Genomic DNA, 71,915 nt, shown 5'->3' with positions numbered 1-71,915 from the left:
GGAAAATGCCAAAAGCAAAACAAAAATAATATTTAAAAAAGTAGCCCAGGCACATGCATATTGAGTTTAGATATGACATTTACTTAAGGAAATGGTTCTGTGGTTTTGATTCAAGTTTGAGGACCCTGCTGCAGGTCTTCCTCCTGTGAGAGATGAGGGAGAGACACAGTCCCAGGAGGGGGCAGTGGCTGACTGAAGGGACCACAGAGTTAGAACAGAGCCTGGACTGAGCCCAGGCACCCTGACAGCCAGGCCAGCAAGAGCCCTGACATGTGGTCTAACCCCCGCCCCGTGATGACTTCCTGGAATCCCTGAACAAGAGCTGAGCTTCTGCTCACACACCTCCCTGGAGAGGAAACCTCTGGGCTGCTGTGCAGGCATTCTGTGACAAGGATTCCAAGGACTCCCTTGGTGAGCTGAAGTCTGCTCAGGGGCACATTTAGATGGGAGTGGGGAAGCCCCCTAATCATGCTGATTCCTTCAAACCTCCTTTGTCTGTGGAAGTGTCCCCTGCCTCACCCCTGCCTTTGAGGAAACGATCCTTCTGTTTCTCAACATCTCTGTAACAAAAATTTAAGAATAAAAATAAACAAAATATCTCTGTAATGAACTCAAGGAGACCTTGCTACTCACCAAAAGTCACTCCCATCTCCCTTCCTTCCCTCCAGACCCACCAGAAGAGCTGTGTCCCAGGATGGCAGGGAGAAAACCGCCAGGCCTGCTCCTGGGGCAGAGAGGCCCAAAGGAAAGTAAGACCTTGCTAATTTGTTTGGGATCATGTCTTCGGATGGCTCTTCCTTCCTGCCCACCACCGTACTTCTGCCGGTTCCACCTTTGTGGACTTACAGAACTCACAGTGTTGATTTCCTGTCTTGCTATCCCACACAACACTGCTTTTGTCCGACAAACACATTTCACCATAAAAGAAGTGCAGCCACTGGTTCCTTTTCATCATAGGCCTATTGCTAGACTGCATTCCTCATCCACAGACTCAGGAAGCTCAGTGAACCTCGGGGAGGGCAAAGGAATCCATGTGTAAGCATATAATAGTCAAACTGGTAGAAACCAAAGATAGGGCCCCCCCCCCAGCAGTGTAGTGGTTCAGTTTGTGCACTCCGCTTCGGTGGCCCTGAGTTTGCTGGTTTGGATCCCAGGCGTGGACCTACACACCGCTCATGAAGCCATGCTGTGCCAGGCATCCCACATACAAAAAAATAGAAGAGGATGGACACAGATGTCAAATCAGGCCCAGTCTTCTTCAGAAGAAAAAGAAAACAAAGATGAAGACAAAAGGCTGAAAGTGGACAGGGAGGAAAGCAATGTCCTTTTTTATAGAAACAACAATAAGACTAACAATAAGCTCTCATCAGAAATGATGGAAGTCAGAAGACAGTGAGATGGCATTTCTAAATGTTTAGAAAGAAAAAAGAAATAGGCAACCTCTTTCTGGAACTCTATGATCAGTGAACATATTCTTGAAAAATAAAGGCAAAGTAAAGACATTTTCAGAAAAACAAGGGTATAAGAATTTGTTGCCATCGGACCTGCACTGCAAGACAGACTAAAAGCAGTTCCTCAGGCTGAAGGGAAAAGATCCCCATCGTAGGAAGGAAGGAAAAAGAATAAAGAAGTGTAAATGTGACCAAATATAAAATACTTTATATAAATTTCTTTCAAAGATTAACGACTATTTAAGGCAAAAATGCTTTAAGGTTTATGCAATATAGTAGCAAGATGATGACAAAAATAACTCAAAGGATGGGAGGGAGGATAAACGGAAATATTTTATTACAATATTCTTATATGAAGTGGTATAACATTAATTCAAAGTAGACTGTGATATGTGAAGTAAGCATATTCCAATCCTACAGTACCCACTAAAATACTATATAGAGATGTAACCAAAAACCGATAAAGAAGGCAAAATCAGATACAACAAAAGAAGACAGGAAAAGAAGGACAAAAGAACAAATATCACACAATAGAAATCAAATAACAATATGATATTTTCAACCTAACCCTATCAGTAGTTGCATTAAATGTAAGCAGATTAAACACTCCAACTGAAGAGCAGAGATTGTCAGTCTGTATAAAAACTGCAAGACCAATTGTGTGCTGTGCACAGGAGATATTCAAATATAAAGACATGGGTAGGATGAAAGTAAAATGATAGAAGGAAAAATAAAGACATGTCCTGCAACACCAATCCAAAGAAAACAGCCTTGCCCATGGAGTGCGCTCTTTAATTTTAGAATTTTGGCCAGCTACGAGATAAAATAGAGTGTCTTGGTAGAATAATTATTTCCATTTTTTCCATATTTTATTTCCATTTCTCTTAATATGAGTGAGCTAAGACTTCATTATGTTTTAATTATATTTTACTGTGAACTGTCTTGTCTTTTGCCCATTTTTCTATCAGGTCTTGGTCTTTTTCTTCTGAACTTTCAGATTTTTTTATATATTGATAGATTAGCTCTTTAATTGTGATATGTGTTGCAAAAGGTTTTTTTTCCAAGTTTGCTGTCTGTATTTTGAATTTGCTTACAGTGCTTTTCAACGTACAAATTAAAAAAGATTTTTATTTATATGTCAAAGTTTATCTATCAATCTTTTCTTTCAATGTTTCTGGCTTTAGAGTCATTTCTAGAAAGGACTTCCATTTTCTAAGTTTATAAAGGAATTTATCCATGTTTATTTCTAGTGCAAGTACGGTATTATTTTGTATATTTGAATATCTTGTCTATTTGGAGTTTACTCTGGTGGTTTACATGAAATGTGACTCCAACTTAATCTCTTAATAAATCACTGTCTAGTTTTTCCAGTGTCATTTATTTAAAACTCCATCATTTCCCCAATGATCTGAAATTCCCCCTTATGAAAAACTACATTTCCATATGTGCTTGGGGATGATTCTGGATTTTCTGTTCTGTCTGATTGGTCTCTGTCTTTCCATGAGTCAGAGCCACACTGTTTTCAGGAAAGAAGTTTTATAAGATGTTTTTAATACCTGACAAGGTTAATCCTCTCCATTACTAGTCCTTTTTCTTTTTGTCACAATTTTCCTAGCTAATCTTGCTTGCTTATTTCCCAGGTAAATTTAGAAATTGTCCAGGACTTGTGCAACATTAGGAAAAATGATGATATTTTTATAGGAATCACCTTAAATGTATATATTACTTTGGGGAGAAATTATACTTTTTTGGTGTAGATCCATCCTATCTGAGAACTATGACTATCTTTCTATTTCTCAAGTCTGTTTCTGTGTTTTTAGGACTATTTAAAAGTTTTCCTAGAATAAATTTTTCACAATTCTGATTAAGCTTTTCCTAGCATCTTGGGTTTTTGTTACTACTATAGCAGATTTTCTTTGTAGTTATATCTTCAAACTGATGGTTGTTTGTATATGTGAAAGCTAAGGATTTCCTTCTAATTTTGAAACAATCTCAAGCTTACAGAGAAGTTGCAAGTACAATAAAAAGAACTTTTGTTTTCTTGAGCCATTAGAGAGTAAAGTTAGTGACATGGTGCTCTGTCACTTCCCGAATACTTTGGTGTGTAATTCCTACAAACAAGGACACTCGTACATAACCACATTCCAGCCACGAAACCCAGGAAATTAATATTCATATTATCAATACCAACTAATTTCTAGACATCTAATCATTAGCCTCACTATGTTCACTTATTAGATTAATCCCCACAGAGATTTATTTAACAAATCTCTCACATCCCCATCTTCCCCTAAGTGGGTCCCCTCCTTCCTCCGTGTAGGCTCTGACATTCCACATCAGCAGCCCCTTCACATCAAAGCCCACCTCACCCTAAGCAGCCTGCTCTGACAAACTGCACCGGCCTGCCCCCCTGTAGAGGGCCTTGTCTCCCCACTTGAGCTCTGATACCATCTAGTAGGCCAGACCCTTGTGTGAACACCCTGCTCACCCAACTTGGGCATCACTCCCTGCACTGAGCTACCATCCTCACCTCACATGTATTCTGACTTCTCCAAGCCACACAGGCCAGTGCAGGGTGTCCAAGCTAATGTGGGGTGAGTAAGGTGTCCACACAGGAGTGAGGCCGGGTGTGAGCACCTTCCCCACCCCACACAGGCATGGCTTGAATACCTCACTCTGGTTCACTGTGGCTCCCATTCCAGAGTCACCACTGTCATCGTGCTTTGTTTCTTTAATTAAGGTTCTATCGCTTTTTAAGAGAATTGGGAAGAACATGTTTAGAACCAACAGAATTTTCAATTCCATGATGAACTCCTCTTTTTCCATTATGGGGAGATAATCAAGAGAATTCTTGTAGAGAACAGTACTGGGATATCAGAGATGTCGTTCTCTGGGCAGTGGTGAGAGAATACTGCTTTGACTCCCTGGCATCCATTCCCATTTCACGTGGTAACAGTAATTCATTGAGGAGTATAACTTTGGGGAGAATCAGTTCTCTTCCATTCTCAGGACACAGGATTTGGACAGAGCAGACTCCAGCCAATCAAAGGCTGTGACCTGCGCTTAGAGACATCAGAGCCTCTGACCAACTCTACAGGCACCTAGAGCAGCGTGACACATTGTGCTTTGCTGGGACAGCCTCTGTGTATCTCACATCCCACGGGCTCTTCGTAAAGGACTGCAACACTCCTCCCGCTCACAGGCAGGGTCTATGCACTTTCTTATTTAATTGGGGCCAGGGGTGCCTTTTGATTGCCCCAAGCAGGGAAATAGGGTAGAATGGATGCATTATGACTTCAAAGTCTAGGCAATAAAAAGAACACAGCTTCTGCCTGGTTCGCTCTTTGGGAGATGCTCACTCTGGGGAAGCCAAGCATCACGTTGCGAGGAAGACCCGACAGTCCCATGCACAGAGACTACTTGAGAGGCCCTCATGGATAGGAAGGAACATGCCTAGTGGACAGCCAGCACCACCACTGGGCACATGTGAACGAGCCTTCAGGTGATTCTGGCCTCCAAGCGTCAAGCCTCCGCTGACACCAAAGGGAGCAGAGGGGAGCCATCCACACTAAACCCAGAGCAAAACGCAGATTCGTGGGCAAAATCACTGTGGTTGCTGTTGTTTTAAATCACTCAGTTCTTTAGGAATGGAACAAGCCCTCTTCAGCCATGGCCACCCCTTCTGTCCATGCATCTAACCACCATCTTCACCACCCTTGTCTGATCACTGATGGTTTCGTCTCCTCCACTAGAAGCAAGGAATCTCATCTCAATACCCCCAAGTCTCACATGGAACAGAAAGGGGCCTCCATAAATGATCGTACTCAATAATGAGGGCCAAAGAGAGCCAAGGAAATGAAGATAGTGTTGGATCTATCATCACAAGACTCAGGTTTCTGGGGCTCAGGGACCTGCTACTGGCTGATCAATATCTCCAACCACCCCACGTGTAGCCGGCAGTTCCTGCTTTCTGAGAGAGCTACGAGTGCTTTTGTGGTGACTGATAAGCTCTTGCTCCACTCAGGCCCAAGGACTTGATCAGACAGCAGTGTGAGGCATTCAGAAGGAAGCTTACGTGATAACGGCCACAACAATGAGGAGACACTTGGAGTTTGATGACAAAGAGGAAGCATCAGCCGCTGTGAGCTGGTCAGCCTTCCTAGGGACATGTAGCCACTGCCACTCCTGGTGGCTTTTCTTCTGTCCTACAGGGGAGAGGTAGGTGAGTGACTGTCCCCACTAACAGAGGCCCAGCCGCATCCCACACTGGCTCAGCACTGCTCAGATGCTGCACTCAGACACATCCTAGTGCTGGTCCATCCCAGGAACTTTCTGAACTCCAGGTCCAACATCCCTCAAACACCAGCAAATCTTATGCATAATGAAAACTCAGCAGGAATGGCAGGGCGGAACACTGTTCTCCACAAGGGCCAGTGGGTGCTGTTCCTCCCCAGGTCCTACCCTTGTCATCTGGAAAGTGGGTTCTTTTACAAAGGCATCTGGAAGGAGATTGGAAGCTGGGAATGAGAAATAATTAATTCCCCAGGAAAGGGCAGCTTGGAGAAAGGGGCTGACTTCTGAAATCAAAGTAGGGCCCACTAGCTGTCTACCTCGATGTCCTAAAACATATCCTCCAAATCCACTCCCTTCTCCAAGCTTTGTCACTCCCATGCTGCCCAGGAAAGAAACTAAGGATCCAGTTGATCCCAGAGTTGGCGGCATCTCAGTTCCCTTAAACTGATCTTCGGCTGGATCAGTCTCAAGTTCTCTCTGGGAATTTTTCAGTCAATGGGCACAGCAGCTTTGGCAGGCTCCATCTTGCCTGCTGCTCAGAACCCTACCAGGATTATCCCAACCTACCCTCCTCAGAGGCTAACTGGGAGCCATTCCTTTGGGCAGACAAGATATTTACTGGGCACCTACAACCTGTCAGGCTCAAGCAGATACAGAGCAAACACAACCCAGCATCTTGAGCTCATGTTCCGAACATTACAGACCAGCAGCCCAGTCAGGTCTGGAAAATAAGAGGGGGAGAGGACCCAGAGAACGTCAGGGAAAGGATTTTCCAGGATCCAACAGACCTTCCACGCTTGTTCCAAACACCATTCCTGTCTGCCACACTTGTGTCCGCAGCAGGAATTAAGGAATGAGGACTGCTTTTCTCTCTGTCAGAGAGAGAATCTGAGTCTGGAGGGTCACCAGGCAAGCCAGGCTTGTCACTCCAGGAACGCATAGGACCCTCTACTTGGTTGGTGCTGGATACTGCAGACCGCACTACCTGCCACCCCAACTCCTTCCGCCCTGGTCTCCTTTGTCCTCATCTCCCTGCTCCACCAAGTGACTCCATGAGCACAACAAGTAGGGTAGAATTTTCTTTCAGGGAAAACCATCAGGGGCCATGAGGCCAATCCTTATTCTTGTCCCTATCTGGCATTTCTTCTGATCCAGACTCCAGAGAAAAGAAAAAGCTGCGGGGGGTTTCCTTGTGTGTGAGGACTTTGTGCTGCCAGCCGATCGCTGCTGAGGAAGGTGAGGAACAGCTGTGGCCCCACCCTTCTGGCGACACTTCACAGAGAACTGCCCACTCAGTGAGCCAACTAGGAAGACTGAAGAGCCCTTCAGAGGACAGGGAAGCTTTGGAGAGAGAGGAACAGGTCAGTTCAAGGGGCCTGTGGAAGAGACGGGCTGGTCAAAGCTGCATCGGGAGGAGGCTGAGGTCGTGCTCCATGCCCAGAGTGCACAGGGGAGAAATTCACGGTTTTGCTTAGACACAGGCAAGGTCTGCATCTGACTGAGCACCGGGGATCTGCTCCAGGAACCACTACCCAGCATGGAACACCAAGAAGCAGAGGACACGGGGATGTTCAGCCCCAGGGCCCCACCCCTGTAATTCCTCCCCGCTCTAGTCCTGCCGTGTCCCAAGCCTTCGTGCCTCCTTCATGGCTCCTGGGGTGCATCTCCTGTGACTGCACGTCCCACTCTGCTCTGTGCAGCTTAACCCACTTCTCCCTGAGGCTCCACAACATCCAGGAGCAGGAAAGGACCCAGCAGGTCATCCCTGTGAGAAGAGCCATCCCCCACCCAGACTACAAGCCTAGGAATTTCTCCAAGGACATTGTGTCACTAAGGGTAGGGCACATTGCTCCGCTGGTTCTTGCACACTTTAATCCTAAGGTTTTGCATCCCCCACGACCTCATTCCTGTCCCTCCTTCCCAGTATGACCCTTTCACTTGTCTCAGGGCTGTGGAGAAGGCAACTCCATGACAGTTCCTGGAGTCTTTGTGAATTCCTTTCCTCTGCCCTGAGCTTGAAGAGGATAGCCAACCTGACTGCCTCTGTGAGCCCCCTCAGGCTGCCCAGGAAGAGATTGCTGGCAAAGCTAGGGACGGTGTACAGTTTGGCTGACTGGGAGCGCCTTGGTGGGAACACTCCCTCCGCCATAAAACTTTGGGAAGTAGAGCTTGATATCCAAAGGGATGAGTAACGCATCTCTCACTACAAAGACCATTACAACACCGTCACCCAGATATGTGTAGGGGACCCAACAAAGAGTAAGACTCTTTTTAAGGTGAGATCCCCAGCACTGTCCACGCCCAGCCTGGGGAACAGCCAAGCTTGAGGAGATCTGGGGCAGAGGGAACTAGCTATATCCTTGTGTACTCAGCCTTGTCACCAAGTCAGTCTGGTGTCCTGTCACCCTGCAGGGATAGGAGACTCTACCACAGCCACTTATTGTCAAAGTCTTCCTGGGGGAGGAGAAGAAGGGAATTGTCAGGGCCAGGCTGGGGTCCCAGAAGCAAAGAGGGGCACAAAGGCTGTCCTGAGACACATCTTACTCACAGCCCCCAAGCAGAGACTGCTTAACCTCAGGGCATAAGGGAGAGGAGGAGCAGGAGAAGGCCCAGCCCAGCCCCTCCTCCCCTGCCCACTGGGGGAGTCCAGTGGCTCCCTTGTGTGAAACATGGTGGCTCAGGACATTGTCTCCTTTGGAAAAAATAAGGGGAAACTGTCACCTGTCCACCCCAGGACCTCGAGCTTTCTACCTCGGGGAAAAACTACCTCCGGGATTGATCCATCCATCTTCTCTGGGACAGAAGCCAGCAATGCACTGGGTAGAGGAGCATGGAAGGGAGGCTGCCAGGGACTCACTAACCTTCCATCTTTAGAGTGGAAATCATTAATTCTTTCTTTATTCACCAAAATGTCCTAGGGCCTATAGTGTATTGAGTAAATTTGTCAACAATCTCTGAATCTTGTATATAAGAATGGATTGAGAAAAGTAAACTCATTTTTAAAATATCCGCCTTAGAGAAGGCTGGACTAGAAAGACGTTGTCTGCTGAATGTTTGTCATTGATGAGTGTGCTTCAACTATGGGACAATGTTTACTGGGTAGAAAAGTAATACATGTTCATCAGAGAAAGACAGTTAAAGGAAGAACAGACAAATAATAAGGTTAAAATTCCCAAGAATTTCACCTCCTTGAGATCATCATTAGTGCTTAAGCAGCTTGCCTTCCCCTCGTTTTCTTTGTCTTTATAACCTTCCATTGCTGTAACAGAATTGGGATTGGGCTGTTTAGAATTCATAATGTCTTCTTTTCCACTACTCCCTCATCTGTCATCATACTGGAGAGGATGGTGGGATAATCTGTTGGCAAATACTTCTGTTAGGCCCAGGCACATCAGAGCCATGATTCACTGGACCCAGGACAGAGAGTACTTAGTGGATAGTGATTTTTAGGATGATCAGCGTCCATTTCCCCATCATCTGTCACCAGTAACCAGCATTTCTCAAGGGCAACTCCCTCCTCAGAAAAGAGACACTCTGATTAGGGTGGAACAATCCCCCTCTCAGGTCCAGGGGTGCTCAATATCTCAAGCATAAACCACTTAGGCATTTAATTCTGATGGACTCAATGATGGTTTGTTTTGGTCCAGTGAATATCAAGTCCAAGATTTTATTCAAAATTGTGGGATAAATGAAGCTCTCTTTGTCACAGAATATTTACATTTAAAGAGGGGATTCTAAATATTCCAAAACACAAGGCTGGACTTGTGGGCAGAGAGGCAGTGAGGTTACCACTGGGGGGGTCTGTGTGTGTCCAGCTCTACATGCCCCTCAGGAAGGTCCAGACTATCTCCCACCACCAAGCAGACCCCCACCACAGCCCCTACTGGCCTACACTCTAACCACAGAGTCTCAGTCTACTCAAGGCGACCGCCATCTTCTCAAGGGCAGGAGACATCTCACTCATGTCCTTAGAGCAAGCTTCCCAAGTAGTTATTCATGACTTCGTCAGGATGGAAAAAGAGCCAAGAGCTGAGAAATGGAGACATTGTAGATTCAGTCACTGAGGGGCTTCCGGGGTCCAGCTCCTCTGCTGGCTACAGCACAGGCTTCACTTTCTTGTTCTTTCTTCTTGCTTTCACTTTGTGACACAGCACTGGGAGTGCAAGTGTCATTGGTGACAGTGCTACTGTCACCTAAGCCAAGCCAGAGAACTTTGACAAACCACCTTGCAGATGATGCAAGAAAACTAGAGGAGCACCGGTGTAGGAGGTCTGTGAGGTCTTGAGCCACCACTCCTGCCTTCCCCTTGGGGACTGTGTGTCTGGAAGGAAGTAACACCAGCAGCTGTGACTTCGGTACACCTTCAGGAAAGATGCAGCCACTCCTGCTTTTCTTAGCATTTCTTCTGCCTCCTGAGGCTGGGACAGGTGAGTGACCATCCCCATTCCAGAAACTCCAGCCCATCTCACAAAACCCTCCAGACTCCTCACCCTTCTGCCCAGCACAGTCAGGGATTTTCCTCAGTTTGAGCCCAAGAACTTTCTAGACGCCAGCCTCTATCCCAAACCTACACTAATAATTCCGATGCTTCATAGACACTCAAAAAGGATGGCAGGAAGGAAGGGTGTTCACTAGAAGGTTTAGTGTGTAAGCCTCTCTCTTATCACCTGGGAAGTAGGTTGTTCATAGAAAGGCATTTGGCAGAGGATGGGAAGCTACAAATGACAAGTAGTTAAAATCCTTCACTCCAACCCAAGAAAGGCCGGCTCAGAAAAATCGGGTGTGGTAATGAGAGTTGTCCTGGACCCAGCTTAAGATTCAGTTTCATTTCCTGGAAACTTCACCCCCTCACCCCCGTCAAGGAAAGAAGCCCAGGGAGCAGCTGATCTCTGAAGCCGCTGGATCACTGCAAGCAGGGCGCCCCGTTGCCGTGGCTCTGCCGTGGTCCTGGGCAGCACATTTTCAGCCCCACTCCCCCTGCTGTCTCAGGCCTTCGGCTGCTCCACACAGTGTCCCCTCTCCAGGCCAATGGCCTTCAATCCCACCAGCAAGATCCCCACCAAACTCAGCAGAAAGCTAAGTGAAGGACATTTATTCATGCAGCCACAAAATGTTTACTGAGATCCTAGGACGGGTTAGACCCTCAGGTATGAGGATTGTAGACAATCCAGCACCATAAGCTCATGGACAGATTATTAGAAACGGGCACCAGTTGAGACATTAGCAGAGGCTAAGAGGGGTTGGGAGACGCACTGAGGCAGAAGGCGTAGCGGAGCCCTGTCCACGATCCTCAGGCTCCACCATCGTGAAGACAGCTCTTATCTCCTCTATGCATGGTCTGAAGTAGGACAGGGACAACAAGCACTGTCATCCGTTTTCTCACAGGAGGTTCTGAGGCTTGACATTTAGAAAAGGTTATTCTCCTACGGGGAGAACCTGGGAGGACACTCTCCAGTGGCAGCAGGGCACTATAGACCCCACCCTCAATCATCACCTTCCAGAGCCTTCTCTCCTAACCACAGCTGCTCCCAGAAAGCCCATCTTCCAGTCTTTTCTTTCAGAGGACATCATCAGAGGACATGAGGCCAAGCCCCACTCCCGCCCCTACATGGCATTTGTTCAGTTTCTGCTTGAGAACAAAAAGAGGTGTGGCGGTGTCCTCATGCGAGAGGACTTTGTTCTGATGGCTGCTCACTGCTGGGGAAGGTGAGGGGCCACAGACAGCTGACACCTCCTGAGACCCCTACAGGGACCCCTGTCCTCTGCCCAGGGGCTGCAGCCCAGGGTAGTTCCCCTGGCTCCTGGTAAATCAAGGCCATGAGAACTGATGAGACGAGCCATCTGAGACCATGACTGGTCTATGGAAAGTGAGAAACAGGACAGGTAAGCTTTGGAGTCAGAGGATCAGATGTGAGAGCAAGTGACTCAGTTGAGAACAGAGACCACACTGGCCAAATGAAGCAGCTGGGGAGGATGAAAGCATACATTAGTGTGAAAAGGCATACTCAGAGTCTTTTCACAATATGACTTGAGGGCTAGAGAAAGCATCCAGGTGACCTACCCTCAATGTCACTGAGAAGCACAGGGGACACAGTCGCTCAGTGACAGTCCTCCTCTTGTTTTGATTTCCACTGGCTGCAGCCCTGCCCTGCCCCATGTCATCCACCCTTCATGACTCCAGGGCTGGATCTCTTTTGATTCCATGCACCACACCACGTCACTATACTTTCTATGCAGATTAATCAGTGTCACCCTTGGGGCCCACAACATCCAGAAGCAGGAGAAGATCCAGCAGGTCATGACTGTGAGACAAGCCATCTGCCACCCGGACTAAAATCCTAAGAACCTCTCCAATGACATCATTTTACTAAGATAAGGGAACCTCCCTACTGCTCTTGCTCCCCTGGGTCCAGATTGCTTCCCCTCCCACTGGGACCTGTCCCTTCCCTCCTTCCCCTCCGGGCTGCCTGACTAGTCCCTGTGGCTCAGGGGAGAGGGAAGTCACTGCAGCCTCATCACAGTGTCCAGGCCGAGGAGGCCCGTGGCTGAGCTGGACTTTCTTGCCTCTTCCCATCAGTGGAGAGAAAGGCCATGTAGACTACAGCTGTGCAGCCCCTCAGCCTGCCCAGGGGCAAGGCCCAGGTGAAGCCTAGACAGGAGTGCAGTGTGGCCAGTTGGGGGAAAGTCTCCCCAGTAGACAGAGTGTCCAACACACTGCAGGAGGTGGAGCTGACTGTGCAGAAGGATGATGATTGTTACTCCCACTTCCCCCACCATTGCAACCGGGCCACCCAGATTTGTGTAGGGGACCCGAAGAAGATGAACAACAGCTTCAAGGTAGGGTTTCCATCATCCACCAAGACAGACCTGGGGAGAGAAGAAATGGGGAGCTCTGGGGGATGGGAGTGGCCATATCTTCAAGCCTCAGCCTGAGAGCTTGGGCAGCCTGGGTCCACGAATGCAGTCTTTAGTTTTTTTCCCCAGAGCAGATCAGGGCTGCAGGGCGAGGAAGGATCAGTCACCCCACAGTAGGGTTCTCACCCAAATTTCCCTAAGGATTAGAGAGAAAGCATTGGCCTGGGTGGAGCTGCATGTAACAGTCAGAACCAGGCTGGAGGCCTGGGATGAGGGAGGTGACAAGGCCTGCCCCAGCCCTGCTCTCCAACATAGCCCATAATGGAGACCACTGACCCTTGGGTGGGAGGGTAGGGCAGGACCACGAGATGGCCAACTCAGTCCTTCCTTTCTCTGTCCCCAGGGGGACTCTGGAGGCCCCCTCATCTGCAACAAGCTGATCCAGGGTATTTTCTCCTATGGACAAAACAACGGGACCCCTCCAGGAGCCTTCATGAAGGTCTCACACTTTCTGCCCTGGATAAAGTCAACAATGAAGCACTTCTAACAGCAGGCAGGAGGCTGACCTTCCTCTGTGCCTGACCATCTTTCCTGGGGCAGAGGCAGGAATCCCATGGGGCGGGCAGTGGGACTGAGGGGACGTAATAAATGGATCTCTAGCGAGTGTGACTGAAGTCTCACTGACTCACTGAACCACTTTCAACACGCAACAGCATGCTCCAGGCAGCCCTCTGCTGTCAGTTGTGGCTGTCCTTCCTCCATCTCCTCCAGCTCTCCTTCCCCCTAAACCCCATGCTGTATCCTTTCTCAGTCGCACATCTGTGGTGCTGAGCCCTGTGCAAGGGCTGAGTCTGAAGGCTGCCCATGATAAAAGGATGATCTTCTTCCCCAAAATATGTTCCTTCCTGGGCTTTAGAAAGTTCTTACCTTCTCTAAATCAACCACCATCACCGATACCCTGACAATTTGGCAGAGAGAGCAGCAGGTCAGTGGAAGGGGAATAACTCCAGGGAGACAGGAGGCCAGGGGGCCAGGCCGTGGGCACTCAGTTTCCTGTTTCCAGGGCTTCTGTCTCCAGTGGGGCAGCTTCTCCCAAGCCAGGACCACCTGCAGCTTCTGATGCTCAGATGCTGCCATTATGGCCTCCAGCCTCACTCTGGTCCCATTTCCTGCCCTCCCTGGGCCCAGAACTGAACTCACTCAACCTTCCTCCCTGGCTGACTGTCCCACAGCAGCGTCTGTTTTCCATGTGACTGCCCTGGCCACCAGCTCCTTTCCCTTCCAGCCCACCGTGTTTTGAGCCAGCTTCTCTCTCATCTCCTTAACTGAGTTCCCAAAGTCCCATGTGAATTCCCCTCTATGGCTTGTCCCTGTCATGCCTGAGCTGCCTGCCCACCTGATGCCTATCAAAGGACCCAGTACCCACTTCCCACCTGAGCAGAGACAGTTCAGGTCCTCCATCCAGCCTAGCATTCCCAGGGCCATATCTACAATGTCCTGTGGAGTCGCTCAGCAGCCTCAGCCCCTTTCAGCCTGGCCTGTCTCCCCATGCTGGCAACCTGGGTTACGGCAGCTCAGTGAGCCTGAGGACTCTAGGGCTATTGGGCCAGAAAGTACCACTTGGCTGTCCATCAATAAGTCAATTGCTGATCTCTCTCTTTGTGCCAGACACATAACAGGATGTGTCTCTGATACTCGGAAACTTACATGGAGGGGAATTTCCTCTAAATTATCCTGGTTCCTCCCCTTCCCCCAGGCAGGTCAGTTTGGCAGATGGAGTGGTATTTGGAATCCTCAAGACATCTTGCCTTGAAAATAATTAAATTCTCTGTATTTCATCTGTATTGCACATTAGAGTGTCACATGAGTCATCTTGTTTGATTCGAGAAGGACAGTGTGAAATTGGAGGAGACTTCAAGACCCACAGGTCCTGAGTTTCCCAGTCTGTGCTCAGGGGATCCCATGACCGGACAGGATGGAGGGAGAGAGGAAAGAGCCACCTGGGCAGCAGTATCTTTATTTATTGACATGTAGAAGGCATGAGCCCCAGTCCACAAATGCACAAAATGCCACATTTCAAGTCCAGATCCTTCAGTGTGATGAAAATAGTAAGAATAACAAGAAGCTTTCACATCTTGAGGCATGTGGTGAAGCTGTTTTGGTTTAACCATGATTCAACCTAAAACTTGTTTTCCCCAGAGCAGCCTGACCTCTGACCCACCAAACATTGTACATCTGCTTCAAACATTTTCCCAAGGCAAAGAATGCATTTTTTATTTTATTTATTTACTTATTTATTTATTGAGGAAAATTAGCCCTGAGCAAACATCCACTGCCAATCCTGCTCTTTTTGCTGAGGAAGATTGGCCTTGACCTAACATCCATAACCATCTTCCTCTATTTTATATGTGGTTCACCTGCCAGAGCATGGCTTGATAAGCGCTGCTTAGGTCCACACCCGGGATCCAAACTGGGCTCCCCGAAGCAGAACGTGGGAACTTAACCACCGCACCACCAGGCTGGCCCAAGAATGCATTCTTTAAAGATAAGAATGAATGTCTCCCTTTCTCTGATTCCAATACCAGCAGTTCTTTGAAAATAATCTCTTCTTCTCAGAGGTCCAAGGTCAAGTTGACCTATTATGTATGTGCTAAACTGCAGAAAAACATATCCTTGTGACTTGGAAAAAATTGCATTCCTATCCTGCTTCATGTATGTTCTTGGTTGTGAAATGGTCTATAGCCATGCTGTGACCACACTTCTCAGGCGAGTTTTCCTCCCTGATGGAGACAGCACTTCCGGGCTAGTCTTCAGCAACAGCTCAATAAACATCGCTCTATCTTTCTTATCTAAAGATTGGTCATTTATTATTTTCATCACCAATTATGACCCAGATGATCTTATTTTAGCGTCCCGTATCCTGCAAACAGCACCACCGATAAATTGCATGTGACAGAATGCAACAAATTCGTTACAGCTGGACAAACACTGAATCAGTTGGGACCAACATCAAAAAGAGAAGAACCATCATGGAGAAGAATAACAAACAAATCCCACAGATATGAAAAGGAAAATCCAGCACATTGAAAACTAAGATGAAAAGCAAAGAAAGCTTATTTTTCCTTCAAGACAGTCCCCATGTCCATCCACCAAGCATTCTGTGGGACCCACAGCACCGGCAGAAGCATCAGCAGAGGCACGAAGGAAGAGCTGAATGCACGTGCGGAGATGAGCAAGTGAATAGTAGAAGGGGCAGGAGCCAGGGGACAACTTCAGGTCACAGCGATAAAAAGAACACTCTTGGGAGAAGCCGTCACAAGAAAGAAATGGACCCCAGAAAGTCAGCCATGAGGAGCTCCATGGAGCTCCAGGGTGTAAGCCAGAGCCAGCGAGAGAGTAGACAGGGATATTCCCCACCAGGGGCTTGGGTGTGTGGCCTTGAAGGACAGTGGCTGGTGGGTCAATTCCCCTTCTCACCTGATAAGAGCACTTAACATAGTATGACACACGTTAGGAAGGAACATGATGACCTTCTGATGCCTGTAGTATCAGGAAGACTGGGATGTTCTTGATGGTACCTGTTTCCTTAAAATGGATTCTAAGTCAGTTTATATCTATTTCTCTCTTTTGATCTAGTCATTTTTCTTCTAGGACTTATTCTTACACAAGGTCTAAAGTATAGGAGTGTGTGTGTGTGTGTTAATAAATATGTTCATCACACCATTATTTAATAATTAACCCCAAACTGGAATCAGTATTAATCTCCAAAATAGGAAAATGGTACAATATGGCACCTGTTCATTATGGATTCCTCAGCCCTTAACGTCGACAGTATCCACTGCTGGAGAAAACTGGGCTAAGAACATTAACAGGTAAGTTATAAAAGAACTAATCAACATTTGGAAAAAAGGAGAAGCTCACTTATTAATCAATGCTAATTAAAATGTTAATAAATTTTTGCTTAGCTAATCAGGAGGGATTTACAAAAATAATGATGCTTACGTTCAGTACGGACATTGAGAAAATGGCATTTTCGGACCTTGTGCACAAAGGTTCATAAGAAAAAAGGAACAAAGGAGTCTTTCACCTAGCCTTCAAGCACAATGAGAGAAGCGGACAAGGTTATTCCTTACAGATTTGTTACAAAAGTCAAACCTTCGAAACAATGCCAACATTCAGCACCAATTTGGGGATGAGCTTTTGAAAAGTTTCATAGCAGTGAACACTATGGGAACTTGAAAGTTTTGAGACTGAATTACGTTTTTTTGTGGAGAAGAATATTCACCAGGTATGTTTAAGCCTAATTAGTTAAAGATCCATATATACTACAATCATATCTTTGTTTATATTTATATTTTTCTTGTAGGTTTTTTTAGTCCAACATATTCATTTTTATAATTTTTCTGTATTATTTAGATAACTTAAAAGCCTATTAATTAAATATGAATGATATCATTAAATGATTTTCAGCAATAGATTTTTAATAAAATGAGGGAAATATTTATGCTGAATCATTTAAGTGACAGGTTGAAAAACTAAATATATTGTGATCACATCTAGATAAAAATACACATAGAAAAAAATCTACATGGAGAAACGTCTGTTAACAGTGGTCAGTTGGGTAGGATTAAGGATGGTATTTTTCTTCTTTCTATTTTTTTAATTTATTCTATATTTTAAACTGTATACTGATTAAAATAATTTTATTTTTATAAATATTACAATTCAGAAAAAGTTACCCTTCAGTAAGATGGTCCATGTGTTAGTTAAGATAACTTTAATTATTCTAACTGATAAACTTGAGCATTTCAGTGACTAACACAACAGAAGTCTATTTCTTGCTCAGACACAGTCCAAAATGAGTTTCCTGGTGAGTAGTGCCCCTCTTTCTCTCAAGTGTCCCATTTTGGACAATCATTACGTGGTCAACCCATGATTAAGGGACTAGGCTCAGTCCCTTGAAGGTGGCATCCGTGTTCCCCATGTTCACCTGCATCAAACCCTGGAAGGGAAGGAGTCTACCCGGTCAGCAAAGGACTGTGCTAGGGGCCTGGTCTGGAAGGTGCCCACAGCATTTCCACTCACATCCCATTTGTGGGGACAGTCACACAGCCACACCTGACCTCAAGTGAGGCTGCACAGTGTGGTTGACCTGTGTCCCCTGGAAGAAAAGGAAATTGTTTTATTAAACTGCTAGCTCATCTTGACCACGATGCCTAATAGTGTTTGCTGTTTATAACAATCGTGAGACCTAAATTGTTTTCTGCCTATAAAATGAATGCATTTCAATTATAGAAAAAAATAGATAAGATAAAGGTGAAAATAAGAGTCACATAAAACGGTTGTTCTGGTTCTTGTCTTTTTCTTTAAGAGAATTAGTATCAAATTGAGTACACCGTTCTACAGTCTACTTTTTCCACCTGATATTAGATGATACAAACTGCTCCATGCCACTAAGCAGTCTCTAAAACATGGTGCTTTTGAACAGCTGGACAGCATTCCACCCATGAATGCATCACATTGTGTGTCACCACTCTCCTATCTTGAATATTTGGATTGTCTGAGTGTTTGTGGTAGAGGGTTTCAGGGACTATGTCCACCTCCACCTCTTCCTATATTTACTCAGGGCCCTAGGATCAGCTGCTCAGTCTCAGAAGTGAGCTTTTCTGCCAGGAAACACCGAGGGTCTGGCACCTTTTTCAAATCTTTGCCACATCCAGAGTCTAGTTCGCTCTTTCCCACTAACTTCTCTGAGGGGAAGACTGTATGCTGATGTCTCTGAACGTCCTATGTCCCCTGCTCTTTCTACAAGGGCAACAGCACAGGTCACTTCTTGGAAAGAGAGTTTCTTGCTCCAGCAGACACGTGTGGTAGGAAGACAATGTCGTGGGCACAGCCTTCTCCCAGCACTGACACTCCATGAAACATCACAGGCTCATCAGTAGAAACTTCCCAAGGAGCTCCAAAACGTCCTTCTGAGAGTGGCAGTAAGGCAGCCCTGAGGACGTCTGGAATGCCTCAGTAGTACACTGCTCTCCTACAAAGCCAAGAGCGACGAGATTGGTGTCTGACTACAGCAGCATCAGAATGAAGGAAGGAGAAGTGACCCGCCAGCAGCCTGCCCAGAAGACTTGCATTGTTGGCAGCCCACAGGGCCCAGGGAGGAGGTGGGTTGCACAAGACTTTAATGTCCCAACGTCCCAGAGAAGAAAAATGTTGTGACTGTTGGAAATGAAATAAAATAGTCCAAAGTAGATCCAACTATGGATGTTGTGAAACATCTCACACTCATATTTGATCTATATTACAACGTTTTACTAAAATGGAAAATAAAAACATTTTAAAAACATAGGTATTCCTATCTACTCTCATACATTCCACTCTCCATGGACAACTCATAGAAAGAAATAGGAGGACAGCTAATTTTTGACAAAGGAGCAAAGAACATACAACGGAGAAATGAAAGTCTCTTCACTAAATACTCTTGGGAAAATGGGCCAGCCACAGGAGACAGAAGGAAAGTAGACCATTATCTTCACCACACACATAAATTAACTCAAAATAGATTAAAGACTAAAATGTGAGACCTGAAACCATAAAACGCCTAGAAGAAAACACAGACAGTACTCTCTTTGACATGTGTCTTAGCAGTATCTTTTTGAATATCCTGTCTCCTTAGGCAATGGAAACAAAAGAAAAAATAAACAAATGAGACGACACCAAACTAAAATGCTTCTGCACAGCAAAGGAAGCCATCGACTAAACAAAATGATAACCTAGCAACTGTGAGAAGATATTTGCAAATCATATATGCCATGGGGATTAATTTCCAAAATACATAAAGAACTCATGCAACTCAACAACAAAACAAGGAACAACTCAATCAAAAAATGTGCAGAGGATATGAGCAGACAGTTTCCCAAAGAAGATACACAGATGGCCAACAGGCCATGACAAGGTCTTCAACATCACTAATAATTAGGGAAATGCAAATCAAAGGTACAATTAGATATCACCTCACACACTTCGGAATGAGTATCATTAAAATGACAGAAAATAACAAGTGTTGCAGAGGATATGGATCAAAGGGAACCCGCATACACTGCTGGTGGGAATGCAAACTGGTGCAGCCACTATGGAAAACGGTATGGAGATTCCTCAATAAATTAAAATTAGAAATATCATATGATCCAGCTATTCCACTTCTGGGTATTATTCCAAAGTACATGAAAACATTAATTCAAAAAGATATGGACCCCTATGTTCATTGCAGCATTATTCACGATAACCAAGACCTGGAAGCAAGCTGCGTGCCCATCATGGAGGAATGGATAAAGCAGACATGGTGTATATATACAATGGGATACTGCTCAGCCTCCTAAACAATGACATCTTGCCATTTGCAGTAACATAGGTGGACCTCAAGGGTATTTTGCAAAGTGAAATGTCAGACAGAGAAAAACAAAAAACCATATGATTTCACTCAAAGGTGGAAGATAAAAAAACAAACACATAGATACTAAGAACAGATTGGTGGTTACCAGAGGGTAAGCAGATGGGCTGAGGCAAAAAGGGGTAAAGGGGCACATACGTATGGTGACAGACGGAAAGTAGACTTTTAATGGTGAATACAATGCAGTCTATACAGAAGCTGAAATATAATGATGTTCACCTGAAATTTACATAATGTTATAAACAAATGTGACCTTAATAAAATAAAAATAAATGAATAAATAAATAAATATGAAGTGGGAGCACCCAGGGTCTCAGCAGGGTGGCCAGGGTTCAGAGGGTAGGCGGGCAGGCTTCCCCTTTGCTCCTTCATCTCCTTCAGCTTATTCCTGGTGTCCTCACCACATCCCACCAACACCATGACTGTGTTTCTTTCACCTTTCTCCAAGCATTGCTAAGTATAAACGAATAAGGAATCCAGGAAACGTATATTATTCAGAGAAAGTAAAATTCCAAATGACTGAGCTCTAATCCCAGAGAAACAGGAAACAAAGGAAATGGGCAGCCTCCAGCTTTCACGTGTTGCTGGGAAATTATTGAATTTCGTGGGTTTAGCATTCTGAGACACAAGCTCCAAGCGCCCCTCCGTAACCCTGGGTTCCTGTTTGAATGGCCAGCAATGACTCAGCGGTAGGAGGGGGGATGGTGGTGTTGGCTAGGATGACTCTCTCGCCCCCAGATCACTGGCAGTTAGGGGGCAAGCTGGGAGATGAAACCTATCACACCAGCAGAAGAAGGAGACTGTGAATTCTGACCCCCAGCCCCAGGCTTCCTTCCTGTCTTGGAGGATGAAAGACTGGCAGGAGGAAGCAGCAGCAGCAACTCACTGGGCAGCCTTCCTAGGAAGATGCACCCCCTCCTGCTCCTCATGGCCTTTCTCAAGGCCCCAGTTCCGGGGCAGGTGAGTGACCATCCCTAACCTCAGAGATCTGATCCCTCTCGTAGAGTCTAGAACCAGAGTGCCTAGGCACTGCCTACCTCTGCATCGTGGGGAAAGTTATTTGAATTCACAGTTCCTCAGGATCCTCACCCTAAAATAGGAATCATTGCATGCCTACTTCATAGAGTTCCTATAAGAGTTAAATTAGTAGGTGTGCATAAAACTCTTGGAATTGACCCTGGCACCTAGAATGTACTATATAAATGTGCTCTCTAAATTCACTTTGACATCCATGTGTCAGAGCCTGGGAGACAAGGAGACAGCAATAACAGTTCCATCAGCTCACATCTAGAATTTTAAAGCCAGTTCCATACTGGTCATGAGCTAACCATGAGCTGGACTCAGTGGGATCCGAGAAGCTCCCCGAGGAAGAAAGTACCATGAACTTCAGGAAGACGCCACTCCAGTGGGCTCCCATCCAACAGCAGAGCATCTCTCCTCAACAGGGCAGGCTGAAGCTGGCCATGCCTGGACCAAGGGTTCTTTTCCTCCATTGGGGCAGGTGGGAGGGAGCTGAGGTCTGGGATGGGGAGTCAGCAGTGTTTCCTGACGAACTCTGGAGCGCCAACCCAATGTGTGGAGCAGACCCTTGCAGGCCCAAGCTCTGCTGTCCTCTGCATTGCGTCTCCTGCCTCCCATCTTCTAGTCTTTCTGGAGCACCAAGCTGTTCCCCATGTCGAGAATTCTGAGAAAACAGAGATAAGTACTGAATGCTTCCTTTCAGGGGAGATTATCTGAGGCCAAGAGGCCAGGCCACATTCCCATCCTGGCATGGTATATCTTCAGACCCAGACTCCAGTGGGTCTGGCCACTTGCGGGATTCCTGGTGCCAGAAGACTTTGTGCTGATGGCAGCTCTCCGCTCAGGAACATGAGGCACTAAGGAGCTTCCTGGGTGACCAATCACACAGGCTAAAAAGAGTTCAAGAGAGAGGCCATCTGAAAGCAGGGTCCTAGCAATGAAGGGGTGACAAGGACACCAGGGATGTCTGGGGGTAGAGAATGGGCCAATGCAAACAAGGAAAAAAGAAGGACATAATCAAAAAGAGCAACAGGGGAAATGGAAGGCACACATTGGGGCCGAAAATATGAATTCAAGCTACTTATCAATTTATTCTACAGGAAGTAAAACTCAGGGTCCCACTGTCCCCATGATCCCAAGCTCAGGGGTTTAGAGAAGCAGAGGGCACAGACAGCTCAGCCCCACAGCCCTCGTGTCCCCTCAATTCCTTCAGCTGCAATCACATCACCCTGGGCTGTCCTCCTGCCCTGGAGAGGTGGGGGACCAAGCCCCTACGGCTCACACCTACCTCTAGGCCACCTTTGCTTTGCAGTCATAGAAATGTCATCCTGGGGGCCCACAACATGGGCAGGCTGGAAAGCACCCAGCACTCATATCTGTACTCAGAGCTTCCGCCACCCTGAATGTGATCAGTAGAACAACCTGAATGACCTCAAGTTACTGCAGGTACCACCTACCCGACCCTCTGGCTCCCCAGCCCAGCTGGCTTTCTCCAATCGTGGGGACTCCACCCTGTCTTGGGACCATGGAGGAGGAAGCAGCCACAGTGTCCTGGTAGTGGTGGAGGCAAGGGTTGAGCTCTGCCCAGGAGTCCCTGAGGGCCTGCACTCTTCCTGCCAGCTGGAGAATAGAGCCAGACTGAACAGGGTCTTGAGTGCTCTGCCTTGGACCCAGGCCAGGTCTAGTCCTGGTGCCAAATGCATTGTGGTGCGATGGGGCCTGGTTGGCCTGTGTGCTAGGGTAGACATAGTCCAGGATGTGAGGTTGAGAGTGCAGAGGGGTCAGGAGTGCAGTGATCACTTCAATTTCTACCCACCCAATGCAGATTCATATGGAGAACCTGAGGAACCTTCACCTTCCTGGTAAGGCCCAGGGCGTCTGCCAATACTGCCCAAAACAGACGGGCCTGAGCGGTACTAACCAATCAGGACTGACTACATCCCCATAGCCTCAGTCTGGGGCCGAGACCTGAGTGACACGGAGCTTTCCCCTATCAGTCTGGTCTCTAGGGGATTAGAGGAGCACCGGACACACAACCTACACATGTGCAGCCTTGTCTTCTATAAGGAGAAGCTACCCTTGGGGTGAGCTACAGACAGTAACCACAGTCAGAATGGAAGCCAGCAATGGAAAGATCCAGAAGCTGTGTTCTCCATCTCAACAACCTCCCATCTCAAACACACCTTGCATTGAAGGAGCTCACCAGTCCCTATCTTTTCTGAGGCCCGTGCCTTAGGATAGCAGGAGTTGGTAGACCTGATTTCATGTCCCTCCTCTCATCTCCCACAGAGGGATACCACAGGCCCTCTGGTGTGTCACCATGAGGCCCAGGGCCTCATCTCCTATGGAAATAGGATGCAGACTCCTCCAGCAGTCTTCACTGGTGTCTCCAGCTTCCTGCCCTGGATAAGGAGAACAATGAGACACTTCAAACAGCAGAGTCAGACTGAGACACCCCCCATGAGCCACTCTTCTTTGTGGCAGAGGACAGCTCCAGAGGGGTTGCCAGAGCCTTAATAAACGACCACGTCTAGAGCAGAAATATCCAGTTTCTCATTTGCTCATTCAACATCATTCAGTACACAACAAATGTATGCCAGGTCTGAGTCTGAGCAAATCCAGGAAAATGGGGTCTCATCTTCAGGACAAATGAATCCCCTACAATGTCTTGGAGACCAGGATGAACTTCTTCCCTCCCCAAACTATGCATTCCCTCTGTCCTTGGGTTGGGATGGAAGCACATCTCTCTCCCAGGGGAAAGCTCTCTCCTCCCTGCCCTACCAGAGACCCTCTAGTAGATATTAAAGAACAATGCACCTTCCACATCCCCCTAGGATTCAACCAACAGGGATAGACCAGCCAATGATGGTTGCATCCTACTGAACATGCACAGACTCTTTCTTATCATTATTCCCTAAACAACAACTATAGTATTAACAGCCATAGCATTTGCATTGTATTAAGTATTATATGTAATAGAGATAATTTAAAATGCACAGTAGGAAGGACACGCATAGGTTATATGCAAATAATTTGTTATTTTATACAAGGAATTGAACAGCTGGAGATTTTCTTACCAACAGGGGTCTTGAAGCCATCCCCCTCGGATACTGAGGGATGACTGTAAACTCTAAAACTGTGTGCCACGGTGTGTGTAGAACAGGCAGAACAAAGAGCAGAACTGAAATTCCACAGAAAGCCCAATTCAACACAGAGTAAAGGTGACATCTCATATCACTGGGAAACAAGAAACTTTTAATAGATGGTGATAGAACAACCAGGTAGTGATTTGGGGAAAAAGAGAAAATTGGATCCACACCTCATATCATAATCTAAAATAAGCCTCAAATGGATTAGACATCTAACGTGAAAAAATTAAACCATAAAAGAACTAGAAGAAAAAAAATTTGCTTGCTGAAAAAACCTAAAAAACGCCTGTGTTCACAGCAGCACTATTCACAATGTCAAGAAATGGAAGCAACCCACGGGTCCATCACAGCCAGAGTCCTTCCCCTAAACACTTCACCACACCAGCCCCCACTGAACTATGGACCAATGTTCTCATTTTCAACGTGAACAGGGTCCACTTATTCTTTTGATACTCTGAAGACGTACAAAACTCCACACAAAATGTTGACTGGAATAACATGACTTTTTTTTTTTTTTGAGGGAGATAGGCCTGAGCTAACATCTGCCATCAATCCTCCTCTGTTTTGCACCTTGGGTCTGAAGTGGCGCACAGCAGGCTGCCGAACCGGAACATGTGAACGTAGCCACTATGCCACCAGGCTGGCCCCTAAAATAACATGAATTTTACCCTAAAGATTAGCCCATGTTCAAAGAAAAGATTACTGAAGTCACTTAATTTAAAATCATGCTTTAAATACCTTCTTAAGGTAACTATACAGAATAAGCTGGCAGATTTTTCTATCTCCATCAAAATGTAAATTACTCTTGCAGTGTATACAGAAACCGACATATAATAATATACACCTGAAATTACACAATGTTATAAACCATTATGTCCTCAATAAAATAACTGAAAAAAATGAAGCTTTTACTCATTGCAGGGTGACATATACCATCTGAACTTATGCAATTTCCATGATCTTCAATGAAATAATCACAGAGGACATATTTCGTAAAATCCAAGTGATTATACACAGAAATGCTATGGTAAATGTGACCATTATTTTATGGGTCTTGCTTATCAGAAAGTCATTATATTCAGTGTAAGCCATTTATCAACAAAATTTGACAATATTCAGTCACTCTCCATATTTGTTACCATCTGCCCACAGGAATTCTCCTTTACTAGCATGCTTGGGAGGATAACAGTCTCATTATTAACTGTTTGCATTGGCAAATGGAAAGAATACCTGATGCTGGGGAGGGGGTAAGAGAGAGGAGTGGAAGAGTCCCCCATTCAGCCCTTCTTTTCTGTGTCAATTAGAGCCCCGAACACAGCCCATTCTCAGGACTCAGTCCCCAGGAAACACCTAGGGCAGACATGTGTCACCTCCAGGTCTTTCTGTGCCTGTGGCACTTCCCAGGCAGCTCTCTGCCTCCAGCGGCCCTACTGAAAAGATTTCCACATCTCACAGCGCTCACCTCCAGGAGACAATTCCTTCCTGACCATCCTGGCAGCCAGGCCCACCACCTCCCACTGCTCTGCACTCTTCTCTATTAAGGAAACCTCGGCAGCAGAACTGTGGCAAGAAAGTGTTTTGCACACTGAACTCTAGTGCAAAAGGACAAAATTCCTCCCACTTTCTCTCTCCAGGTGCAGACTGTGCATTAAAGGCCCTACTGAGTGACTGGGAACTGCTAAAACCATGACAAGCTCATGCCTAGTAACCTCACCCAGAGCTAAAGTGGTCTGCAGGGAGCACACACTGAACTCAAGCGCATTCATGCACAACCCTCCTCTAAGGCTCCCTTCTGGCCTCTCCTTACCTTCCTCCTACTCTCCTTAACACCCCATCTCCACTCCTTTCCCAATCTCCAGGCTGCACACGCACACCCAGGATTCTGCCTTTGTCTGAAACTACCAAGTATTTGATGGATGACTGGACTCTTGGCTAGTGTCTTTCAGGTGAGACTAGAGGAAGGCACTGTTTTTTTTTTAAAGTATTCTTTTTGGTGAGGAACATGGGCCCTGAGCTGACATCTATGGCCAATCTTCCTCTTTTTTTTCCCTCCCTGAGGTCCCAGTACATAGTTGTTTATCCTAGTTGTAGGTCCTTCTAGTCCTTCTATGTGGGATGCTGCCACAGTGTGGCTTGATGAGCAATGTGTAGGTCTGCGCCCAAGATCAGAACCAGTGAACCCAGGGCAGCCAAAGAGGAGCCTGTGAACTTAACCACTGGACCATGAGGCAGGCCCCAAGGGCACTTTTGCATGTATATGAAAAAAGAATTCAGGCTTCAAACAGTAAAAGACTAAAAGGGAAAGGATTGGGTCAAGTGATGATATTTTAGGAAGTAGGCTGATGCTAATCACACATGCAAGGCATTGTGGGGTGATATTCAGGCTCTTTGAATACCCAGAATTCAATCAAGGTAGGGAACATCACTTCTGACTCAGGCCAGAGTTCCCCAAAGCCCTATTCATTCCTTCTCACAGCACAGCATTCACTCCTGGTGAATGTGGTCAGGTTGACTCAGCAACTGCCTAAGAACGGAGTTCTCACAACACCTTCAGCTCTTGCAGAGAGCCTCAGCCAGGCTATCTCTGTGACCCATCCTTGTCTCAGTCCAACCCAGGAATTTGCTGAGCCCCTCCACTATTGTCCAAAACCATTCACTGAAAGGATAGAAATAAAAACTTTCTCAAAGGGCAATGGTGGGCCATTTCATTTCGTGGTCCACTCACTTGTAACCAAGACTCTGATCAAGTATTAGGATGGCACATGATTCTGGTGGAGGAAAAGCTGAAAATGGGGGATATAACTTTCCATTCTCCAAAGTTAAGAGTGGTTCCCTATCTCAAGAGCTGTTGTCTGGATCAAAAGCAGAAGAGCTTACTAATAGCTTCCTAGGTGTCACCTTCACCTTGTCCCACTACTGCTGAGCGACTCACTTCTACCAGGGCAAATACTCAGAACCTAACTGATCCATAGACTGTTGCCTCACCATCGCGCCCAAGGCTGTAGTGGAGACTGCTTCCCACCGAGGCCTCTCTTCCCCATTTCTCCATCTCACTCTGAGGTCCCAACTTTGTATCTGCCCTCATTATTCTGAGAGTTCAATGCCTTAAGAAGATAAAGCCTGACAGGACTTCAGATGTGCACATCTCCCACACACAGGCAAGCCAAAGCAAATTTGTGTATTATTCACTTCTGCATCAAACTCTTATGGGTATTTCATATGTGTCTGACTCAAGATGGAAGAGAAAGATACTAGGGTATTCTGCCTAATCAGCTCAAAATATTCAGGTCTTAGGGACCAGCCTCATCCTGGAATGGAGCAGGACACAAGTGTCTGAGATGCTCAGGGACAGAGAAGTAACCACCACAGGCCAAAGAAAGTGTTTTCCAGGTCTCCTGGACAGTCTACCCTAAGGACACAAGCTTTCCAGCTAAGATATATCTGAAGCATTCTTCATACAGACCAGAGCTGAGCAACTCACCAATAGGAAGAACCTGAGAACTAAGGAAGCAGCAGGGCATGCTATGAGGCAACTATGCTTCCCACAAAAGCCAGGAGCCCCAACTCAGTGTGTAGCAGTCCTGACAATGAGCTCCCTTCCCCACAATGTCCACTTCCACAAACTATCCAGGTCTGGTAACCAGATCTGTCCTCTGGTGTCTAGAATTCTCCTCAGAGCCCAAGACGAGGACTTCCTAGACTCAGCCTCAAGTTGAGCTTTCTCATACCTCGTGCCAAGCTAACCTGTCAGTCATGAACTTGATCAGAGTTGTGGAGGAAGATCCAATCCTCCACCCTAGCGAGCAGCTCCACTGAGGATCAGGACTAGGGATGTGGTTTCTGGAGGCAATGCCATTTATATTCCTACTTCTCAGGGCAGGGAGTTGTGTAGAAAGAGTAGAGAAGCAGAGCCAAGAGGGAGACAGTCACTCTTCATTGGGGCTGTTCTTTCTTTGATGAGGCATCAAGCACCTCTCAGTTGTCCCTGACAACACCCATACCCCACTCAGATAAAGAATTGTCCTTCTCCTCTCTCTTTCTCTTCCAAAATATCCCAAAGTGTGGAGATCCAGGCCTCTCTGTCCAACCTGAACACATTCACGAGAAGTTAGGAGGACCCTCCACTTCCTCGTGGTGGTCGGGGGCAGAAGGATGAGTTCAGGCAAACTGTGCCATGCCTTGCTCCCTCCCCAGCTCTTCTTCTGTACTGTCTACTTTCCTTCAAATCTCTGCTGGCTTAGAGTTGGCCTACTGCCTAAAAAGTTCTAATTGATAAATAAGGAGTAAGGTTTAAGAAGAGAACATGCTCAAGCTCTTGTATTTACATAAGAATGTCTTGCAAATTTATAAAGACAAGAAGTAGAATGGTGATTTCCCAGCACTAAGGGGACAGGGCAAAAGGAAGTAACTGTCTAATGGGTTCAGGGTTTCAATTTGGGAAGAAAAACAGTTCTGGAGATGGATAGCCATGATGGTTGCACACAATGTGACTATATTTAATGTGAACATGTATACATGGTTAATAGCTACATTTTATGTTATGTATATTTTACCACAATTTAAAAAGTAATAGTAAAAAAGAATCTCCTGTAATACAAAAGGAGCAAAGCTCTGATTGTAGAAGAAGCTATTTGGAGAAAGTGGGCAGAGACGTCCTCTGCACATGCATGGCATTGTTAGAGCTACATTTTCCTCTGAGCTCTCTGGGTTCTAGGTCAAGCAGAAGAGGCATCATGCGTGGTTGATATCACAGACTCAAAGCAACTCCATCCCAGTAGATCTCCCCTCTAACATGACATAGAAGCAGCAGCTGCTGGAGAATGAGCTGGAGAATGAGCCAGAGGTGCTGTCTGAGGAGAAGGCTGGGCTGGAAATGAGACCATGAGATCTAGGATAGAAGGGAAGGAGGAATGGGGAAACTCTTGCCCATTTCTTCTATGATCCTTTATCCTCCTTGTACTTCACTGAGTTTCTTTGGTGTGTACATTAATAGTTTTGGTTTGTTTGGGGTTTTTTCACAAAAATTGAGAAAGTTTCAGCCATTATTTCTTCCAATATCTTTTTCTTCTCCTTTCTCTCTCTCCTCTCCTTCTGGGACTCCCATGACACATATATTGAATGCAGTGTCCCACACATCTCTGACACTCTGTTCATTTCCCTTCTTCATTTTCTCTTTCAGTTCACTGAAAAGTTCTAAAGCCATTACAAATTTATTAATGAGAAACTCACAAGAGCAGCCAAGCTTCTCTCCAGACACGATGGCTAAGCAGAGGCACAGGTGCCTTCTACCCTTGGTCAGAGTAGCAGAGTCATGATCAACCAGGTGTAGGCCAGATGAGACAGGGGGTGAAGAGGGGCAGAAGGGGAGCAGAAAGGAGCAAATGCCTGCTGATATGATCTGGATCCACAGGTCAAGCTGTGAGAATGGGGATCTGAGCTATTTGTAGGGTGGATGTATAGCCCTACGTAGTGTGCCAATAGCTCAGAGGAAAGTTATGTATAAGAAACTTGTGCTAGCGCAGCCGAAGTTACAAGAAACTGTCACTCCCTAGTTACCACGAGGAGCTGAAGGATGGGTCTGGATATTTTAACCATTCTCCAAATTGTTTTTTTTTTTCCTTTTCCTATGTTAAGGAGATGCAATCACCAACCACCTTGAACCAGACCAAACCTCACCAGAGATCTATGCCTACGACCTTTGCCTTATCTTTAATGCTAAGAGCTCTCCAGGAGGGGCTTAGGCCTTATTACCAAAACCTGCAGTGTGTGTGGAAGCATGTTTTCCATGTGAGCCAGCACAAGAGAATACCCACCTCTCCCTTTTGAATATTCATTCCCCGTCTGAAATGGATGTCCCAGCTTCCCTGTTTTCAGGGACCCCATGACTTGGGAAATGATTCCCCATGCTCTCTTATTTAATATACTTGGAGACACAACTGCTTCTGGTGAAGAGTCTAATTTAACTTGCCAGGAGGGAACAGTCTTCAGTTTGGGTAAGAAAACCAGCTATGGAAATTGTGAAAACTCTCATCGTTTTAAGTGATGAAATGCAATCAAATGATAAACATCTGCTTTGGGCAAAAATTACATTCTATCATCTTTGATTTTCTATACTTTCAAAACTTCATAGACATTATTTAATAGATACTTCATAACCCAACATGTTAACACACATTTGATTAATAAATCACTGCAACATTGTTGAACATACTTTTGGTTTCCAAATTAGGGGTGGGGTGGAGGCATCAGTCATCAGAGGCAGGAGAACATGATGTACCCTGTAAGCAACAACCATGTCTGGGACAGAGAATGAAAATGAGAAGACACGTGACATGTGCCACCTCCTGGACAATGACTGATCCAGCAGATGCAAAAGCAGCAAAGCATTATACTCAGTTTGAGACAAGACTTCAGAAGTCTTCTGACATCTATATTAAATTATATAAGACAAAGAACAATAATTTAAACTGTCAAGCTGATTGCGTATTGTTAGTAGCATGATGCCTTAAGACTTCTCCCATCCAAAAGCTGACAGCCTTCCAGATCCTGTGTGCAGGGAACTCTGAGAGTAGCCATTCCACGTTCCTCATCAGGGACAGGGAGCCTTGGGGGCAGAATCTTTGCCTCCATCATGTTCTTCGCTGTCACACAAGATTACCTGTGCCAGGTGGGACAAGAGGGACCACAGAACTCAGAATGAGAGGCAAAGCTTTGTTTCTCCCCTTTCAGTCTCTATCTGCATGTCCGAAACTACTTTAACACTGGAGTCTTTTAAAACTTTGAAATATCAAGAAGTTGAGAACAACATTAGCTATATCGGGGCAACCTGGGAACACAGAGTGAACTCACATGCATTTCTCTGTCAAACCCTCCTCTCAAACTCTCCTACTCTGTCATTGCCTTCTCTTCCTAGCACTCTCATCAGCCTTCCATCAGCACTTCATCCCCAATCCCTGCTCTCACCCCCACCTCAGCAGTTTGCCGCTGCCTAAAACTACCAAGAAGCTGATGGAAGACTTGGCTCTAGGCTGAGGTGTTTTAGGAGAGACCAGTGCTGGTACTTTGGCATTTATACTAAAAATAAAAGTAAAAACTCTTGGGCCATCAAAAAATGGAGCTCCACAAAGAGTAGGATTGCATAGATGCATGGTACTTTAGGAAGTAGACAGTTGCCTAATCTCAAATTCAAGGCATAATGGGGTCATATTCATGTTCTTGGAGGATCTCACTTAGGGAAAGGGGACACCATGTCTGCCTAATGCCAAAGCCCCCCAAAGCTCCTTCTCCATTCAAAGTGTCCAGTACTTTATAGGTGAATATGGTCATGTGATCAACGGCCTAAGAATGTGTTTCTTGCAAAACCGTCACCACACAAACCCCTCTCTCTGAGGGGAAGAGCGAGCTGATGAAAGCTCTAATCTTGGGAATCTATAGAACTGGGAGGAAATTGATGGTCGCTGAGCCGGTTCCTTCTTGCTTCACCTCTACGATTGAAAAGCCTGGGAGGAAAAAGCACATACAACTTCAGACCTGATCAGCCTGTGAAAGAAGATGCTGCTGCTTCTGTTCTTATTGGCCATCTCCTACCCTCCAGGGCTGGAGGAGCTAAGTGCCCCTGTAGACCCTCAGAGGCCTGGCTTATTCCACCAGAGGCTTCCACAGTGTCCCAGTGAGGCTGTCCTTATGATCCTTCCTTCCCTCAGACCATTCACAGCAATTTGCTGATCCCCAGATCTGTCGCTAGATCTGCAGTGTGGAGAAATTACACAAAATAAATCCACTCCCAAAGAGACCTGGTGGGTCTTCTCACTTCCAAGGGTCAAATTCTTGTCAGCTTGAAAATGACAGTATTAGGATAGCACATGATTCTGGTGGAAGGGAAAGCTGAAATAAGCACTGTAATTCCCACTCTCTAAAGCTACATGTTTATCTATCCAAGGAGCTATTGTCAGGATCAAGCATAGAAGAGCCAGCTACTACTCAGTTTGCTAAGTGTCACTCTCACCGTGTCCCCATTCTACATAGCCACTCAGCTCTACCAGAGCAGATATCCAGAACCTAATTGAGCCATCCAAGTGTTGCTTTCCCAGTGCTCCCACGACCCTAGTGGAGTCTGGCTCCCACCCAGCCACTCCAACCCATTTCCCCAACTCACTCTGATTTCCCATCCTTTGTATTCTGCCCTCTGTGTGCCTGAGAAAGGTAAACTGTGGGGAGTTCAGATTTCATTAAAATCACTCCTCTCCAGCTGCTGACCAAAGTAGATTTGAGGACTGGCCATTCATGTACCTGACAAGCATTTCTGGGGTATGTACCATGTACCTGACCCAGGATGGGGGAGAAATAAGCCAGAGTATTCATCTCCATGAGCACAAAACATTCAGGTCAGACTAGACCCATCCTGGAAGTAAGCAGGACACAGGAGTCTGAGAAGCTCGGGGGCAAAGAAGCAACCAGGGTCAGAGAGAGAGAGAAATTTCCAGGTCTTCTAGGAGAGTCTTCTTAACAAGCATATGAAGTGTGTTTGCTCCAGAACAAGGGCTGAGCTCCTCATCTCTGTGGGAGGAAACGGAGAACTAAGCCAGGAAACAAGTCATGCTGCAAGCCCGCCAGCTGCCCTCTAAAGCCTGCAGCCCCCTCTCATTGTGTTGGGTCCCTGAGGACACTACAACCACCCCAGCCTCGACCATCCCATGGGTTTAGGCCACCAGCCAATGCCCATTCCCTTTTTTCCATGAACACAGAGATTCAGGGCAATTTTCTCTTTCAGGGAAGATCAGATGGGACAGAGGCCAGAGTGCACTGCCGGCCCCATAAGGCATTTGTCCTTTGCTACAATGACAAGGAAAGCTGGAACAGATGTTGGGGGGACAGATCCTGGCATGAGACAAGTTGGTACTGACAGCAGCTAACTGTAGTGGAGGATAAGGATTACAAATGGGTCCTTGTCTTCCTGGGAAAGCTGGTACCATCCCACAGCCCACAATTCAGGAAGGTCCCTGAGAACACAGAGCCAATGACCAATCAGAGAAGCAATCTGATATGCTGAGACCAGGACACAGTGAGTGTGGGATTCAGGGGTGGAGTGTGTGGACCGAGGCCTGGGTGACAGACAGGCTGCTGAAGAACCAGGCTCAGTCCTGCCACAGAGCACAAATGGGCGACACTGTCCACTTTTCCTCCCTATCTGACTCAGCTGCAGGTGTGCCTTAGGCTGGAACTTCAACCTGCCTTTCAGAGACTGAGTTCTAGCTCCTGTGACTGACCCAATCCACCTTTTCTTTAGAGAGAAATAAGTGTAATCCTGGGTGCTCACAATATCAGAAAAGTGAAAAACAGCAAGCAGGTCACTCCTGTGCTCAAACTTTCCCTCACAAGGATTATAATGATCATTCAAAGGTCAACTATATCATGCTATGGAATGTACCATTTTGCTGACTTTCAGGTGAAACTGCACAGGTCCCAAAGGAGCAGGCAGCTCACTCAGGGTCTCAGTCCCCTCCTCTCTTCCAACCTGTCTGTTCTATTGGGTCAATGTAATAGAAGGGGGCTTGGGAGACTCCAGGCAGGGGGTACAGGCAACCTCACCCCTGGTTCTGAGATCAGCAGGGGGCGGGACCTGAACTGCCATCTCTCACCTTTCTGACCAGATGCAAAACAAAGGCTCTACTTGACTCAGCTGTGAAGACCATTGCCCTGCCGCAGAGCCAGGACTGGCTGAGGCCAGGGCAGGTGTGCAGTGTGGGAGGCTGGGGACAACCGGTAAGTGGCAAAAGGCAAACATAATCCAGGAGGTGGATCTAGATGTGAAGAATGAGCAGAAGTGCAAGGACCTCTTCAATAACTACAACTAGTCCATCCAGCTGTGCGTGCAGAACCCTAAGGACAGGAAGGCTGGTGCAAGTGTAAGGAGACAAGGATCTTCCCACTCTTGCCCAGGGACACAGTGATGCTGGGGTGACATGGCCAGGCCTTCTCCCACCTAACTACCAATGGTTGACCTGGGTCCAGTCATGGGTGTAGGCTTGCTGTTCCCAGCATGTGGAGCCCAAGCATCTCCCTCCAGCCAGTCTCTTCACCTTTGTCCATGGCACAACAAGAGCAGGGCCTGGGACTGGCTTGAGTGTGAGAGAGGACACAGCCAGGACACAGGCTCATGGGGTGAGTAGGTCACAGTGGATCCACCTAGCCCCCTGACACTGAGAGCCAAGGTGAATGGTAATCAATCAGGTACTACACATCTGAACAGCTGGGCCCTAGAGACGAGCAGGAGAGCAACAGGGAGAAAATGATGCTGAGAAGGGCAGCCAGAGGGCTCTGACTGAGACTTCTCCCTTCTCTGTGCACAGGGGGACTCTGGGGGCCCCTCATGTGTAACAACGTGGCCCAGGGTGTCATCTCCTTTGCAAAAAACAATGGGAAATCTCCATTTGTCTTCATCAGCATCTCAAGCTATCTGCCCTCAATAGAAAGAACAATACTTCAGGTTGCAGAGCCCAGACTCAGGTGCCCCCAGGATTGATCTGGAAGGGATTGGATGGGACATGATTGTTCTTCTCTCGGGTCAAGGCCAGAACTACCCTGGGCTGAGCAGGGTGGAGGGGAGGCTGCCAGGGACTTCATAAACTTCCATCTCTAGAATGGAAATCATTGATTCCTTCTTTATTCACCAAAATAACCTATAGCCTATAGCCTACGGAGTAAATTTTTCTTCTATTTTTCAACAGTCTCTAAATCTTCTATATAAGAATGGATTCAGAAAAATAACCTCATTTTTAAAACATCCAGCTTAGAGAAGGCTGAACTGTAAAGAAATTGTCTGCTGAATGGTTGCCACTGATGCATGTGCTTCAACTACGGGAAAATGTTTACTGGGTAGAAAAGCAATACATGTTCATCGTAGAAAGACAGGGAAAGGCAGAACATAGCAATATGAGCATTAAAATTCCCGAGAATTCCACCACCCAGATGTCATCATCATTAATGCTTAAGCAGGTTGCCTTTCCCTCTTTTTTTCTGTGTCTTGATAAGTTGCCGTTGCTTTAACAGAACTGGGATGGGGCTGTTTAGAACTCCTAATGCCTTCCTTTCCACTACTCTGTCATCTGTCATCACACTGGTGAGAGTGTTGTGATAATCTGTTTGCAAATGTTTATGACTGTTGGGTACATGGACGTGATAGCCATGGTTCACTGGACCCTGGGCAAAGAACACTTAGTGGGTAGTAATTATTACAATGATCAGCATCCAATTCCCCATCACTTGGCAACAGTAACCAGCCTTCCTGTAGGAGAACCCTCTCCCCAAAACCAGGCACTGCAGTTTGTGTGGAGCAGTCCCCACCTCTGGCCCAGGGGTGCTAAATAACCCGAGAATGAACCAATCAGGCAACTCAACTCCGATGGACCTGCTGGTGGTTTGCTTTGGTCCAATGAATATCAAGTCCAGGACTTTTGTTCAAAATTGTGAGATAAGAGAAGCTCTCTTGGTTACAGGATGTTTAGATTTAAAGAGTGAATTCTGAATATTCCAAAAATACAAGGCTGGAATGGTGGTCAGAGAAGAAGTGGTGTTACCGTTTGGGGTGTTTGGGTGTGTCCAGCTCTACATGCTCCTAAGGCAGGTCTAGTCTCTATCTCCCACCACCAAGTGGAGGCCCCACCACAGACCTTACCAGCCTGTACACTAACCATTGATTCTCAGTCTATTCCAGCCGACCGCTGTCTTCTCAAGGACAGGAGCCATCTTGCCCATCTCCCTGGAGCCAGCTTGCTAAATAATTATTCATGACTTCATCAGGATGGAAAAAGAGCCAATGGCTGAGAAATGGAGACATTGTAGATTCAGTCACTGAGGGGCTTCTGGGGTCCAGCTCTCTGCTGGCTGCAGCACAGGCTTCGCTTTCTTGTTTGTTCTTCTTGCCTTCACCTTGTGACTCAGTACTTGGAGTGCAAGTGTGGTGACAGTGCTACTGTCACCTAACCCAAGCCTAAGAACTTTGAGAAACCACTTTCCCAAATAACACAGGAAAACCAGGAGCACGGGTCTAGGAGGTCTGTGAGGCCCTGAGCCACACCCCTGCCTTCCCCTGGGGGATCGTGTGTCTGGAAGGAAGAAACACTAGCAGCTCTGACCTGAGCAGAACTTCAGGGAAGATGCAGCAACTCCTGCTCTGCTTGGCCTTTCTTCTGCCCTCAAGGCTGGGACAGGTGAGTGACCATCCCCATTCCAGAGGCTCCAGCTCATCTCACAAACCCCTTTGTACACCTGACCCTTCTGCCCAGCACGTTCAGGGATTTTCCTCAATTTCAGCCCAAGAACTTTCTGGTGCCCAGCTGCCATCCCAAGCCTAGACTAACAAGCCCAATGCTACATGGACACTTAACAAGGATGGCCAGAAGGCAGGGTGTTCACTGAAATATTTAGCGTGTGAGCCTCTCCCTTATCACCTGGAAAGTGGGTTCTTCATCGCAAGGCCTTCAGCAGAGGAAGCGATGCTACAAAAGACAAGTAATTAAAATCCCTCCCTTCAGCTCAGGAAAGGGCAGCTCAGACAAACCGACTGCAGTGGTGGGACCTGTCCCTGGACCAGCTCAAGAACCAGTTTCATTTCTCGCTGCCATCACCCCCTCATCCCTGTCCAGGAGGGGAGTCCAGGGTGCAGTAGATCTCAGAAGGGGGTGGAAGACTGCACGCAGGGCTCCCCTGGTGCCTTACATCTGTCTCAGCCCTGGGCAGCCATTTACAGCCACACTTTCCACTGCCTTCCCAAGCCCTCCGATGCTCCGCAAAGTTCCTCCCCCCATGCCATTGGCCTTCAATCCTACTAGCACAAAGCCCACCAAACCTCAGTTTAAAGCTAAGAGAAGGCCATTCACTCATTCAATGTGCACTGAGATCCTAGGATGGGTTAGACTGTAGGACATGAGCATTTTATAAAATCAAACTCCATAAGCTCAAGGACAGACATGAGATATGGGCACTAGGTGGGACATTAGCAGAGGCTCAGAGGTGTCGGGAGACTCACTGAGACAGAAACCATCAGGGGAGCCCTGTCCATGATCCCCTGGGCTCCACCATCATGAAGACAGCTCTTATCTCCTCTATGCAAGGTCAGAAGTAGGATGGGGACCACAAGCACTGTCCTCCCTTTTCTCACAGGGGGTTCTGAGGCTTGACATTCAGAAAAGGTTATTCTGCTGCAAGGGGAACCTGGAAGGACTCTGCCCCAGGGTCTGCAAGGCAATGTAGACCCCATCCTCAATCACCACCTTCCAGAGCCTTCCCTCCTGACCACAGCCACTCCCAGAAAGCACATCTTCCAGTCTTTTCTTTCAGAGGACGTCATTGGAACATGAGGCCAGGACCCATTCCTACCCCTACATGGCTTTGGTTCACTTTGTGGAGGGGGAGAATCAAGGCAGGTGCAGCGGTGTCCTCATGAGAAAGGACTTTGTTTTGATGGCTCCTCACTCTGGGAAAGTTGAGGGGCTGCAGACAATAGATATCTTCTGAAACCCCTAAAGGGACCCCTGTCTTCTACCCAGGGGCTACAGCCCGGGGGAGCTCCCCTGGCTCCTGGTAACTCAATGCCATGAGAGCTCATGAGAGGAGCCATCTGGTTCATGATGAGAGCATGACTGGTTCATGGAAAGTGAGAAACAGGACAGGTAAGCTTTGGGGTAAGAGGGTCAGAGGGTCAGAGGTGAGAGCAAGAGGCTCATTTGAGAAGAGAGACCACACTGGCCAAATAAAACAGCTGTGGAGAATGAAAGCATGTATTCTGGTCAACAGGCAAACTCAGAGTGTTTTCACAATATTGATTGAGGGCAAGACAAGCTTCCAAGTGTCCTTCCCTCAGGGTTTTTGAGAAGCACAGGGGACAGTCACTCAGCACCCAGAGCTCGTGTTGTCGCGATTTCCCCTTGCTGCAGTCCTACCCTGCCCTGGTTGTCATCTGCCCCTCATGACTCCAGGGCTGCATTTCCTGTGACTCCATGACCCTCATGTCCCCACTCTACTTTCTGGCAGCTCAATCAACGTGACCCTGGGGGCCCACAACATTCAGGAGCAGGAGAGGACCCAGCAGGTCATCCGTGTCAGAGAAGCCATCTGCCACCCACACTATAATCCTAAGAACTTCTCCAATGATGTCATGTTACTAAAGGTAAGGGAATCTCCCTACTGCTCTTGCTGTCCTGGGTCCAGATTGCTTCCCCTCCCACTGGGGCCTGTCCCTTCCTTCCTTCCCATCCTGGCCACCTGACTAGTCCCAGTGGCTCAGGGGAGAGGGAAGTCAATGCAGCCCCAATGTGGTGTCGGGGCCCAAGGGCAGTGGCTGAGGGGTACTTTCTTGCCTCTTCCCATCACCTGGAGAGAAAGGCCAAGCTGACTGCAGCTGTGAGGCCCCTCGGCCTGCCCAAGGGCAAGACCCAGGTGAGGCCTGGACAGGTGTGCAGCGTGGCCGGCTGGGGAAAATCTCAATGGGCATTTTAGCAACCACTCTGAAGGAAGTGAAGCTGACCGTGCAGAAGGATGAGGTGTGTGATTCCTGCTTCCTTGGGTATTCCAGCGGAGCCACTCAGATTTGTGTAGGGGACCCAAAGAAGTTGAAGACCAACTCTGAGGTAATGTTTCCAGCGTCTACCTAGACAGACACGGGAAGAGAGGAAATGGGGAGCTCTGGGGAATGGGAGTGGCCATATCTTCATGCCTCAGCCTGAGAGGTGGGCTGACTGGGTCCACAAATCCAGTCTTTAGTTTTTTCCCTGGGGTAGATCAGGGGTGCAAGCTGAGGAAGGATCAGTCATCCCACAGCAGAGTACTCACCAAAATTTCCCTGAGGATTAGAGAGAAAGCCTTGGCCTGGGTGGAGCTGCATGTGACAGTCAGAGCCAGGCTGGAGCCCTGGGATGAGGGAGGTGACAAGGCCTGCCCTGCTCTGATTTCACACGTGGCCCCCTAAGATACCACTGACCCTAGGGGTGGTGAGAAGGGCAGGGCCACGAGGATGCAAGCTCAGTCTTTCCTCTCTCTGCTTCCAGGGGGACTCAGGGGGCCCCCTTGTCTGTGAAAATGTGGTCCAGAGTATCTCCTCCCATGTACAAGAGAGAGGGACCCTTCCAGGAGTCTTCATGAAGGTGTCACCCTACTTGCACTGGATAAAGAGAACAATGAAGTTCTTCTCATAGCAGGTGTGATGCTGACCTTCCTCTGTGCCTGACCACCTTTTCTGGGGCAGAGACAGGAATCCCATGGGGCAGGCAGTGGGACTGCAGGGCCGTAGTAAATGGATCTCTAGCGAGTGTGACTGAAGTCTCACTGACTCACTGAACCACTTTCAACACGCTACAGCATGCTCCAGGCAGCCCTCTGCTGTCAATTGTGGGCTGGCCTTCCTCCTTTCTTTTCCAGTCCTGCTTCCCCCTAAACCTCATGCTGAATAGTTTCTCAGTCACACCTCTGTGGTGCTTAGCCCTGTGCAATGGCTGAATCTGAAGGGTGCCCATTACAAAAGGACAAACTTCTTCCCCAAAATATGTTCCTCCTTGGGACATTGAAAATTCTTACCTTCTCTAAGCCAACCACCGTCACCAGCCCCCCCCAACAATTTGGCAGGAAGAGAAGCAGGGCAGTGGAAAGGGAGTAATTCCAAGAACCCAAGAGGGCAGGGGCCAGGCCATGGACACTGAGCTTCCTATTTCCAGGGCCTCTCTCTGCTGTGGGGGCAGCTTCTCCCACAGCCAGGACCATCTGCAGCTTTACACACTCAGATGCTCCCTAGATGGCCTCTAGCCTCACTCTCGTCCCATTTCCTGCCCTACAATGTGCCCAGCACTGAGTTCAGTCAACCATCCTCCTGACTGGCCGTCCCACATCAGCCCCTGTTTTCCATGTGACTGCCCTGCCCACCAGCTCCTTTCCCTCCAGCCCACCCTGTTTTGCACCAGCCTCTCTCTCATCTCCCTAAGGTGTGTGATTCCTGCTTCCTTGGGATCCCTAACAGAGATCCTAAAGCCCCGTGTGAATTCTCCTCTATAGCTTGTCCTTGTCATACCATAACCACCAGCCCACCTGATGACAATCAGAACACCCAGTACCCATTTCCCATCTGAGCAGAGACAGTTCAGGTCCTCCATGCAGCCCAGCATCCTGGGGCCTTCTGCCATCATGGCTTGTGGTGTCACTCCAAGAGCCTCAGGCCCTGGCAGACTATCCGGACTCCCCCTGCTGGCAACCTGAGTCTTTGTGCCAGGCACATAACAGGCTCTGTCCCTGATACTGGGAAACTTACAGTGAGGGGAAATTTCCTCTAAACTCCCCTGGTGCCTCCTCTTTCCCCAGGCCCGCCAGTTTGGCCAATGGATCAGTGTTTGGAATCCTCAAGACATCTTGCCTTGAAAGTAATTAAATTCTCTGTATTCTATCTCGAGTGCATGTTAGAGTTTCACATGGGTGATCTTGTTTGATTCCAGAAGGTCAGTGTGAAAATGAAGAGACTTCGAGACCCACAGGTCCTGAAGTTCGCAGTCTGTGCTCAGTGGAGTCCATGTCTGGAGGGGAGGGAGGGAAGAGGCACTTGGGGCAGCCATATTTTTGCTTATTTACATGTGGAAGGCATGACCCTCAGTCCACAAACCCACAAAGTGCCACATTTCAAGTGCAAGCCCTTTCATTGTGATGAAAACAATAAGAGTAATAAGAAGCTTTCACATCTTGAGGTGTATGGGGAAGCCGTTCTGGTTTAACCGTGATCGACGTAAAACTTGCTTTTCCCAGCATAGCGTGACTTATGACCCACAAAACACGCATTATACATCTGCTCAAACATTTTCCCAAAGTAAAGAATGCACTCTTTAAAGACAGGGATGAATGTCTGCCTTTCTCTGACGCCAATACCAGCACTTCTTTCAAGGTAAGCTCTTCTTCCCAGAGGACCAAGGTCAAGTTGACCTGCTATGCATGTGTTAAACTGCAGAAAAACATACCTTGTGACTTGGAAAAACATTATATTCCTGTCATGCTTCCTGTATGTTCTTTGTTGTGGAATGGTCTATAGCCATGAGGTGACCATGCTTCTCAGGAGAGCTTTCTTCCTTGGGGGAGACAGCACTTCCAGGCTAGTCTGCAGCAAATTGGCTCAATAAATATCACTCCATATTTCCTATCTAAAGATTGGTCATTGATTATTTTTGTCACCAATTATGACCCAGACAACCTTATTTTAGGATCCTGCATCCTTCAAACAGCACCACCAGTGAACTGAATGTGACAGAACACAGCAAATTCATGATAGCTGGACAAACACCGAATCAACTGGGACCAACATCAAAAAGAGAAGCACCATCATTAAAAAGAATAACAAATAAATCACACAGATATGAAAAGCAAAGTCCAGCGCATTGAAAACTAAGATGAAAAGCAAAAGAAAGCTTATTTTCCATTCATGACTGTCCCCATGTCCATCTGCCAAGCCTCCCCTGGGGCTCACAGCACCGGCAGAAGCACAGGGGAGGGAAGAGCTGAATGCACATGTGGAGACAAGCAAGTGAATAGTAGAAGGTGCACAAGCCAGGGGACAACTTTGGGTCCCAGCAGTAGAAATGGACACTCTTAGGAGAAGCCGTCACACTACAGAATTAGAAACCCCAGAAAGTCGGCCATGAGGCACCCCACAGAGTCCCAGGGTGTAAGCCAGAGCCAGCGAGAGAGTAGCCAGGGAAATACGCCACCAGAGACGTGCATGTGTGTCCTCAAATGACAGTGCCTGGTGGGTCACTTTCCCCTCACACCTGACAGGAACACTTGATATTGAATGACACACATCATGAAGGAAAACGATGACCTTCTAATACCTGTAGCATCAGGAAGACTTGGCTGCTCCTGATGGCACCTTTTTTCTTAAAATGGCTTCCACATTATTTTACATCTATTTCTCTCTTGATCTAGCGATTTTTCTTATTCCTACATGAGGTCTAAAAGCATGTGTGTGTGTATGTATTTGTGTGCTATTCATACAGATGTTCATCACACCATTATTCAATAATAGACCCCAAATTGGAATCAGTATTAATTTCCAAGGAGGAAAAGGGTAACATATGGTGCATGCTCATTGTTGACTCTACAGCTCTTAACATCCACATTATTCGTGGGTCTAAGAAACTCGGCTAAGAACATTAATAGGCAAGTGATAAAAAACTAATAAACGTTTGCAAAAAAGGAAAAGCTCACTAAAAAATCATGCAAATTAAAATATTAATAATTTTGTGCTTCTCTAATTGGGAAGGATTTACGAAACCAGTGATGTTTACACTCAGTATGGACATTGAGAAAATGGCATTTTCACACCTTGAGCACAAAGGTCCTTAAAAAAAAAAAGACAAAAAGAGTCTTTCACCTCGTGATCAACCACACTGAGAAAAGTGGACAAGGTTATTCCTCATAGACTTGTTACAAATGTCAAATCATCTAAATAAGTGCCAATGTTCAGCACCAATTTGGGGATTCGTTTTTGAAAAGTTTCATACCATCGAACACTATGGAAACTTCAATGTTTTGAGATAGAATTTCATTTCATCACATGGAAGAATGTTCCTTTGGTCTATTGAAGTGAACACTAGTTAAAGGTCAGTATAGACTACAATCATATCTTTGCTTATAAGTATATTTTCCTTTTGGTTTTTATTCCTCCTACATATTCATTTTCATAAGTTTTCTGTATTATTTAGATCACTTTAAAGTGTATTTATTAAATACGAAGGAGATCATAAAATGATATTCAATAATAGATTTTTAACAAAATGAGGGAAATGTTTATGTTGAGTAAATTATAAGAAGAAAAACTAAATATGTTGTGATCACGCCTATATAAAAACATACATAGAAAAAGTCTTGTGGAAAAACACCTGTTAACCATGGTCAGTTGGGTGGTGACATTAAGGCTGATATTTTTCTTCTTTCTATTTTTTAGTTTATTTACTTTTGGAAAATGGACAATGATTAAAATACTTTTATTTTTATAAATAGTAAAATTCAGAAAAAGGCTTCAGTAAGATGGTCCATATGTTAGTTAAGATAACTCTAACTATTCTAAATGACAGACAGGATTTTGGTGACTAACACAAGAGAAGTCTATTTCTTTTTCTTTTCTTTTCTTAAATTTGTTTTGAGGAAGATCAGCCCCGAGTTAACATTTGCTGCCAATCCTCCTCCTTTTGCTGAAGAAGACTGGCCCTGAGCCAACATCCACGCCCATCTTCCTCTACTTTATATGTGGGATGCCTGCCACAGCATGGCTTGACAAGTGGTGCGTATGTCCCTACCCAGGATCTGAACAGGTGATACCCTGGCTGCTGACGCGGAACATGCAAACTTAACTGCTGCGCCACAGGGATGCCCTGAGAAGTCTGTTTCTTGCTCACATACCATCTAAAAGGAGTTTCCTGGAGAGTAGTGCCCCCTCTTACTTTCAAGTGTCCTTGTTTGGACAATAATTAGATGGTCAACCCATGCTCAAGGACCAGGCACAGTCCCCTAAAGATGGTATCTGTGTTACCCGTGATCACTTGCGTCAAACCTTGGAAGGGGAGAAATCTGCATGGTCGGGCACAGGCCTCTGTTTGGGGCCAAGTCTGGAAGGTGCCCACATCATTTCCACTCACATTCCATTTTCAGTAACAGTCACACAGCCACATGAGACCTCAAGTGAGGCTGCACAATGGGGTTAACCTGTGTCCCCTGGAAGAAAAGGAAATTGTCTGGGTAAACTGCTAGCGCATCTCTACCGCGATGCTTAATAGTGTTTGCTGTTTATAGGGACCGCGGGCCCTAAATTGTTTTTCTGTCTATCAAACTAATATATTTCCATTATAGAAAAAAATTGGATAATGGAAAGGTGAAAATAAGAGTCACATAAAATGGTTGTTCTGGTTCTTGTCTTTCACATTAAAAGAATAGTATCAAATTGTATACACCGTTCTACAGTCTACTTTTTTTCCTTAACACTGGATGACACAAACCGCTCCATGCCACTAAGCAGTCATCTAAAACATGATGCTTTTTAACAGCAGGTCAGCATTCCATCCCAGGAACATATCACAATGTATATTACAACTCTCCTATCTTGAACAATTGGACTGTCTGAGCATTTGCAGAAGAGGGTCTTAGGGAATATGTCCACCTCCACGTCTTTCTATGATTACGGAGAGGCCCCAGGTCAGCAGCTCAGTCTCAGAAGTAAGTTTTTCTGCCAGGAAACACTGAGGGTCTTGCACCTTTTTTCAAATTGTTCTCTGCCACATCCAGGGTCTGGGGCCCTCTTTTCCACTGACTACTCTGAGGGGAAGACTGTATGCTGATGTCACTGAATGTCCTGTGTCACCTGCTCCTTCCTACAAGGACAACATCACCGGCCACTTCTTGGAAAGAGAGTTTCTCACTCCCAACAGACACGTGTGGTGGGAAGACAATGGCGCGTGCACAGCCTTCTCCCAGCACTGACACTCCAGAAAACATCACAGGCTGATCAGAAGAAACTTCTCAAGGAGCTTCCAAAACGTCCTTCTGAGAGTGACACTAAGGCAGCCCTGAGGATGTCTGGAATGGCTCAGTAGTACACTGCTCTCCTACAAAGCCAAGAGCACCGAGATTGGTTTCTGACCACAGCAGCATCAGAGGGATGAAGGGGAAGGGACCCAGCAGCAGCCTGCCCAGAAGATTTACATTGTTGGTGGCCTAGGGGGTTCTGGGAGAAGGCGGGAACACACAACTTTAATGTCACAACATCTGAGAGGAGAAAAAGATGTAACTGACAGAAATGTAATGAAACAGTCCAAAGTAGATGTAACGGGCTATGGATGTTGTGAAATGTTTCACACTCATATTTGATCTGATGTTACAACTTTTTACTAAAATAGAAAATAAATGCATTTTAAAAACATACATAACCCTATCTACTCTCATACCTCCCATTCTCCTTGAACAACTCATAGAAAGAAATGGGAGGACAGCTAATTTTGTCTTTTTTTTTTTTCTTTTTTGAGGAAGATTACCCTGAGCTAACATCTGCAGCCAATCATCCTCTTTTTGGTGAAGAAGACTGGCCCTGAGCCAACATCCATGCCCATCTTCCTCTACTTTATATGTGGGATGCCTGCCACAGCATGGCTTGATGACTGGTGTGTGCCTAGGCTAGGCACCCAGGATCCAAAACAGTGAACCCCGAGCGGCCGAAGTGGCATGTGAGAACTTGACTGCTGCACCAGCAGAGGGCCCCATAGAGGACAGCTAATTTTTGACAAAGGAGCCAAGAACATACAATGGAGAAATGAAAGTCTCTTCACTAAATACTGTTGGGAAAACAGGACAGCCACAGGCAAAAGAATGAAAGTGGACCATTATCTTCACCACACATGCAAATTAACTCAAAATGGATTAAAGACTTGAATGTAAGAATGAAACCATGAAACCCCTAGAAGAAAACATAGGCAGTACTCTCTTTGACCTGGGTCTTAGCAGTATCTTTTTGAATATCATGTCTCCTCAAGCAAGGGAAACAAAAGAAAGGGTAATAAATGAGACTACACCAAACTAAAAAGCTTCTGCACAGCAAACCAAACTATCAACAAAACAGAAAGACGACCCAGTAACTGTGAGAAAATATTTGCAAATCATATATCCAAGGGGGTTAATTCCTGAAATAGATAAAGAACTCATATAACGCAACGACAAAAAACCGAACAACTCAATCAAATAATAGGCAGAGGATATGAACAGACATGTTTCCAAAGAAGATACACACATGGCCAACAGGCACCTAAAAAGGTGTTCAACGTCACTAACAATTAGGGAAATGCAAATCAAAGGTACAATTAGACATCACCTCACACACTTCAGAATGATTATTATTAAAATGACAGGAAATAAGCGTTGGAGAGGATATGGATCAAAGGGAACCCTCATACCCTGCTGGTGAGGATGCAAACTTGTTCAGCCACTATGGAAAACGGCATGGAGATTCCTCAATAAATTAAACATAGAGGGGCCGGCCTGGTGACGCAGCGGTTAAGTTTGCACATTCCACTTCAGTGACCCGGGTTCGCGGATTCGGATCCCCGTGTGGACATGGCACCGCTTGACAAGCCATGCTGTGGTAGGCGTCCCACATATAAAGTAGAGGAAAATGGGCACAGATGCTAGCTCAGGGCCAGTTTTCCTCAGCCAAAAGAGGAGGATTGGCAACAGATGTTAACTCAGGGCTAATCTTCCTCAAAAAATAAAAAATTAAAATTAATTAAACATAGAAATATCATATGATCCAGCTATTCCACTTCTGGATATTATTCCGAAGAACAGGAAAACATTAATTCAAAAAGATATGGACCCCTGTGTTCATTGCAGTGTTATTCACAATAAACAAGACCTGGAAGCAACGTAAGTGCCCATCAAAGGAGGAATGGATGAAGAAGACATGGTACGTATATGCAACAGGACACTACTCAGCCCCCAGAATGACAAAACTTGCCCTTTGCAATAATGTGGGTGGACCTCGAGGGCATTTCAGTAAGCGAAATACGTCAGACAGAGAAAAACAAATGCCATATGATTTCACTTATGTGTGGAAGATAAGAAAACAAATAAACACATAGATACCAAGAACAGAGTGGTGGCTACCAGAGGGTAAGCAGGTAGACTAAGGTGAAAAGGAGTAGGGGGCACATATGTATGGTGACGGAGAGAAACTGGACTTTCAGTGGTGAATGCAATGCAGTCTACAGAAGCCAAAGTATAATGATGTACATTTGAAATTTACATGATGTTATAAACTAATGTGACTTCATTAAAATAAAAATAAATGAATAAATAAACAAATAGGAAGTGGGAGCAGCCAGGGTCTCAGCAGGGTGGCTGGGGTTCAGAGGGTGAAGACGGGCAGGTTTCATCCTTGCTCCTTCATCTCCTTCAACTGATTCCTGGTGCCCTACCACATCCCACCAACACACCTGTGCTTCTTTCACCTTTCTTCATTCATTACTAAGTAGAAATGAAGAAGGAATCCAGCAAACTTATATTCATTCAGAGAAGCTGAAATTCCAAACAACTGAGGTCTAGTCCCAGAGACACAGGAAATAGAGGAAATGAGCAGCCACCAGCTTTCATGCGTTGTTGGGAAATTATTGAATTTGGTGGGTTTAGCGTTCTGAGACATAAATTCCAAGCAGCCCTCCATCACCCTGGGTTCCAGTTTCTGCTGCCAGCACTGACTCAGCAGTAGGAGGGGGCTTGCGGGTGTTGGCTGGGATGACTCTCTTGGCTCCAGATCACTGGCAGTTAGGGGGCAAGCCTCCTGGGCACCTTGGGTGATGAAACCTATTGTACCACCAGGTTAATGAGACTGTGAATTCTGACCCCCTGCCCTAGGCTTCCTTCCTGTCTCGGGGGCTAAAAGTCTGTCAGGAAGAAGTACCAGCAGCAACTCACTGGGCAGCCATCCTAGGAAGATGCACACCCTCCTGCTCCTCATGGCCTTTCTCAACCCCCCAGGTCTGGGACAGGTGAGTGACCATCCCCAACCTCAGAGATCTGACCCTGGACCCTGGAGCCAGCCTGTCTAGGTACTGCCTACCTCAGCTTCACGGGGCAAGTTATTTGAATTCACATTCCTCAGGTTCCTCACCCTAAAATAGGAATCATTTCATGCCTACCTCATAGATTCCTATAAGAGTTAAATTAGTTGGTGTACATAAAACTCTTGGAATTGCCCCTGGCACCTAGAACGTGCTATATAAATGTGCTCTCTAAATTCACTTTGACATCCATGTGTCAGAGCCTAGGAGATAAGGAGACAGCAATAACAGTCTCATTGGCTCGCATCTAGAATCTTCAAATCAGTCCCTTGCTGGTCATGAGCTGGCCATGAGCTGGACTCGGAGGGATCTGGGAAGCTCCCTGAGAAGAAAGTACCAGGGACTTCAGGAAGAAGCCAGTCCATTGGGCTCCCATCCAACAGCAGAACATCTCTCCTCAACAGAGGAGGCTGAAGCTGACCAGGATTGGACAAAGGATTCCTCTCCTCCTTTGAGGGAGGTGGGAGGGAGCTGAGGTCTGGGATGGAGAGTCAGCAGTGTTTCCTGAAGAACCTGGAGTGCTCTTCTGATGTGTGGAGCAGACCCCTGCAGTCAGTGACTCCTCTGTCCTCTGCATCATCTCTCTTGCCTCCCATCTTCTAGCCTTTCTGGAGCACCAAGCTGGTACCCACATTGAGGATTCTGAGAGCACAGAGATAACTACTGAATGCTTCCTTCCACAGGAAGTCATCAAAGGCCAAGAGGCCGGAACCCATTCCCATCCCTACATGGCCAACCCTCAGACCCAGTGGCCAGCAGGTCCGGGCACCTGCAGGGTGTTCCTGGTGTGAGAAGACTTTGTGCTGATGGCAGCTCTTTGCTGAGGAATGTGAGGCACTAAGAAGCTTCCTGGGTGACCAATCACACTGGCGCAGAAGAGCTCAGGAGAAGGGCCATCCGAAAGCAGGGTTTTAGCAATGAAGGGATGACAAGGGCACCAGGTAGGTTTAGGGGTAGAGAACAGACCAGAGAACAGGAGAAAAGGACATGATGAAAAAGAGCAATGGTGGAAATGGAAGACACATATTGGGGTCCAAAATATGAATTCCAGCACTCTCTCAATTGATTCTACAGGGAGTAAAACTCAACGTCCCAGTGACCCCCACCATCCCCAGCTCAGGGCTTTGGAGAATCAGAGGGCACAGACAGCTCAGCCCTAGAGCACTACTGTCCCTTTAATTCCCTCAGCTACTGTCTCAGCATCCTGGGCTGTCCTCCTGTCCTACGGCTCTGGGGACTGAGCTCCTGGGGCTCACACCTACCTCTAGGCCAACTTTCCTTAGCAGTGCTGTAAATGTCATTGTGGGCGCCCACAACATGGGGAGGCTGGAAAGCACCCAGCAGCGCATATCAGTGCTCGGAGCATCCATGTCAGCAGAACAACCTGAATGACATCATGTTACTGCAGGTACCACCAGCTGAACCTCTGGTTTTCCAACCCAGTTGTCTTTTGCCCAGCATGGGAGGCTCCACCCTATGTTGGAACTATGGAATAGGAAGCAGGTACAGAGTCCAGGTAGTGGTGGGGGAAAGGGGTGAGCTCTGCCCAAGGGTCCCTGATGGCCTGCACTCTTCCTGCCAGCTGGAGAATAGAGCCAGACTGAACCGAGTCATGAGGCCAGTGCTCCGCTTCAGACCAAGGCCAGGCTGAGTCCTGGGGCCAAGTACATCGTGGAGGGGTGGGGCCTGGTTCGGCTGTATGATAGAACAGACATAGCCCAGGATGTGCGGCTGAATGTGCAGAGGGACCAGCAGTGCAACGATCGCTTCAATTTCTACACCTGTCCAATGTAGATTTGTGTGGGGACGCCTAGGATGAGGAAGTCCACCTTCCTGGTAAGGCCCAGGCATCTGCCAAAACTTTACAAAACAGACAGGCTTTGGCAGTACTGACCAGCTGGAACAGACCACATGCCCACAGCTTCAGTCTGGGGCCTAGACCTGAGTGACATGGGGCTTTCCTCTATCAGTAGGATTTCTGGGGGATTGGAAGAGCATCGGACACACAACCTGTACATGTACAGCCTGGGGAAGGGGAAGGTACCCTTGCTTTGGTTGAATACAGACAGTAACCACAGTAAGGACTGAAGCCTAGCGATGGAAAGATCCAGAAGTTTGACTTCTCCATCCAACAACCTCCCATCTCACACACACCCCACATTGAAGGAGCCCCCCATCCCTATCTCCTCTGAAGACTGTGCCTTAGGATGCCAGGAGTTGGTGGGCCTGATTTCATGTCCCTTCCTCTCATCACTCACAGAGGGACACCACAGGCTCCCTGGTGTGCCACTAGGAGGCCCAGGGTATTGGCTCCTATGGAAATAGGATGGGGACTCCTCCAGCAGTCTTCACCAGGGTTTCCAGCTGCCTACCCTGCATAAGGAGAACAATGAGATACTTCAAACAGTGGGATCAGACTGAGACACCCCCCCCATGACTTACTCTTCTTCTCTGGGGTAAAGGCCAGCTCCAGGGGGGTTCCCAGAGCCTTAATAAACAACCTCGTCTAGAGCAGAAATAGCCGATTTCTCATTTGCTCATTCAACATCATTCAGTAGACAACAAATGTATGCCAGGACCGAGTCTGAGCAAATCCAGGAAAATGAGTCCTCTTCCTCAGGATAAATGAATCCCCCTCAATGTCTTGGAGATCAGGATGAGCTTCTTCCCTCCTCTAAGCCGCCCATTCCCTATCCTCCCTCCCCACATGGCCTTGGGAAGGGATGGAAGGACATCTCTCTCTCCAGGGAAAAGCTTCCTCCTTTCCACCCTACCAGAGACCCCCTAACCCATATCAAAGTACAATCCACCTCTGTGTCCCCCGAGGATTCAACCAATGGAGATCTAAAAGCCTGTGATGGTTGTGTCGTACTGAACATGTACACACTCTTTTTTGTAATTATTCCCTAAACAATAATTACAGTATTAACCACCACGGCATTTGCATTCTATTAAGTATTATAAGTAATAGAGATAATTTAAAATGTATGATAGGGAGGATTTGCATAGGTTATATGCAAATAATTTGTCATTTTATACAAGGAATTGAACAGCTGCAGATTTTGATATCAATGAAGGTCCTGGAACCCATCCCCCTTGGATACTGAGGGATGACTGTAAACTCTAACACTAAGTGCCATTGGTGTGTGTGTGGGACAGGCAGAACAAGGGACAGAACTGAAATGCCATACGAGGCCTAATTTAATACATGGTAAATGTGGCATCTCAAATCACTCGGAAACAATAAACCTTTAAAGATGGTGTTAGAAGAACCAGGTAGTTATTTGGGGAAAAAGAGAAAGTTGGATCCACTCCTTACACCATAGTCTAAAATAACCCTCAAGTGGATCAGATGTCTAAAAGCAAAAAATTAAACCATTCAAGTACTGGAAGAAAAAAGATTTATTTGCTGAAAGATAGCTAACCAGCTAGTAGCCATGTTCACAGCAGCACTATTCACAATGGCCAAGAGATAGAAGGAACCCACATGTCCATCACAGCCAGAGTCCCCCTCCTCAACAATTCAACACACTGACCCCCACCGTACTGTGGAGCAATGCTCTCATTTTCAATGTGAGGAGGGTCAACTTCGTCTTTGGATGCTCTGAAGATATAGAAAATGCCACACAAAATGTTGACCAAAATAAAATGACTTTTAGCCTAAAGATAATCCCAAATTCAAAGAAAAGATTACTGAAGTCATTTAATTTAAAATCATGTTTTAAAGACCTTCTTGAGGTAACTATACAGAATGAGCTGGCAGAGTTTTCTACCAGGGAGCAAAATGTAAATTACTCTTGCAGTGTATACAGAAACTGATCAAGAACAATGTACACCTGAAATTACACAATGTTATAAACCTTCATGATCCCAATAAAATAAAGGAAAAAATGTCTTTACTCATTGCAGTATGACACATACTATCTGAACTTTTGAAATTTCCATGATCTTAAATGTAATAATCACTGAGGACATATTTCATACAATCCAGGTGACTATGCACAGAAATGCTCTGGTAAATGTGATCATTACTACATGGGTCTTGCTTATCACAAACTCACTAGGCTAATATTCAGTGTAAGCCATTTATCAATGAAATTTTAATCAAGAATACATCTTTGACAACACTCAGTCACTCTCTATGTTTGCTTCCATCTACCCACAGGAATTTTCCTTTACTATCCTGCTTGGGAGGATAGCAGTCCCATTAAATATTTCAGGTGGCAAACGGAAAGAATACTTGATGGTGGGGAGGGGTAGGGTAGAGCACTGGAAGAGTCCCCCAGATAGCCCTTCCTTTCTGCAACAGCTACCCAGAGCCCCAGAGCACGACCCAGTCTCAGGACTCAGTCCCCAGGAAACACCCAGGGCAGACATGTCTCACCTCCAGGTCTTTCTCTGCCTGTCAGCACTTCCCAGGCAGCTCTCTGCCTCCAGCTGCTCTGCTGCAAAGAGTTCCATGCCTCATGGCACTCACCTCCAGGAGACAATTCCTTCCTGACCATCCCAGAGGCCAGGCCCACCACCTCCCACAGCTCTGCACTCTTCTGTATTCAGGAAACCTCAGCAGCAGAATTCTGGCCTTAGTGTTTTGCACACAGAACTCTAGTGCAAAAGGACACAATTCCTCCCACTCTTTCTCCTGGTGCAGACTCTGTTCTTTAAAGGCCCTACTGAGTGACTGGGAAGTCACAAAACCATGACAAGCTCATTCTTAGTAATCTCACTTGGAAATAAAGTAGACCTCCGGTCTGTAGGGAACACATGCTGAACTCAAGTACATTAGTCCTCAACCCTCCCTCTTCTAAGGGCTCCCCTTCTGGCCTCTCCTTACCTTCCTCCTACTCTCTTCAACATCTCATCTCCATGCTCCACCCACACACCCAGGATTCTGCCGTTGTCTGAAACTACCAAGAAGTTGATGGATGACTGGGCTCTTAGCTAGCATGTTTCAGGCGAGACCAGAGCTGGGCACTGTTTTGTTTTGTTTTGTTTTGTTTTGTTTTAAGTATGCTTTTTGTTATGGAAGATTGGCCCTGAGCTAACATCTGCTGCCAATCTTCCTCTTTTTGTTTTTCCTCCTCAAATTCTCACTACATAGCTGTATATCATAGTTGTAGGTTCTTCTAGTTCTTCTATATGGGATGTCGTCACAGCATGGCTTAATGAGCAGTGTATAGGTCTGCACACAAGATCAGAACTGGAGAACCCAGGGCTGCCAAAAAGGAGCCCATAAAACTAACTACTTGACACAGGGCAGGCCACAAGGGCACTTTTGCATGAATGTGAAAAAAGGGCTCAGGCTTCAAACAGTGAGAGACTAAAAGGGAAAGGATGGGGTCGAATGATGATATTTTAGGAAGTAGCTTGATGCTAATCACACATGCAGGACAATGTGGGGTGATATTCAGCCTCTTTGAACACCCAGAATTCAACTAAGGTAGGGAACATCACTTCTGACTCAGGCCAGGGTCCCCAAAAGCTCTATTCATTCCTTCTAAGAGCCCAGTATTTCCTCCTGGTGAACGTGGTCAGGCTGACTCAGCAACTGCCTAAGAATGGGGTTCTCACCACACCTTCAGCTCTTGCAGAGAGCCTCAGCCAAGCTATCTCTGTGACCCATCCTTGCCCCACTCCTACCAAGGAATTTTCTGAACCCCAGCACTATTGTTGACAATAATTCACTGAAAGGACAGAAATGAAAACTTTCTCAAAGGGCAATGGTGGGCCTCTCCATTTCATGGCTTGCTCACTTGTAGGCAAGATACTGAGCAAGTATTAAGATGGCACTTAACTCTGGTGGCTGGTAAACTGAAAAAGGGGGATACAACTTTCCATTGTCCAAAGTTAAGAGTGGTTATGTATTCCAAGAGCTATTTTCTGCATCAAGAATAGAAGAGCTCACTAATAGTTTCCTAGGTGTCACTTTCACCCTGTCCCTCTATTGCTGAACTACTCAGTTCTACCAGGGCAGATACCCAGAACCTAACTGAGCCATCAGAGTGTTGCCTCACCACTGCTCCAATAGCCCTGTTGGAGAATGGCTTCCACCCAGGCCCCTCCTGCCCATTTACCCATCTCACTCTGATGTCCCATCCATTGCAGTCTGCCCTCATTATTCTGAGAGCTCAATGCCTTAGTAAGTTAAATCCATGCAGGAGTTCAGAAACCCATGTGGACATCTCCCACTAACATGCAAGCTAAAGCAAATTTATGTATTATTCACTTATGAATCAAACTAACCTTTATGGGTATTTCATATGTCTCCTACTCAGGATGGAAGAGAAAGACACCACAGTATTCTGCCCAATAATCTCAAATATTCAGGTCTTAGGGACCAGCCTCAACCTGTTAAGGAGCAGGACACATGGATCTGAGATGCTCAGGGACAAAGAACCAGCCAGCATAGGCAAGAGAAAGTGTTTTCCAGGTCTTCTGGACAGTCCACCTTAAAGACAGAACCCATCCTTGTAAGATGTATCTGAAGCATGCTTGATACAGACCAGAGCTGAGCTCTTCATCACAACTGGAAGAAATCGAGAACAAAGGAAGGAAACAGGCCATATCACAAGGCCACCATTCTGCCAAGAGAAGCCAGGAGCCCCAAGTCAACGTGTAGCGGTCCTGAGAGAAGGCTCCATTCCCTACCACGTCCACCTCCACAGACTAACCAGGTCTGGCCACAACAGCAGTCCTGTGGTTTCAAGAATTTTCATCAGAGTCCAAGGCATGTGCCTCCAAGACCCAGCCTCAAGGTGAGGTGTCTCACACCTTGTCCCAAGTTAACCTGTCAGGTAGTGAAGGAAACCAGAAAGTGGAGGAAGAGCCCAATCTGCACTATACTGAGAAGCTCCATTGAGGATCAGGACTAAGGATGTGGTTTCTGGAGGAAATGTCGATTATGTTCCCACTTCTCAAGACAGTGAGTTTTGTAGAAAGGGCAGAGGACCAGAGCCCAGGTGGAGACAGTCACTCTTCACTGGGACTGTTTTTTCCTTGGAAACAAGAACAGAAGCCCTCGCTAGGCTTCAAGCACTGGTCAGTTGTCCCTGATGACATCAAAATCCCATTCAGATGAAGAAATTCGCCCTTCATCTCTCTCTTTATCTTCCAAATTATCTAAAAGTGTGCAGAGCCAGGCCTCTCTATCCCACCTGAAGACACTCTGGAGAAGTTAGGAGGAAGCTCAATTTCCTCATGTGGTCGGGGGCAGAAGGATGAATTCAGGCAGGCTTGTGTGCTATCACTTGCCACTCCCCAGCTCTTCCTCTGTCCTTTCCACTTTTCTTTCAATCTCATTGCCTAGAGTTGGCCTACTGCCTAAGGATGTCCAATGGATAAGTAACGGGTAAAGCTTAAGATGAGACCATGCTCAAGGCTCTTACATTTACACAAGAATTTCTCAAAAGTTTATGGAAGCAAGAAGTAGAATGGTGATAGGCTGGCACTAAGGGGAGATGGAAAAGGGAAGTTACTGTTTCATGGATTCAGAGTTTCAATTTGCGAAAAGGAAAAATTCGGGCATGGATAGTTGTGATGGCTGCAAAACAATGTGAATATATTTAATGTCCCTGAACTGTACACTTAAACATAGTTAAGAGTTAAGTTTTATTTTTATTTTACTACAATTTAAAAAGTAACAGTGGAAAAGAATCTCTTGTAATACAAAAAGGAATAAGGTTCTAATGGTAGTAGAGTTATTTGGAGAAAGTGGGCAGAGACCTGCTTTGCACATGTACACATTGTTAGAGCTACATTTTCCTTTGAGCTCTCTGGGTTCTAATTCAAGCAGAGGAGGCATAATGTGTGCTTGATGTCACAGACTCAGAAGTGGCTCCATCCAGAGTTTTTCCCCTGTTAACATGACATAGAAGCAGCAGCTGTGGGAAGAATGATCCAGAGGAGACGTCTGGAGAGAGGGCTGGGCTGGAAATGAGACCACGAGATCTAGGGTAAAAGAGAAGGAGAGATGGGGGAAGTCTTGCCCATTCTTCTATGATACTTTATCCTCCTTGGAGTTCACTGAGCTTCTTGGGTGTGTACATTAATATTATTGGTTTGTTTTGGGGTTTTGTCAACAAAATTGAGAAATTTTCAGCCAATATTTCTTCTAATTTTTTTTCTGCTCCTTTCTCTCCTCTCCTTCTGGGACTCCCATTACACGTGTATTGAATGCAGTGTCGCACACATCTCTGACACTCTGTTCACTTCACTTCTTTCTTTTCTCCTCCTTTCACTGAAAAGTTCTAGAGCAATTACACATGTAGTAATGAGAGCCTCAGAAGAGCAGCCAACTTCTCTCCAGTCACAATAGCTAAGTACAGGCACAGGTGCCTTCAGCTCTTGGCCAGGGCATCAGAGTCATGATCAGTTAGGTGTGGGTCAGATGAGACAGGGGTCAAAGAGGGGCAGCAGGAGAGCCGAAGGAGGCAACTGCTTGCTGATATGATCCGGATCCATGGGTCACCCTGAGACAATGGGGGCCTGTGTCATTTGTGGGGTGGATGTGTAGCCCACATCGACAAATAGCTCTGAGTAGTGTGCCGTAGTCAGAGGAAAGTTATCTATCAGAAAAATGTGATAGCGCAGCCAAATGTACAAGAAACTGTCACTGACTAGTTACTCCAAGGAACCCAATGGTGGGTTTGGATATTTTGACTGTTTTTCCAAATTGTTCTTTACCTTAGGTAATATTAAGGAGATGCAATCATCAACCACCCTGAACTAGACCAAGCCTCACCAGACGGCTATGCTTATGACATTTTTCCTTAATTTTAATGCCAAGATCTCTCCAGGAGACGCTTAGGCCTTATTCCAGGAACCTGCAGTGTATGTGAAAGCATGTTTTCCAGCTGAGCCTGCACAGGAGAATACTCACTTCTCCCTTTTAAATATTCACTCCCCATTCAAAAGAAAGGTCTCTGCTGCCCTTTGTTTGGGGACGGCATGCCTCTGGAAATAATTCCCCTTCTTTCCTATTTGGAGCAAATATACTTTAATTTGTGACACAACTACTTCTTGTGGAGAGTCTGATTTAACTTGCCAGGAGGGAACCTTCTTCAGTTTCAGTAAGAAAACCAGCTATGTAAATTGTGAAAACTCTCATGGTTTTATGTGACAAGATGCACTCAATTGATAAACACCTCCTTAGAGCCAAAATTACGTTCTATCATCTTTGATTGGTTGTCTGTGCTTGCAAAACTTCAGACATTATTTAATAGGTACTTCATAACCCAAGAGGTTAACAGACATTTAATTAATAAATCACTACAACATTGTTGAACATATTTGTGATTTCCAAATTGAGGGTGGGGAGGAGGCATAAAACACCAAAGGTAGGAGAACAATGATATCTCCTGTAAGCAGCAAACATGTCTGGACAGAGAATGAAAATGAGAAGATACTTGACATGTTCCACCTTCTGGGTAATGACTGATCCAACAGATGGAAAAGCAACATAAGCAATATACCCAGTTTGAGACAAAACTTCAAAAGTCTCCTTATATCTATATTAAATTATATTAGAACAAAGAAAAATAATTTAAACTGTCATGCTGATTGCTTGTATTCTTAGTAGCATGATGCCTTGAAACTTTTCCCATCCAAAACCTGACATCCCTCAAGCTCCTGTGTGCAGAGAACTTTGAGAGCAACCATGCCAGGTTCCTCACCAGGGACAGGGAGCCCCGGGGACAGAACCTTTTCCTAAATCAAGTCTGCACTGGGGCATCAGGTTACCTGTTCTAGGTGGGACAGGAGTTATGAAGGAAAATCAGAATGAGTAGCAAAGCATTGTTTGTCTTCTTTCAGTCTTTGACTGCATGTCCCCAACTACTTCAACACTGGGGTCTTTTAAAGCTTTGAAATATCCCGAAGTTGAGGCCAACATTAGCTTTATCAGGGCAACCTGGGACCACATAGGGAACTCAAGTGCATTTGTCTGTCAAACCCCTCCTCTCAAACTCTCCTACTCTGTCATTGCCTTCTCTTCCTAGCACTCTCATCAGCCTTCCATCTACACTTCATCCCCAATAGCTGCTCTCACTCCCATCCTCAACAGTTTGCAGTTACCTGCAACAACCATGAAGTTGATGGATGACTAGGCTCTTGGCTGGTGTGTTTTAGGAGACACCAGTGCTTGGTACTTCAGCATTTATACTAAAAATAAGAATGAAAAACCTTGGGTTGTCAAAAAAATGAAGCTCTCCAAATAGTAGGATTGTATAGATGCATTCTATTTTAGGAGGTAGACGCTGCATAATCACAAATTCAAGTCACGTTTGGGTCGTATTCTTGTTGTTGAAAGATCTCACTTAGGCAAAGGGGACACCTTGTCTGGCTAATGCTAAAGCACCCCAAAGTTCCTTCTCCATTCAAAGTGTCCAGTACTTTATCCTGATAAACATGGTCATGCTATCAACAGCCTTCGAACATGGTTCTTGCAAAACCCTCACCACACAGCCCTTTCACTGTAAGGGGAAGAGGGATGTGATGAAAGCTCCAATCTTGAGAATCAATAAAACTGGGAGGAAATTGTTGGTCACAGAGCCTGCCTCATTTTCCTTCACCTCTAGGATTGAAAAGCCTGGGAGGAGAAGGCACACAGCACTTCAGACCTGATCAGACTTTCAGAGAAGATGCTGCTGCTTCTGTTCTTCTTGGCCAATCTCCTACCCTCCAGGGCTGAAGGAGCTAAGTGTCCCTGTAGATCCTGAGAGGCCTAGAATATTCCAACAGCGACACTTCCACAGTCTCCCAGTGAGACTATCATTATGACCATTTCTTGCCTCGGTCCATTCCCAGAAATTTGATGATCCCTATATCTTCATTGGATATGTAGTGTGGAGAAATTAAAGAAAAGAAAGCTACTCCAAAGGATACCTGGTAAGTCCTCTCCCTTCCAAGGGTTACATCCTTGTCACCTGGAAAATGACATAATATTAGGATAGCACATGATGCTGGTGGAAGGAGAAAGCTGAAATAAGCACTATAATTCTCATTCTACAAAGGTACGTGTGGTTATCTATCCCAGGAGCTATTGTCTGGATCAAGAATAGAAGAGCTAGCTAATACTAAGTTTCCTAGGTGTCATTTTCACCTTGCCACATTCTATAGAGCCACTCAGTTCTGCCAGAGCACACATCCATAACCTAAAGGAGCCGTCAGAGTGCTGCCTCACCACTGTTCCCATGACTCTAGTGCAGACTGGCTCCCTTCCAGCCCCCTCTACCCTAGTCCCCATCTCACTCTGATTCCACCTCCTTTGTATTTTGTCCTCTGGGTGCCTTTGAAAGATAAACTGTGCTGGAGTTCACATTACAATAAAACCACTCGTCCCCAGCTTCCGATCCAAGCAGATTTGAGGACCATTCATTTATGAATCCAGCAAGCGTTTCTGGGGTATGTACTGTGTGCCTGATCCAGGAGTGGGGAGAAAGAAGCCAGAGTCTTCTGCTCCATGAGCTCTAAATATTCAGCTCTAAGACCAGACACATCCTGGAAGTAAGCAGGTCACAGGGGTCTGAGCAGCTCAGGGACAAATTCACCAGGGTAGGTCAGAGAGAGTAATTTCCAGATCTTCTAGGAGAGTCCCCTTAACATGTATATGAAGTAGGTTTGCTCCAGAACAAGGGCTGAGCTCCTCATCTCTACAGGAGGAGCCTGAGAACTAAGCCAGGAAACAAGTCATGCTGCAAGCCTGCCAGCTGCCCTCTGAAACCTGCAGCCCCTCTCATTGTGTTGGTCCATGAGGACACTACAGCCATCCCAGCCTCTAAACATCCCATGAGTTGAGGCCACCAGGCAGTGCTTGGCCCATGTTTGTCATGAACACAGAGATCCAGGGCAATTTTCTCTTTCGGGGAAGATCAGATGAGGCAGAAAGTTCAGACCACCTCCAGCCCTACAGGGGCTTTCCTACAATGACAAAGAAGGCTGGAGTAGATGTGAGGGGTCCTGGTGCAAGACAACTTCCTGCTGACAGCAGCTCACTCTAATCGAAGGGAATGAGCACAAATGAGTCCTTGTCTTTCTAGGATCCCCTGGTATGGTCCCACGGCCCATAATCAGGAAGGTCACTGTGCACAAAGAGCAAATGACTAATCAGAGGAGCAATCTGATCTACTCAGACCAGGACACAGTGAGTGTGGGATTCAGGGATGGACTGCATGGAAAGAAGTCTTGGTGACAGACAGTCTTTCTGACAGACAGGCTGCTGAAGAACCAGGCTGGGTGACTGCTGCACGGCACAGAATGGCGATATTGTCCCCTTTTCCATTCCTCCTTATCTGACTCAGCTGCAGGTGTGCCTTAGGTTGGAACTTCGACCTGCCTTTCAGAGACTGAGCTGTAGCTCCTGTGGCTGACCCAATCCACCTTTTCTTTACAGAGAAATAAGTGTCATCCTGGGTGCTCACAATATCAGAAAAGTGAAAAACAGCAAGCAGGTCATTCCTGTGCTCAAACCTTCCCTCACAAAGATTATAATGATAATTCAAAGGTCAATGACCTCATGCTACTGAGGGTACCAACTTTCAGGTTTACTCACACAGGTCATGAGGGAGCAGACAGCTCACTTGGGGTCTCAGTCCCCTCCTCTCCTCCAACCTGTCCACTCTACTGAGTCAGTGCAATAGAAGGGGGCTTGGGAGACTCCAGGCATGGGTACAGGCAACCTCACCCCTGGTTCTGAGCCCAGCTCCAGGGCGGGACCTGACCTGCCATCTCTCACCTTTCTGACCAGATGCAAAACAAGGTTCAATTCAACTGGGGTGTGAAGACCATTGCCCTGCCGCAGAGCCAGGACTGGGTGAGGCTGGGGCAGGTGTGCAGTGTGGCAGTCTGGGGACAACTAGCAAATGGCAAAAAGGCAAACATGCTCTGGGAGGTGAATCTAGATGTGCAGAATGAGCAGAAGTGCAAGGACCTCCTCTAAAACTGCAAAAAACTCCATGCAGCTGGGAATGGGGAACTCTAAGGACAAGAAGGGCACTGCAAGCATAAGGAGACAAGTGTCCTCCCACCTTGCCCAGGGACACAATGAGGCTGGGGCGACATTGTCAGGATTTCTTCCACTGAACAACCAATGGTTGACCTGGGTCCAGTCATGGGTGGAGGCATGCTGTTCCCAGCGTGTGGAGCCCAGGCATCTCCCTGCAGCCAATCTCTTGGCCTTTGCCCATGGACAACAAGAGGAGCTTCTGGAACTGGGTTGAGCAGGAGAGAGGACACAGCCATGACACCAGGTCATGGTACGGGTATATCACAGAGGATCCACCAATCCCCCTGACACTCAGAGCCAAGATGTATGGTAACCACTCAGCCACTACCCCTATTAACAGCTTGGCCCTTAGAGGGTGGCAGGAGAGCACCAGGGAGAAAAGGATGCGGAGCTAGGTGAAGCCAGAGGGCTCTGAGTGAGACTTCTCCATTCTCTGTGCACAGAGGGACTCCAAGGACCCCCTCATGTGTAACAACGTGACTCAGGGCACTGTCTCTTTTGCAAAAAAGAATGGGAAGCTTCAATATAGCTTCACCAGGATCTTGAGCTTTTTGCCCTGGATAAAAAGCCCAATACTTCAGGTGGCAGGGCCCAGACTCAGGTGCCCCCAGGACTGATCCGCCCATCTTTTTTGAGGCAAGGCCAGAAGTGCCCTGTGCAGAGTAGAGTGGAGGGGAGGCTGCTAGGGACTTAAAAAACTTCCACCTCTAGAATGGAAATCATTGATTCCTCCTTTACTCACCAAAATGTCCTATAGACTATAGCTTACTGAGTAAATTTTTCTTCTATTTATCAAGAATGTCTTTTTTATATAAGAATTGATTCATAAAAGTAACCTTTAATTTTAAAACATTTTTTAAAGCATCCACCTTAGAGAAAGCTAGAGTAGAACAACCTGGTCTGCTCAATGCTTGCCATTAATAAGCATGCTTCAACTACAGGAAAATGTATGCTGGGTTGAAAAGTATTACATACAACAGAGAAACACAGTAGAAGCAGAAAACAGAAATAAGAAGATTAAAACCCCTGAGAATTCCACCACCCAGAGATCTTCATCATTAATGCTTAAGCAAGTTGCCTTCCTCTCTTTTTCTATATCTTCATAGGATGCTGTTCCTTTAGCAGACTTGGAATTGGGCTGTTTGGAACTCATAATGCCTTCTTTTCATTACTCCTTCATCTGTCATCACACTGGTGAGAGTGTTGGGATAATCTGTTTGCAAATATTTATAACCGTTAGGCCAAGAGATATCAGAGCTATGGTTCACTGGACCCTAGACAGAGACTTCTTTGTGCATAGTAATTATTAGGACAATTGGCATCCATTTCCCCATAACCAGGCAACAGTGACCAGCATTTCTTGAGTGAACTCCTGCCCCAGAGAACAGGCACTATGATTTGGGAGGAACAGTCCCCACCTCGGGTGCAGGCATGATACAAGACTCCAGCATAAACCAATCAGGCCACTCAATTCTGAGAGACCCGCTGATGGTTTGTTTTGGTCCAATGAATATCACTTCCAGGAACCTTGTTCAAAAGTGTAGGATAAGAGAATCTCTCTTTGTCACAGAATATTTACATTTAAAGAGGGGATTCTAAATATTCCAAACTACCAGTCTGGACTGGTGGTCAGAGAGGAAGTGGGGTTACCATTTGGGGTGTATGGGTGTGTCCAGATCTACATGCTGTTAAGGCAGGTCCAATGTCTATCTCACACCACCAAGCACACCCCCACCACAGCCCTTACCAGACTGTACTCTAACCACAGATTCTCAGTCTACTCTGGCTGACCATCATCTTGTCAAGGGCAGGAGCCATCTCGCTCATCTCCCTGGAGCTAGCTTGCTAAATAATTATTCATGACTTCATCAGGATGGAAAAAGAGCCAAGAGCTGAGAAATAGAGACATTCTAGATTCAGTTACTGAGGGGCTTCTAGGGTCCAGCTTCTTTGCTGGTTGCAGCAAAGGCCACCCTTTATTATTCTTTGTTCTGGCTTTCACCTTGTGACTCAGCACTAGGAGTGCAAGTGTGGTGACAGGGCTACTGTCACCTATCCCAAGCCAGAGAACTTCGACAAACTACCTACCAGATGGTGCAGGAAAACCAGAAGCACACTTCTAGGAGGTCTGTGAGGTCCTGAGCCACACCCCTGCCTTCCCCTCCTGGGCTGTGTGTCTGGAAGGAAGAAACACCAGCAGCTCAGACCTGGGCAGAACTTCAGGGAAGATGCAGCCACTCCTGCTCTTGTTGGCCTTTCCTCTGCCTCCTGAGGCTGGGACAGGTGAGTGACCATCCCCATTCCAGAGGCTCCAGCCCATCTCACAAAACCTTCTAGACTCCTGACCCTTCCACCCAGCACAGTCACAGATTTCCCTCAATTTCAGACCAAGAGTTTTCTAGAACTCAGCTGCCATCCTAAACTTAGACTAACACATGTAACAGATGTTACACAGACACTCATCAAGGATAGCATGAAGAAAGGGTATTCACTAAAAGATTTAGCTTGTGAAACTCTCTCTTATCAACTGGAAAGTGGGCTGTTCACAGAAAGGCATTTGGCAGAGGAAATGGCCATACAAAAGATAAGTAATTAAAATTCTTCGCTCCAACTCAGGAAAGGGAAGTTCAGACAATCTGGTTGCAGTCGTGGGACCTGTCCCTGGACCCAGCTAAAGAAGCAGTTTCACTTCTCGGTGCCCTCAGCCCGTCACCCCTGCCCAGGTGAGGAGCCCAGGGAACAGTTCATCTCAGAAAGAACTAGGTGACTGCATGCAGGGCTCCCCTGTTGCCTTGGCTCACAAGAGGCACAAGGACGCCACTTTCCACTACACCTCCCCCAACTTCCCAAGCCATAGGCTGCTCCACACAGGGCCCTCCCCCCATGATGATGACCTTCAATCCCACAAGAATGATCCCCACCAAACCTCAGCAGAAAGCTAACTGAAGGCCATTCATTCACACAGTCAAAAAATGTTTACTGAGATCCTAGGTTGGGTTAGACCCTATGACATGAGGATTTCAGAAAATCCAACACCATAAGCTCATGGACAGGTTGTTAGATACGGGCACCAGTCGAGATGTTAGCAGAGGCTCAGAAGGGTTGGGAGACTAACTGAGACAGAAGGCATCAGGGCAGCCCCGTCCACAATCCCCTGGGCTCCACCATCGTGAAGACACCTCTTACCTCCTCCATGAATGGTCTGAAGCAGAACTGGGACAACAAGCACTGTGCTCCCTTTTAACACAGGGGGTTCTGGGGCTTGACATTCAGAAAAGTTTAATCTGCTGCAAGGAGGACCTGGGAGGACTGTCCCCAGTGTCAGCAGGGCACTGTAGACCCCACCCTCAATCACTACCTTCCAGAGCCTTCCCTCCTGACCACAGCTGCTTCCAGAAAGCCCATCTTCCAGTTTTTTCTTCCAGGAATCATCACTGGAGGACATGAGGCCAGGTCCCACTCCCGCCCCTACATGGCCTTGGTTAGGTTTCTGATTGAAAAGAAGACCGTGAAATGTGGAGGTGTCCTCACAAGAAAGTACTTTATTTTGATGGCAGGTCGCTGCTGGGGAAAGTGAGGGGCCGCAGACAACTGACACCTCCTGAGACCCCTACAGGGACCCCTGTCCTCTGCCCAGGGGCTACAGCCCAGGGTAGCTCTCCTGGCTCCTGGTAACTCAGGGCCATGAGAGCTCTTGAGAGGGGCCATCTGAGAGCATGACTGGGTGATGGAAAGTGAGAAACAGGACAGGTAAGCTTTGGCATCAGAGGGTCAGAGATGAGAGCAAGTGGCCCAGTTGAGAAGAGAGACCACACTGGCCAAATAAAGCAGCTCTGGAGGAGGAAAATACGTATTACAGTCAAAATGCAAACTCAGAGTCCTTTCACAATACTGCCTGAGGGCAAGAGAAAGCTTCCAGAATCTCTGCTCTCAGTGTCATTGAGAAGCACAGGGCACAGTGTCCCTCAGCACTGGGCCCTTTTGTTGTCTCAATCTACCCTAGCTGCAGCCCTGCCCTTCCCAGGCTGTCACCTACCCTTCATGGCTCCAGGGCTGGATCTCCTGTGACTCCATGCCCCCTCATCCCCACTGTACTTTCTGTGAAGCTCAATCAATGTTACCCTGGGGGCCCACAACATTAAGAAGCAGGAGAGGACCCAGGACGTCATCCCTGTGAAAGAAGCCATCCGCGACCCAGACTTTTGTCGTTTGAAATTCTCCAACAACATCATGTTACTAATGGTAAGGGAACCTCCCCGCTGCTCTTGCTGTCCTGGGTCCACATTATTTCCCCTCCCAATGGGACCTCTCCCTTCCCTCCTTCCCATCCTGGCCACCAGACTAGTCCCAGTGGCTCAGGGGGGAAGGAAGTCAGTTCATCCCCATCACGGTGTCCAGGCCCAAGAGGCCAGTGGCTGAGCTAGGCCTTGTTGCCTCTTCCCATCAGCTGGAGAGAAAGACCAAGCTGACTGCAGCTGTGTGGCCCCTCCGCCTGCCCTGGTCCAAGGCCCAGGTGAGGCCCAGACAGGTGTGCAGTGTGGCGGGATGGGGGAAAGTCACCCCAATGGGCAGCTTCTCAGACACACTGCAGGAGGTGGAGCTGACTGCGCAGCAGGACAGGGAGCGTGAATCCTACTTACACAATTATCACAACAGTACCACTCAGCTGTGCGTGGGGAACCCAAAGGAAAAGAAGTCTTCCTTTACGGTGAGACTGGGCATCTTCCTAGCTGGGCTCTGGGGAGAGGGGTGTTTGGGGATCTGGAGACCCAAGCAGCAGGGACTTCTTTACCCCCTAGACTCTGATCTTTCTCCTGGGAAGAGAAGGGAGGAGCAACCAGAGTGTGGAGTCACAGGCCTTCTGGGAGCCTACCAGGGGCCTGAGATGCATCCAAGATGGTGCTCCATCCGGATGATGAATTTGCAACACTCTGCCTCACGCTGGGCACAGGTGTTAGAAAACTGCTCCCTGGGTGTGCAGCAGTCAAATCAGGTGGCTCCTCAGAGCTGGCTCCCATCTTGGTTAAATGGCTTACCTTCCGTGCTGAGTGTCATCCTCACCTGCCTGCTTTCCTGTCCTTAAACATTAGACCAAAGCACAGTCCCACAGCGCCCTCATAGGAGAGGATCCGGGACCTGGGGGAAGAGAGGGAGCCACCCCCTGAGAGAAATAAAGCCGTGACAATGTCCAGGGTCAGGACTGGGCAGCTGAGGGGCCCACAAGGACCTGCCCTGCCCTCTGATCTCCCACATGGAGGCCACTCCAAGGAGCCTTCTCTCACAGGGCACTTGGGATGCAGGTGGGCAGGACCTACAGAACACGAGCTCAGTCCTCCCTGTTCTCTGTCCACAGGGGGACTTTGGGGGCCCTCTCATCTGTAAGAAGGTGATCCAGGGCATTTCCTGCTATGGACTAGATAACAGGACTCCTCCACGGGCCTTCACCAAAGTCTCCAGTTTCCTGCCCTGGATAAAGAAAACCATGAAATGTCTCTAACTGTTCAAATCAGGCCATCTTCTCTGGAGCTGATCCAGAATGAACCAAGAACTAAATAAGTGTCTCTTAGTTGAGCAACAAGGCCTGGTTTCTTGTTTATTCCTTGACCCTCCTACACAGGCACCACCTCTGTGCTTAGAAGGCCAATGGCACAAATCTGCTGTTTTCTGCTTCTTCCTCTTCCCCCTCCCAACACCACCTCCCCCAAACCTCATTCAAAGCTGTTGCCCAGCTCCTTCTGACCCTCACCTTTCTCTGGACCTGCCCTTCTGCCAGGGCTGCAGCTGAGCACCATCGGGAGAAAACAGGAACCTCTCTGGTCCTGGGGCTCAGGGTGAACTTCTTACCTCCTTCCCTGTGTTAGATGGCAGAGAGGAAGGGGGATGACACCATGGGTCCCGGACACCAAGCAGGCAAGCCTGGCGCTGCGGTTCAATGGCATAGCCCCTGCACTGGGGAGGGGATAAGCTACCTGAGCAGGACATTTCTCTCCCACAGCCAGGGAGATGCTGCGGAGTGGGAGTGGGTCTCTGGAGAAGCTCCTCGATCTCACCCAGTCTGAGTTTCCTCCATGCCCTCCTGTGATCTTGGGGCCCAGCTTGGCCTCCAGTTTCCTGGCTGCCCCTTCTTCTCCATCCCTGCTTTTCACTGAGAGTTCTGAGAGTCCACCAACATTGTCCCCTCCATAAACCCTGATCTGAGCTGGCCCTTTCCTTATAGCCCTTCTAGGTAAGACACCCAGAGCTCTGTGTGGTTCCAGAAGGGCCTCTCCACAGAGATGCCAGTCCAGCTCATGCCCTGTCCTAGAGGGCCACAGGGACCAGGCTTGTGCTGGCAATAGGCAGGGTCCGTGGAGGACATGGCAGGCAGGTTGTCTCTCCAGAACCCCTGCCCCATCTCTCACCTGGCAAGGTCAGCTCAACCCCTCACATCCAGCCCAGTGACGTCCCACGTTCTCAAGGTTCACTGGCCGCCTGATCATTCATTAGCCTGAGTACCTTTCAGCCTGTCCCTCTTAGTCACTGCCAGCCTCAAAGTTAAGACCCCTCACTGGCAACCTTGGGCTGTCTCAGCCTTTTGAGTTTGAGTTACCCTCTCTGCAGTAGGACTGGAAAGCACCACTTTTCCATCAATAAACAAACACACACTGATTGAGCTCCTAAGTGCCCTGCACTGGGGATCCACAGTGGACCTAATACAGACTCTGTCATCTGAACCCGAGTGACACTGACAGAGTGAGTTTCACACAAATCATCTGTCTCTCCCTCCTTCATGTGAGCCCACATGGCCTAGATCTCGTGGGAAATCCACAGGAATAAAGTACTTGCGTGCTGTTCCTATTGCTGGTCACAGTCCGTGTGAGCGAGCACGTGTGACTCTAGAACAGCAGGGGGTGGGATTTGGAAATGACATCAGTCATTTATTTTCTAGGGGTGAAGTCACCACACTCTGTCCACTGCAGCATTGTCTGCACCTAGAGGAGAGGGCAGCCCGCAGGGAGGGAGAAAAGCAGTGACGGCAGCCTTACCTTCATTTGCCTTAAAAGTAGCAGGTATGAGTGTCATTGTACAGATTAAGATGGTAGGAAAAACTGTATTACATATTTGCTTGCAGGCAATTAGATTCAGACTCTAAACACCCATCCAATTGGACTGGCTGGAAACATGATCCCTGTGGTTACTGTACCTCCTGCCTGCACAGAGTCAAACCACAATCAGGGAGGTTCGCACAGTCTGGAAAACTGGAGAAAGGCCTCTTCTCTTTATGCCACCGTGGTTACTGCTGCATCCATAGCTTCCAGACCTCCCAGATTTTTTGACTTTAGGAGGTTTTTGGCTTGGAACCCACTCGTAGAGTATGGGTTTGTTAACTGAATTAGGATCTTTCTGTGTTGTGTTAATCTTGCCAGACACTCCTATCTATCCGAGGGCTTGTCACTAATATGTAGTACTACCTGAGATCTAAGCATAAGTTCTAGCTCTGAGCTCTTGCTCCAGGTACACACAGCACAAGCCTCTCATCACAAAGGGTGCATACTCTGAGATCATGTAACCCTCTCAGGCACGGCCTTTCCCACCTTGTTGTGCACAAAGCAGGCAGCAACACAATCTCTTCATGACTGCGGGCACTTTTACTAGGGAAGAGCAGTGAGAACACGCAGCTTCTGATCTGGAGCTGAAACAATATCCCTGCATCTAAGACATACTAAGAACCTGGCTCCTTGATGGAAAAAGACAAAAAGGAAAATGCCAAAAGCAAAACAAAGATAATATTTTAAAAAGTTGCCCAGCCACATGCATATTTAGTTTAGAGACAACATTTACCTTGAGGAAATGATTTTGTGGTTTAAAACACATTGAGGACCCTGCTGCAGGTCTTCTTCCTCCTGTGAGAGGTGAGGGGGAGACACAGTCCCTGGAGGGGGCAGTGGCCGACTGAAGGGACCACAGAGTTAGAACAGAGCCCGGACTGAGCCCAGGCACCCTGACAGCCAGGCCAGAAAGATGCCTGACATTGTTGTCTAACCCCCGCCCTGTGATGACTTCCTGGCATCCCTGAATAACAGCTGAGCTTCTGCTCAGACACCTCCAGGGAGAGAAAACCTCTGGGCTGCTGTGCACCCATCTGTGACAAGGATTCAAAACATCTGGCTTGGTGAGTTGAAGTCTGCTCAGGGGCACATTTGGATGGGGGTGGGTAAGCATCCTAATCATGCTGATTCCTTCAAATATCCCTTGCCTGTGGAAATGTCCCCTGACCCACCCCTGCCTTTAAGGAAACAATGCTTCTCTTGTCCAAAAATCTCTGTAATGAAAATTTTAAAATATAAATAAATAAAAGATCTCTGTAATGACCTCAAGGAAATGCCTCTACTCACCCAAACCCACTCCCATCACCCCTCCTTCCCTCCAGACCCAGAAGAAGAACTGGGTCCCAGGACGGCAGGAAGAGAACCACCAAGCCAGCTCCTGGGGGAGAGAGGTCCAAATGAAAGTGAGATCTTGCTAATTTCTTTTCAGGATATGTCTTGGCTCTGCCTTCCTGCTCACCATCATACTTCTGTCAGTTCCCCCTTTGTGGACTTTCAGCACTCACAGGGTTGATTTCCTGTCTTGGTATCCCACACAACACTGCTTTTGTCCAACAAATACATTTCCCCGTTAAAGAAGTGCAGCCACTGGTTCTTTTTCATCATAGGCCTATTGCTAGCCTATATTCTTCATCCACCGATACAGGAAGCACAGTAAACCTTGGGGAGGACAAAGAAAACCATGTCTAAGCACATAATAGTCAAATTGGTAAAAATGAAAGGTAGGGTCCCGTCTGGCATTGCTGTGGTTTAGTTCTTGCACTCTGCCTCAGTGGCCCCAGCTTTGCCGGTTTGGATCCCAGGCACAGACTGATGCACCACTTATGAAGCCATGCTGTGGCAGGTGTCCCACATATAAAACATGGAGGAGGATGGGCACAGATGTTAGTTCAGTGCTAATCTTTCTCATAAAAAAAAAAAACAAAGGTAAAGAGAAAAGGCTGAAAGTAAACAGAGGGGAGAGAGCAATGTACATTACTTGAACAGAAACAACAAAAATAACAATGAGCTCTCATCAGAAATGACAAAAGTCAGAAGACACTGAGATGACATTTCTAAATAGTTGAAAGGAAAAGGCAACCTATTTCTGGAATTTTATCTTCAGAGAATATATTATTCAACAATGGAGCCAAAATAAAGATATTTTCAGAAAAACAAAGGTATGAGAATTTGTTGCCATCAGACCTACACCGCAAGAAAGAATAAAAGAGAGTTACGTCAGCAACATGGCAGAGTGAGCAGTTTTCTTTGTCTCTCCCCCTTTGACCTACAACTAACTGGACATTCATCGGTCAGCAAAGGATATCTACACAGCATCTCAGGAAGCCTGAGAGACCCACACTGCTATACATCGGAAGGTGGACGGACTTCTCCCTGGGAGGAGGTGGAGATAGTTGAAAACTCTCTGCCCCCCGGACAGCCTAGTACCTGCAAGTGACTTTCTATCAGCTGACATGCTCAAACCATCACCACAGCACCAAGGGTGGGCGTGCATACACATCGGTGGTGCGATGGTGGAAACAGGTGACTACAGCCCTACCTAAGCCCCCTGCCATGGCTCCTAAGCCCAGTGGGAAAATCCACGGTCCCACAGCAGCCACAGGGAAAGCCTCTGCGTAGCATTAGTGGAGAGGCCCTGCCTAGCAGTCACAAGGTTGGAAGGCCCTGGGGCTGAAATGGCACAGCTGGGTGAGCTAACCACAGACTGCAGTACATACCCATAGCTCTGCTGTGGCCCATAGTGGACAAGTGAGATCTTGTGGGCCCTGACGGTGGCAGAGCTGCGAGTCTTGGTGACCTGCTCCCGGCCACTGTGAAAGCCCATACCACTGCAGACCCTAAGGAGGGAGTGTGTCTAGGTGGTATGTGACAGTAGGCACCAGCAACCCGAGGTCCCCTTGTGATTGCCCCCACAGCTGATGAGAGACCCCACAGGGACACTGTGATCACAAGGAGGGGCCCAGGTCCAGTCAGCAACAGCTGACAAGGATCCCAGTTGGTACAGATTACACAGCTGCTGTGCCCCCCTTCCAGGAGAAACAAGTGGAAGCAGTAACTAAACTCTATCTCTAAGCTGAGGCACCAATCCACACCATCAAGCAGTATGAAAAAACATGTTAAATCTCCAGAACAGAAGGAAAATAACAAGTAGCCAGAAAGCAATCCCGAAGACACTGAAATCTATAACCTAAATGACAATTAATTCAAAATAGCTATCATTAAAAAACTCAATGAGTTTGGGGCTGGCCCCGTGGCCGAGTGGTTAAGTTCGCGCACTCCACTGCAGGCGGCCCAGTGTTTCGTTGGTTCGAATCCTGGGCGCGGACATGGCACTGCTCATCAGACCACGCTGAGGCAGCGTCTCACATGCCACAACTAGAAGAACCCACAACGAAGAATACACAACTATGTACCGGGGGGCTTTGGGGAGAAAAAGGAAAAAATAAAATCTTTAAAAAATATATATATATATTGGAAAAAAAAAACTCAATGAGTTAAAAGAGAATACAGATAGACAACTCAATGAGTTCAGGAGCTATGTCACAAAAGAGCTTCATACTATAAAGAAGAACCAACCAGAAATGTTGGAGATGAAGAACACAATGGAGGAGATTAAGAAAAATCTGGACTCTCTGAACAGTAGGGTCTATAATATGGAAGGCAGAATTAGCAATTTGGATGATAGGAATATAGAAACACTGCAGATAGAGGAGGAGAGAGAACTAAGACTAAAAAGAAATGAAGAAACTCTCCAAGAAATATCCGACTCAATTAGGAAATGCAACATAAGGATTATAGGTACCCCAGAGGGAGAAGAGAAGGAGAAGGGGGCAGAAAGCCTGTTCAAAGAAATAATGACTGAGAACTTCCCAAACCTCGGGAGAGAGATGGAACTCCATGTGACAGAAGCTAATAGATCTCCAAACTTTATCAATGAAGGAAAACCAACCCCAAGGCATAGAGTAGTGAAGCTTGCAAAAGT

General features: G+C 46.9%; 2 protein-coding genes and 2 pseudogenes across 2 annotated transcripts in view; all 4 read left to right on the top strand.

The window, feature by feature from the left end:
- The window catches only part of LOC106848611 (granzyme B(G,H)-like), a 6,663-nt gene extending 5,776 nt beyond the window's left edge, over window positions 1-887 (top strand). The window contains exon 5 of the mRNA XM_070504162.1: window positions 669-887. Coding sequence (XP_070360263.1) covers window positions 669-764 — 96 coding nt within the window. The 3' untranslated portion in view covers window positions 765-887. The remainder of the gene's footprint in view (window positions 1-668) is intronic.
- Window positions 888-5,544: 4,657 nt separating this feature from the next.
- Window positions 5,545-13,146, top strand: LOC106830415 (granzyme H-like; annotated as a pseudogene).
- Window positions 13,147-36,376: 23,230 nt separating this feature from the next.
- On the top strand, window positions 36,377-39,412 carry LOC106848551 (granzyme H-like; annotated as a pseudogene).
- A 23,661-nt stretch (window positions 39,413-63,073) lies between these two features.
- On the top strand, window positions 63,074-66,342 carry LOC106848613 (granzyme B-like). The gene is made up of 5 exons (XM_014868620.3): window positions 63,074-63,128; window positions 64,271-64,418; window positions 64,952-65,087; window positions 65,293-65,553; window positions 66,199-66,342. Exons 1-5 carry the CDS (start codon window positions 63,074-63,076, stop codon window positions 66,340-66,342), a joined length of 744 nt encoding a protein of 247 aa, XP_014724106.3.
- Window positions 66,343-71,915: the final 5,573 nt, after the last annotated feature.

This window comes from Equus asinus, chromosome 2, assembly GCF_041296235.1.
Source record: "Equus asinus isolate D_3611 breed Donkey chromosome 2, EquAss-T2T_v2, whole genome shotgun sequence".
Classification (NCBI taxonomy): Eukaryota; Metazoa; Chordata; class Mammalia; order Perissodactyla; family Equidae; genus Equus; species Equus asinus.
Note: the sequence above shows the minus strand (reverse complement) of the source record. Positions and strands in the feature narration are given on the sequence as shown.

What these genes read in the sequence shown, in the direction of transcription:
- LOC106848613 (XM_014868620.3), top strand. Translation starts at nt 63,074, where the DNA reads ATGCAGCCACTCCTGCTCTTGTTGGCCTTTCCTCTGCCTCCTGAGGCT. An exon ending in ACAACATCATGTTACTAATG is followed by an intron (nt 65,088 to 65,292) that starts GTAAGGGAACCT and finishes TCTTCCCATCAG; the next exon opens with CTGGAGAGAAAGACCAAGCT. An exon ending in AAAAGAAGTCTTCCTTTACG is followed by an intron (nt 65,554 to 66,198) that starts GTGAGACTGGGC and finishes CTCTGTCCACAG; the next exon opens with GGGGACTTTGGGGGCCCTCT.